At 35.1% G+C, this 64,728-nt stretch overlaps 6 protein-coding genes and 1 pseudogene across 6 annotated transcripts; 6 read left to right on the top strand and 1 right to left on the bottom strand.

Moving 5' to 3' along the window:
* LOC104756591 (serine/threonine-protein kinase ste20) lies at window positions 13,240-14,737 on the top strand. The gene has a single exon (XM_010479199.1). It carries the CDS (start codon window positions 13,363-13,365, stop codon window positions 14,665-14,667), a length of 1,305 nt encoding a protein of 434 aa, XP_010477501.1. The 5' UTR covers window positions 13,240-13,362; the 3' UTR covers window positions 14,668-14,737.
* LOC104756590 (phospho-2-dehydro-3-deoxyheptonate aldolase 1, chloroplastic-like) lies at window positions 15,072-18,031 on the bottom strand. Its single transcript, XM_010479198.2, has 5 exons — window positions 17,346-18,031; window positions 16,984-17,261; window positions 16,264-16,540; window positions 15,931-16,176; window positions 15,072-15,577 (listed from the first exon to the last, which is right to left on the bottom strand). The coding sequence occupies exons 1-5, from the start codon at window positions 17,841-17,843 to the stop codon at window positions 15,320-15,322; spliced, it is 1,557 nt and encodes a 518-aa protein (XP_010477500.1). The 5' UTR covers window positions 17,844-18,031; the 3' UTR covers window positions 15,072-15,319.
* LOC104756589 (UDP-glycosyltransferase 85A1) lies at window positions 23,006-26,277 on the top strand. The gene is made up of 2 exons (XM_010479197.2): window positions 23,006-23,522; window positions 25,225-26,277. The coding sequence occupies exons 1-2, from the start codon at window positions 23,006-23,008 to the stop codon at window positions 25,902-25,904; spliced, it is 1,197 nt and encodes a 398-aa protein (XP_010477499.2). The 3' UTR covers window positions 25,905-26,277.
* LOC104756588 (UDP-glycosyltransferase 85A3) lies at window positions 30,251-32,743 on the top strand. The gene is given in 3 exon segments (XM_010479196.2): window positions 30,251-31,299; window positions 31,301-31,343; window positions 31,692-32,743. Coding segments are annotated over 3 exon segments (1,596 nt in total). The 5' UTR covers window positions 30,251-30,705; the 3' UTR covers window positions 32,651-32,743.
* Window positions 32,984-35,043, top strand: LOC104756587 (UDP-glycosyltransferase 85A5-like). Its single transcript, XM_010479195.2, has 2 exons — window positions 32,984-33,659; window positions 33,904-35,043. Exons 1-2 carry the CDS (start codon window positions 33,131-33,133, stop codon window positions 34,833-34,835), a joined length of 1,461 nt encoding a protein of 486 aa, XP_010477497.1. The 5' UTR covers window positions 32,984-33,130; the 3' UTR covers window positions 34,836-35,043.
* Window positions 36,322-38,353, top strand: LOC104756586 (UDP-glycosyltransferase 85A5-like). The gene is made up of 2 exons (XM_010479194.2): window positions 36,322-36,943; window positions 37,251-38,353. The coding sequence occupies exons 1-2, from the start codon at window positions 36,361-36,363 to the stop codon at window positions 38,192-38,194; spliced, it is 1,527 nt and encodes a 508-aa protein (XP_010477496.1). The 5' UTR covers window positions 36,322-36,360; the 3' UTR covers window positions 38,195-38,353.
* The window catches only part of LOC104759355, an 11,614-nt pseudogene continuing 8,550 nt past the window's right edge, over window positions 61,665-64,728 (top strand).

The following is a 64,728-nucleotide window of genomic DNA, read 5'->3' as shown; positions in this document are numbered from 1 at the left end:
CAAATCGCTCCGGTGAAAAGCTATCCCTAGATGTCACGAAGCTTCCCACAAAATGTCAGCACGATCAGGAACCAGACGAGACCACGATCTCAATTACAATCCCCGATGGTTCCAACTCGCGTCTGAGAAAACGTGACTCACGAAACTGCCAGTAACTCATCGAGTTTAAATCCAAAACTACTTCTGTTAAAAGGAGAATGACGATGAAAGACTTGGGAATAAACCTACCAAATTTCATTACCTTTGAGAACGATTTGATATGCCGAAACTGTTTCCTCCCAAACCCTAACGATTCTGATCTTTCTCCTTTAATCTCCTTCACACCACAATAGGCTCTCTCCTCTCTCTCTATCTCTGAAAACAGCGACAAGATATCCTAAAAACCTTAATTTGTCGCTTCTCCACTTATAACACGATTTAGGGATTTTCCTTGAACCAAACCGAACCAAACAGCAATTAAAACGAATTGGACCAAACCAGAAAACATGGTGTCGATCAATACACCAAGGGTGTCGATCGATACACCAAGGGTGTCGATTGACACCCACACTAAAACCTTAAAAATTGGTTCGCGGATGTTACATGACTCGCATATCAACATCAAAGGCAAATGATCTATACTGTCCGTAACCAGAGATGGAGAGAAGAAGGTGTTAGCCAATGTTTACTTTATACCAGGACTGAAAAGTAATATAATCAGTCTTGGGCAGGCTACCGAGTCCGGATGTGACGTGAGGATGAGAGAGGACTACTTAACTTTGCATGATCGAGATGGTAGACTTCTAGTCAAAGCAAGTAGATCGAGAAACAGGCTCTATAAGGTGGTTATGGACGTAGAACCCACTAAGTGTCTACAAGTTGCAACGGTGAGTGAGTCAACTAAATGGCACGCAAGATTGGGGCACATGAGCATTGAAACAATGAGAACAATGGTGAAGAAAGAATTGGTTGTAGGAATGCCGTGTATTACAATCGAAAGGGAAACTTGTGCTTCATGTTTACTTGGTAAACAAGTAAGAAAAGTCTTTCCCCAAGCTACCTCGTTTCACGCTGCGCGAACACTGGAACTTATACACGGAGACCTATGTGGACCCATATCTCCGTCGACATTGGCAAGAAACAGGTATATCTTTGTGTTGATTGATGATTTCTCCCGTTACATGTGGACTATACTGTTAAAAGACAAGAGCGAAGCCTTTGACAAATTCAAGAAATTCAAACTGCAAGTGGAGAAAGAGACTGGTGCCATGATCAAGACATTCAAGACAGATAGGGGAGGTGAATTCACGTCACATGAATTCAACTTGTTTTGTGAAACCACTGGAATTGAGAGACATTTGACTGCACCATACTCTCCTCAACAGAACGGAGTGGTAGAGAGGAGGAATAGAACATTAATGGAGATGACCAGGAGCATGTTAAAACATATGAATGTACCCAATTACTTATGGGGTGAGGCGGTAAGACATGCTATGTATCTCCTAAACAGAGTTGCAACAAGGGTTTTGATCGAGAAGACTCCGTATGAATTCTACAAGGGACGAAAACCAAACATCCAGCACCTTCGTGTATTTGGGTGTATCGGGTTCGCAAAAACAGAGACACCATTTCTTAAGAAGTTGGACGATCGCTCAAGACCGTTAGTTCACCTCGGTACGGAACCCAGATCGAAGGCCTATCGATTATTAAACCCAACCACTCGAAGAATTGTGGTGAGTAGGGACGTGATCTTCGATGAATTAAAAGGTTGGGAATGGAGCAGTGTAGTTGGTGAAGAATCTGAGAAACCGGGAATGTTAAGATTCAAGTTTGGGGAGTTTGGAAACAATGGACTTCAAGGAGAAGAAGCTGCAGTCGAAGAAAGAAGTTCAGAAGCAGAACATGATACAGAGGAGAAAGATGAGAGTGACGTTGATGGTGATGAAATCACGGCTGATATTCCCAGGATCGAAACAGTGGATGACTCTATACAAGAACAGAGTCAGCCGGTGTTAAGGAGATCGCAGCGACGAGTCATATAACCCAAGTATCTTGACGAGTATGTTTTGATGGCTGAATTGGAGAGTGAGCAACTGTTGCAAGTAAGTAGTGAATGAAGAACCATGGGATTTTAATGAAGCCAAGCAGCTTAAAGCATGGAGAGAAGCATGCGAAGAAGAAATTTCTTCCATTGAAAGGAACAAAACTTGGAATTTAGTTGATCTTCCTTCTGGAGTTAAGCCAATTGGTTTAAAGTGGGTGTTTAAGATAAAAAGAAACTCAGATGGAAGCATTAACAAACACAAAGCGAGACTGGTGGCTAGAGGTTATGTGCAGAAACACGGTGTTGACTTCGACGAGGTATTTGCTCCGGTAGCAAGGATTGAGACGGTTCGATTCATCATTGCAATGGCTGCTTCTCATGGTTGGGATGTTCACCATCTTGATGTCAAAACCGCGTTTCTTCACGGTGAGCTAAAAGAAGTAGTATACGTAACTCAGCCGGAAGGATTTATAGTCGAGGGAGGAGAGGATAAGGTGTATAAATTGAACAAAGCTCTCTACGGGTTAAGGCAAGCACCTAGGGCCTGGAATCACAAGCTAAACGAGATTCTTAAGGAGCTTAAGTTCATAAGGTGCTTGAAGGAACCATCACTGTACCGTAAACAAGAACAAGGTCACCTCCTTCTCGTCGCAGTCTACGTGGATGACCTCTTGGTCACAGGTTCAAATTTAAGAATGACACTCGACTTCAAGAGAGGAATGGCTTCAAAATTTGAAATGAGTGACTTGGGACAGTTGACGTATTACCTTGGAATCAAAGTTTCTCAGTTTAGAGGTGGCATTGTGCTCAAACAAGAAAAATATGCAGAGAAGATTCTTGAGGAAGCTGGAATGAGTAAATGCAATCCAGTTCACATACCAATGGACCCGGGGTTGAAGCTGTCTAAGGCACCAAGAGAAGAGTGTATCGATGGACAAGAGTATAGAAAGAACATTGGATGCTTAAGGTATTTACTTCATACACGACCTGATCTTTCTTATTCCGTCGGAGTGCTAAGCAGGTATATGCACGAACCAAAGGTATCGCATGGTGCAGCATTAAAGCAAGTTCTTCGATACTTGCGTGGGACACTCTCCTATGGTCTCGTGTTTAGCCGCATGGATAAGAGTGGACTGGTTGGCTATAGTGATAGTAGTCACAACGTAGATAAGGATGATGGTAAGAGTACAACTGGTCATATATTTTACCTTGATGGGTGTCCTATCACGTGGTGTACGCAGAAACAAGAGACGGTGGCTTTATCCTCATGCGAGGCAGAATTCATGGCAGCCACGGAGGCTGCAAAACAGGCAATTTGGTTGCAAGACCTTCTTGGAGAGTCTACTGGAGTGACAAGTGAAAAGGTAACACTCCGTGTTGATAACAAGTCCGCCATTGCACTTACTAACAAACCCGCTGTTTCACGGTCGGAGAAAGCATATACACACTAGGTACCACTTCATCCGCGAATGTGTTGAGTGTGAGCAGATAGAAGTTGAACATGTTCCTGGGAGAGTGCAAAAGGCTGACATTTTAACAAAGGGACTTGCAAGGATCAAATTTAAGGAGATGAGAAGTCTTATTGGAATTCAAGATGTGAAGGGAGATCATTTCAAGCTTAGAGGAGACAATATTGATGTAAGCTTGAAATAAGCTTGAGGAGCAAGCTTAGTATATTTAGGAGATATCAAAATATACATATCTATAGATTTAGGAGAAATCTAAATTATGTAATATTTCTTAAAGGTTGTTAGGCTAAATATTTACTTGGTCTCTATATAAAGCTAATGTCGAGTTGTGACATTAGACGTGAGAGAGAATAAAGATTTGAGAGAAGAGAGCTTAAATTTTGAGTGATTTTCTTAAGCAAATAAAGTGAGATTTACTTTTATTCTTCTTGAAATTCTTAAAGCTTGATTCAATAAGCTCTTCCTAGCATTATTAACTCATCTTTCTCATGTTCCGTGTTTGATCATCTATCTACCGGGTCTTTCATTTGGGTGTCATATTGGTTATGGATGTAACACTTTTTGAGTAAGCAATATAAAAATGTGTTGGTTGTAAAGTAATCCAAAATATTACTTATTTCACCTATTTTGATTTTGTTATATTAATAAGAGGGAATGTTGCAATCTTTAACTTTTTTTTTGTATATATATATATCTATACCCTGACCACAAAATTGTGTTGTTTAGACTTTGGACAGCAAAATTAACAACAATATCATTGCAAAAACCGGGATTTTTTTTGCCAAAATCATAAATTATATATACCATTGTCCATTTGTGACATAACGAATTATAATAAAAACATAGACTGAAAGATTATTTAACTTCATTAACCATCGTCACCACCATTATCATTACCACCACAAACTGTATTATTATCACCGATGTTGCTATCATCACATATTTTTGCTATCACCACATATTGTTGTAGTCATCACCATTACCATTTACCACCTTTGTTGTTGTCATCACCACGATTTGTAATTATGGACTGTAGTGTGATATTACTGATATGGTGGCTACAAACAATAATGATTGTGTAATAGACTAATTTAGTAGTGATAAAATGATAATGATAATTGGGGCAAACTTGACGATTGTTGGCAGGTACTACCAATTTGGTAGTGGTTTAAATGATATTTTTAATCGTAGTAATCTATAATCTATACAGGGTATACAGAAGTGCAATATAACTTATTAATGTTGAGGGATATTATAAGGCTTTTAGTGTTGAATAGGTATTATTGCATTTGTTTTAATTGGAGGGTAGATTTACGTACAATTGAAAGTGTGAGGAGTTAGTTATTCAATTCCAATATTAAAAACTAAACATAATGTAATATGAAATATTCTGACCAGGCCCAATACCATTGAGCAGAGTTTATGTACATCTCAAAACCCTAAATCTAATATCAATTTTAAAAAACTTATTCACTAGTTAAGAAATGGAAAAATTACTAGTTTGATCCAATTTGAGCAGTTAATTGCTAGATTAGCTCCTAAAATTTGAGGGTCAGTTGGATTAGTTTCATACCGAAAATACCCTTTTTTGCTTTGTTAGGAAAAAAAAGAAGTCAATATTATCCTTGGTTAAAAATTCCTGCAATTTCGTTTTTTTTTTTTTTTTTNAAGTCTGCCATACAAGTAATGGCATATTAATTTGTAAGTGGCAGATTTATTGTCGATGACAGTTTTTTTTTTTGCATACTTATTTTAGATGGCAGATTAATTTGCAGAGTTTGACGGCAGATTTGTTTTCTATGGTAGATTTATTTGAAGTGTGTAATGACAGATTTTTTGTGAACAGCAGATTTTCTTAACGCGACAGACTTATTTATAAGGTCATGACAGATTTTCATTGTTTTAGTCAAATTTCTAGGAATTTTGTGGCAGATTTTTTATGATTGTTGTAACAGTTTTATTTTTCACTTAAAAAATCTATCACATTACGACAAATTTATAAACGTAAAAATAATTGCTAGTTTGACATCTAGTGGTGACAGATTTTTTTTAAGTTATGACTGATTTTTGGATTGAAGGAAAAATCTGTTGTTTGATAACAGATTTTCGAAAGTCTTTTTAAAATTGCTATATTGACCCACATGCACAATATACGTTATGGCAGATTTTCTTATGTTATGACAGTTTTTTTGTTCCTACTAAAAAATCTGCTGTTTGATAACAGATTTATTATATATGAATACAATGATAACAGATTTGTTTTCTGTTGATATAGTGACAGCAGATTTGTTATCTGTAATGACAAATCTATTATTTCGAGTTTGATAACAGATTTTTTTATAACAAATTTTTTCAGGGTAATGACAGATTTATTGGATCTTTCGAGTTCGTTTGTGGTAATTGGATCTTTGACAACAACAAATGGTTGTTTGTTGTTGATAATGAAAGGGATTCACGAATTCTACAATGTACGATCAAAGCAGATTTGATGATTGCATTGGAATGGCATATGAGGATTACATGCTAGATAACAAGGTATTTTATGTTGTCTTGAGTTAAATAATTGAGGGTCGGGTTTTGTTTTTATGTTTTTGTATTATTAGATTTTATTTAGTATTTAATTTGATATTTTTATTTCCTATTTCAGTTTTAGTTGGCCTTTTGGTAATTTAAACATAACATTGTGTCAATCTAGTTTTCCTCTAACGGAGGGTGTCAATCTAGCAATATTTTTTCAATTTTGTGTCAATCTGGTCTATTTTCACTTAAGAAATTGTATTATACAATTATATTAATGTCATACTAATTGGTTTATGAATTTTATTAATGGGTCACGGTTCTACACATGTTAGGAACCAATATGTGGGGGAGAGGACATCCATACTATACATAGCTAATTTTGGGAGATGTATGGTATGAGTTGTTTATGGATTACCAATAGTGTATCCTTTTGGCACTTCTACCCTCATTACTAATGCAGTAGGAATGACCATTATGGCGATGTATCTACTCGTATGTATTAGGTATTGTGATCAACCTAGACAGCGACAACTGATCGTTGCAGTTCTCATAGTTGAAGTTGTGCTTGTAGTTGCATTTGCAACCTTGATATTTACGCTGGTAGATTTTAGAGTTAGAGGAGTTCAGCGGTTCGTGATTGGTGATGTTTGTTGTGTATGCAACATCATCATGTATGTCGCTCCCATATCTATTGTGGTAAGTGAAGTTTCTAAGTTTAATATATATTATATATATCTCAAAAAATGTTTTTACATTAATAAGGTAAATGATGATAAAATGCAGATGAGGGTTGTGAAGACCAAGAGTGTCAAGCATATGTGTGTTCTTGGTAGCGTTTGCGATGTTGGCAAACACTATAGTTTGGAGTGTCATCTCGTTTCTACCCCTGGATCCTATTATGTTTGTAAGTTTTGTATTCCAATACGTTATTTACATATATATCGGATTCTACAAAAGAAAAGCATGAGTTGATTTAAACTTGATATTTTTTTGTTTACAAACATGACCTGGGGTATTCAGTGGTATAAAACACATATATACACCAATGTCTTTTAATAATTATCTATTTTTGTTTTGAAGTCTCAAATTTGAAGCTATAATTATACAGTTGTGCATTTTGTTTCTTATATTTGCATAGGTTTTATTTATGTTTTGCTTATGTTTTGCTTAGTTATTGTCAACTTTTTTTTTTCTCCATTTATTTCAGTATTTCAATAATTATTATGTATCAACAGATTTGTAGTAAAAAAATAGTTTATTCTTAAATGCACAAGAATAAAATAGTTTATTCTTAAAATAACTAGGACTCAGACCCCCGCGATGTCGCGGGGGAAGTACTTTAGAAAAAAAATTAAAAATTAAAATTATATGTTATGAAATTATTTGAATGTAATAGAATAGTTTGAATACATAAAAATTAAACATAAACTGTTATTAAAAACACAACCTTCAAAATGAAAACTTATAACAAAAAATATTATGTAGAATAAACGCAACTTTGCAAAACATATTGTTTAAAATATTATAAATATAAAATATTTTTAAGAAGAATTATGGTAAAGAGTAAAATTTAAAAAATTATTATGATAAAATGATCCTAATTGAGAATATTGAACTAATAGTTGTAATGAGTAAATATATTTTTCTATTAAATAATTATAATTAAAATATATTTAATAATAAGTGAGACTGTATCAACAAAAAAATGAAAATTAAAATACACAACTCTTAACACAAAATAAAATAAATTTTAAATATTAAAATAGTTTTTAACAAAAAATTACGATAAATAGACGCAACTGTAAATTCTATATTAAGTTTTATTAAATTTCTATATTACTATAATCATTTATAAAATTTTAATTAGATTATAGAATAATATTAAATATTAAATATTAATATTCAAGATTCAACAAAAAAAGAAAAATTTGTTTCAACGAACGATGATTTGTTAGTTACGATAAAAAGACGCAACTGTAAATTCTATATTAAGTTGTATGAAATTTCTTTATTGATATAATCATTTCTAAAATTTTAGTTAGATTATAGAATAACATTGAATATTAGATATTAATATTCAATTATTTAGATTTAACATAAAATGGAAAATTTGTTTCAACGAACTTGTTAGTTAATGATGAAAAGACAAATATAAAGAAAATTCAAAAGGCATGACTATTTTTTTTTTTGTCAACCATTAGGCCACAACTGGCCGGCCCATTAGCCAAATTCCTACATTCGTAGGAGCCGGGACTCGATACTATTTAAACAGACACACCTATTAGAACGAAAAATTGTGAAGAAAAAATATAAATAAAATATAGTGAAAAGACACAACTCTACAATGAATAGATACAACCATTTGAATTTAAAAAAAAACAAATAAAAACAAGTTTTTTACGAAATGGTATTATGAAAAGTTGCAACTATTGTATTTGCACTTGATTATACCTACAAACTCATATAAACTGCTTTTAAATAGAAGACATCTTTATTACCATATTCAAAAGTTAAATCCAAAAGCTCACTATATAATCCATCTAACTCTTCGAAAAAAACTCTAGGTATTTTCATTAAATTTTTATGTATAAAATTAACTAAAAGTTGTAAATTAGATTCATCATTCCAAAAATCTTTTGTTAAATCAAGAATTGGAGGAATTTCTTTACTTTTAAAAGAATGAGTGCTAGAGAATAATTTAGAGAGCAGGGGTAAAAACCATTGAGATTGAAATTTTATATTATTTTGTGTCATGACAAAAAAATGAAAACAGTTCAAACAAATAAATATATATATATTTCAAAAGATACGAGTATTCGAATAGACACAACTCTACAATGAACAACTACAATTTTACAAAATATACTGTTACAATGAACAATTGCAACTTTTTGTAAAACATACAATTTAAAATTTCTACAGATTTTTTTTAGAAAATTATCCAAAAGGTAAGATTGAAAAAACACAACTTTAATGGCATTTATTTGGATTGCTATTATATATAGAGGAATTTCTTGACTTTAAAAAAAATGAATGTTAGAAAATAATTTAGAATGTAAAAACAGTTGAGATTGAAATTTTAGTCGATTTTGTTTCAGAGCCAAAAAACATGAAAACAGTTCAAATAGACAAATATATATATATATATATAGATTTCAAACGATACGAATGTTCCAATCAACACAACTTTACAGTCAACAATTGTACATTTTCATAAATAACCGTTTTAATGATCCATCACGATTTTTCAGAAAATATCTAAAAGGTACGATTGAAAAAACACAACTGTTGGTCGCATTTTTTCAGATTGTTATTATTATATAGAAAGGTACGATTGAAAAAACACAACTGTTGGTCGCATTTTTTCAAATTGTTATTATTATATAGATTATGGGTTATATTAATATGCTAGGAAAATATTTATCTACAAGGTGTCTTCCATGAAAATAAAATTTTGATTTATAAAGTACCCATAAAATATTTTCCTTTTCCATAGACATCAAAATTTTGTTATTATATATTAAAGTACCCATATATATATATATATATTGCAATAATTTTTTTACTTCTTATATTTTCACATTTGAAAGATTAAAAATTATATATTAACAAACAAAACTAAGATTTTTTGTGAGGAGGCAAAGAATACTAAATTTTGTTTAAAGCTAAATCTTATTCTAAAGTGATTTTATGTAGCGAAAACTATTAGCATATTTTTTAAGGAAGTAAAATAATCATACTATTTGGACATTTGATTGGTAGATAAAAACATTTAAACATCCTACAATTCTTGTCTAAAACTTAGGTATTTAAATATTTTTGTATTTAAGCTTCTCAACTAGATACTATGGGATTCTCAAATTCTCTTTTATCAAAAAGATTTTCATGCAGCTTAGTTAACTCTTTAATGGTTAAGATGGACAACTTTCCTTCCTGCTAGCTATTCAATTTCTTGAATATAACTCTAAAATTTAATTTAATTTCCTTATTTTTTCTCTTTGTATTTTCCTCAACCAACATTATATCATTGATTTAACTATCTTTCATTCGATAGTGAACAAAACTCTGATTTTTTTTCATGTATAAAAATTTATTTCTCTACGAATGTAGGAATTTGGCTAATGGGCCGGCCAGTTGTGGCCTAATAGTTGACAAAATTTTTTTTTTATTTCTCTAAGAACACACTTTCATGAATTTCTCTACAATATTAACGAAATTCCCAGTCACTACTGTAACCCTTCAAATTGTTGAGACAATTCTAACGCCTAAACCATATGTTCATATCATCATGGTTTATTCTAAGAGGACAAAACAAATCTTTAGTTTTACTCTCAATATATTTTTTTTTCTTTGGTGATGCATCTACTTACTTAAAGAATACATCAACATGTTCTAAACCTCTCTAGATTTCTTATATAAATATTGAAATTTTTTGTGATATGATGTAACACCCGTGTCCCGAAATAAATGGAAAAATTTGTGTGTATGTCGGGAATTGGAGTGAAACCGGTTTAATTTTAGTTGGTTTATTAAGTTGGTTGAGTTATTAATTAAATTAGAACTGGTTTAGCTAAATTTTGGTTTAATCGAATTAAACCAAGGAAACCCTATCGTTCCCTTTAAAAAACGGTCTACGCCTATTTTTCTTCTCCTCACGTGGGGTCGATGGTCGTCGCCACCATAGAGATGGAAGGAGAGAGAGAAGCTCGATGGTGGTAAGAGGAAGAGAAGGGATGAGTTCGGTTTTGGGGTTAGAGAAAGAGTTAAACTATGGGTCGTGAGAGGAGAGAGGGGCGAGGTGGTGTTGGCGTGTGATGAAGAGGGGATCGAGACTGACCCTCGTTGCGTACAGCTTGTGCCATCGTGTGTAACGTTTTCACCGGAGAGTAAATCGGTGATGCCGAGAAAGGTAACTGGCTTAGCTCGATTGTGTTGTCGTTGTGGTTTGTTGTGTTGAATATTGAATCAGGAGCATAAATCACATGAACTAGAAATCTCTGCATAATGAAAGTCTAGAACCGGAAGCTTATTTGTCGTGGAATTGAGGGTCGTAGACTTGTGTGACTGATGTTCATGTGTCGTGTAGTGGAGGTGGTTCGTGAGTTTTGTTGGTTGGTTTAGAAGTTGTTATTAAACCAAACCCGATTAGGTTATCGTGAGTGTTTGTGGTTGTTGTGGTACAGTTTTCAGTGAGATGTGGTCGTTATAGAAAAGTGAGGGAAAGGGGAAGAGAAGAGAGAGAGAGCCATGATGAGAGGAGAGAGAAGTTACGTTCCGGAGATGGTGCAAACCATTGATGGATCTGGTTAGTCCTACCATGGCTGTGGGAAGCTTCTTTGGTGGTGGAAGAACAAGGCCGGAGTAAATAGTACTGAAGAAGAGTAAGAGAGTGGAAGAAGGTTGGAGATAAAGGCAGTGTGGAGGAGCCGACTTTGGAGGCTCGTCGGTGCCGGATCCGACATTGGTTTGGAAAGATGATGTTATTGGCGTGATCTCCAACAAGCCAAGAGTGCATAGCAATTGGCGGATTGTTATTCAGAGCTAAATTGAAGGAGTTATGCTCGTGACTTCCTGGACAAGTAATTGCTGGAAAGGTGACTGCTGCTAAATGGTGCAATTTATGCTAAGTATGGAACATGTGCGTTTCCGAGTTCCGGTTTTGCGAGGATGATTCCCGTCTAACCAGATGGAATCAGCTCACGATTTAAGAGTCTATAGAAAGGTCTCTCATTCTAGAAACTATAGCTGCTGACGGAGCTTGATTTGGGGTTATAATCAGGAGGTTATGGACGTTTCTTTCTGGTCCAGTAATTGCAGATCTAGAAGCCTAGAAACAGTTCGTGTAGGCCTCGAATGGGAAATCAAAACTTGTTTGATCTCCACGAAATTTGGTACATAGCTGCATTAAACTACTGGCTAGGTATTGAACGGTGGGATTGCGTTTCTAACGGTTAGTTTGTGTTTTATTTGAGTAATTACATAATCTTTTGTATGGATTGAATTATGTTGAGTTGTGTTGTTGGTTGAACCAACAAGTTCGGTTTGAGCTGGAACCTCCGTAAGCTTATGGAGCAAGGTCATTGTGGTTGTAGAACCAATTTAGAGCTCAAGAGTGTCGGGTTAAAGCTAAGACGGTGAATTGATGGATTCATCGGAGAAGTGTTTTCCGTGGCTGGACAGAATAAAGTATTCCAGCCCACCTCTCTTGTTACTCGGTCGCTAGGGGTGGTTGGTTGTGCGACTCAGTAACTAGATGAGGTGGTGTTTGGAATATATGCTTAAGTGGTTTGTTCGGGTGGATCACGAAGTGGCCAGTTGGAGGAGTAATCAGAGTCTATAAATGTAAAATGCTTGTGGAGCTGAAGTACGTTTGTATGATTACTATTAGTAGCTGCAGAGTATGAAATAGTTTGCTTTAGCTAGTATTTGTGGAACTTTTTGTAAGAAGCGGTTAACGCCGGTTGTCTTGTCGGAATTATGGGGTTCCAGTGAGATTGTTTCCCGTGTGTCTGGTATGAGGATTAGGAATCCGGGTGCGGTTGTTTCATATGAAAAGGAATAAAAGACATGGAAGATGTTTCAAATTCCTCTTTAATTTTAAATATGTTTGCTTTTAGTTTAGGTGCTTTTAATTTGGGTTGACATGTGACACTCTCTCCACTGCTAGCATGTCACTCATATAAAGAGAGTTAAGCAACTTTCATAGTATAGATTTTAATCGTTACTCGTTTACAGAAATTTCATAATACCTTGTTTATATGTACTGTTTGTAAACATTTGATTACTTTTTGTATCTTGTTTATATGTATATACATATTAACACATTTCCAAAAAAATCTATTCAACATTGTAGTTTATGGTAAACAAGTAACTTTAATTTTTTCTTTAATGATATGCCAAACAATGAAAATTTAAAAGCTCATTTAATAATTGAAAATTTTAACTTTATGTGAAATAAATAAACATTGTAATTTATGAATATACAATTTATATTTATTAAAAATAATACAATTAGATACAAATAATTCAAGTCTTCACGTGTAATTTTGCGCGGATCTGACTCTTAATTCAATTTAAAAGATTATCTAAAATATTTAATATACAATTTATCAAATTTAAAAGATTACCTAAAATATATAAAATACAAAAGATCATTGACTTGCTATCCAGACCACTTATTACATTTTACAAATCATGTTTTTTATGGGAATCTAATTAATGAATTCCTAGATAGATATGAAGAACATATATTATATATTCCTATTAAATTTGTGAGTGGAAGACATAAGCAAATTAGGAAAAATAAGAGAAAGTCAAAAAAAGAAGCCATAATTACCAATTTACTTCCCAATGGATCTTGACCAGAACCAAGCTAACATTGTTTCCCCTGAGCGTTCAAGACCAAAACCTACCCGTGAACGTTCAAAACGGAAACTTACCCCTGAACCTTCAAGTCCAAAACCTACTTGTGAACGTTCAAAACGGAAACCTACCCCAGAGAGTTCAAATCAGACACGTATCCGTGACCGTGAGTATTATAATTATACAAGACGGATACCTCAGAATGTTGGGGCGCAGATCATCAAAATCGATAAAAACTATTTTATGAAGACGGTTCTTCGCCTCACCGGCTGTCCTCAGAAACGTCATCTCGATATGTTCCGTCCTCGACCACTTACTGTTGACAATCGCCGGCCAAGTATCATTCATACGACTACTGTACATAATCCATTCCTCACTGACGTGACCACCTCAGCTGTTGCATCCTGGTCTCGAACGTCTCGGCCGTCTCTACTGTCCCAACCATTGTTTCCGCCACCGGTTTTGCCTCGAGAGAAAGAAGCGAGGGAAGCTAAGATGGCTGCTACCTTGAAGAACTTTGAGAATAATCTGATGGAAGACGATACGAACCAGGAACAGTTCTCTGGGTTGTGGTCTCCGTTGGCTTCTTTGGTCCCAAATGGTGATGTGCACCAACAACGTGAGAGCATTCCACCACCACCACCACCGGTTCCTGTTTTGCCAGATTCTCGAAACGATCAAGGATCAGAGAACATTCCACCACCACCAATTCCGACGAGTGCACCTGTCGGATCTTTAGAATGGTATAGGTCTTCTATCAATCTATTGAAGAACAGTCCAATACCATCGGTTCCAACGAGTGCACCGACCGGATCATTAGACATGCCAAGTGCTCCGAACGGTCTACTCTCTTCGGCCTTGTCGCCTCCAATTCAACCAGTTTCAGAGACTTTACCGTTGTGGAGTGTAGACTTTCCCAATCCTCTCAGTGATATACGAGAGGAGAACGTTCCACCACCAGCTCCTGTGACTTCCTCGTTATGGAGTCAAGAGTGGCCCCATTTTTCCAATGATCTACAACTTGAGAACGTTTCGGCAACTTCATTGTTCGGGAGTCAAGACTTGCCCAATTCTACGAACGATCAACAACTGGAGAACGTTCAACCATTGGTTCCAGCGACTTCACCGTTAATAAATCTAGACTGGCTCAACGATCCTTTGAACGATCTTCAAAGGGAGAGCATTCTCCTGGATTGGCCCTATTCACCGACCAATATAACTTTCCCGACCTTCATGTTGTCTCCAACCTTTCTGCCTTCGCCAACGACCGGGCTGCTTCCAAACATTAACTAGTGTTTCTTTTTTCCTTTCATCGTTGGTGTTTTTCGTTTTTATTAACTTCTGCTGCTTTTGGGTCTGGTGGTTTTTCTTTTGCTATTTTTTTTTTATATGTGACAACCTCTTTGTAATCTTTGCTTCTTAATTCTTATATAGTATGTCGTACTTTGAATATTCTAGCAAGCTACCATATTCTAGGCCCCAGCAGATCTCTTATCACAAGCATTCGGGAGGGTTCCAAATAAAATAATTTTCTATGGTTGGACTTTAAGAGACTTGGCCTCCACTTTGTCTCCAAATGAATGATTGTTCCAGAATCCAGATCATATCTTGACTATGACGTGCATCTCTTACTTGGTAAATAAATTGCAAACACAAACTTGTTTTAGTTTTGTTTTCTTTTGTTTAAGTGGTTAGGATTAAAACCCAAACATTTAGTTCAATATACACAAAACTGTTTACAACATTAGTAAAATTCAACCGTCCATAATTTTATTAAATCCAAAATGGAAGTAATACTCACTAACAACATTAAAAAACAAAACCTTAAGCGTTCTATTGACCCAAGATTTGAATCAAAAGATAAAATGGGATCGTATTGAGTTCTCACACACACACATTTATATGTAGATAGATAGATATTACTTATAAGCACAAGTTTATTTGATTAGACGGAAAAAGCCTGTTGAGACTTGATGCGTCTCTTTCTAAGACGTTCGGCGATGATGAAGGAGAGCTCGAGAGACTGTGAAGCATTAAGACGGGGGTCACAGTGAGTGTGGTAACGTGAGCCCAAGTCGTCGAAGGTGACTGTGCGTGAACCACCGATGCACTCGGTCACGTTCTGACCAGTCATCTCTAAGTGAACTCCTCCCGGGTGGCTCCCTTCTTGCTCGTGTACGTCGAAGAACGCCCTCACTTCAGCCTATATTATTATCAAATGTACAAGAATAACTCATTTGCTTTGATAGTATTTCTACTAATTAGAGAAACAAATTATCGAAATCAAACAATTATGAGCTATATTTTAGTAGTTTCATTTTTTTAAACTTCTTAGGACCACCACCTAACTTGAAAAAAGCAGTTGTGTCAACTTTGGCCCAACCAAACTCTGATTTTTTGTAACCTTTCGCTATCTCACCTACTACCATAATCATCATATACTAAAATACTTTGGAAAAAAACAAAATTATTTCTATTTCTACCACTTGCAATGATGAAAAGAACCTAAACAGTATAACAAGTTGTAACCAATAGGGAGTGTTTTATAAAACGTACCAAGATGGCGTCAAAGGGACGAGTCTTTAGACCACAAGGAGCCTTAATAGTGTTTCCGTGCATTGGATCACTGACCCAAGTCACAATCTGTCCAGCGCGTCGCACAGCTCTGATCAAATGAGGAAGCTTCACTCTCATATTCTCTGCTCCCATTCTTGTGATTATAGTAATCCTTCCAGGCTTATTGTCAGCATTCAAGATCTCAATAAGCTTCACTAGCTCCTTTGGATCCATCTTATCACTCACCTAAACACCATCACAAAGATCTCAATCAGTCTCACTAGGGTAAAACTAAAACCTTGATGAAAGAAGAATAAGAGTTTAAAAACAAACCTTGATTCCAAGAGGATTAGCAACACCTCTTAAGAACTCAACGTGGGCACCGTCAAGCTGTCTGGTTCGCTCACCAACCCAAATCATATGAGCAGAACAATCATAGTAGAGACCAGAGGTCGAGTCAAGCCTTGTTAGTGATTGTTCATAAGGCAAGAGCAAACACTCATGGGAAGTCCAGAAGTCAGTTGTTTGCATTATGGGATGATCGAGCGTTAGTCCAGCAGCGTGCATGAAACCGAGCGCTTCATCAACACGGTTAGCTAGTTCACGGTACCTGCCAACCCAAAAATAACAGATATCATCATCAAACATGCCCAAAATGTAGACAAAAAATAGCGAAATATCCCTACATTTACTCAATAAGGCTGAAACAATGATTAGGCTTCTCAGCTACTTAAAAGGGAAAAACTTCTTAAAACTTTTTTTTTGCATCCAACTCCATAAAGTAGACCTAACTAGTTGCATACCAAATAGCTAAATAAAGTTAGGTATACAAAAAGTGAGCACTGAATCAAATATAAACCAACAAAAGCAATAATAAGGATGTAGTCAGTACTATGAATATCCTAATCTAGGCCTGACTGATTCTTACTCATAACAACCAAACAACCAAACAATAGTATCTTAGTCATGACTACTTGCATCCACTAGACAGAAACAATCTCAAGCATCTAACTTTATGGCAGTTCCTTAAAGCTTTTAATGTGTTTTTGTTACCTGTCTCCTTGCTCACTACGTTCAGTGAAATCAAGATTCCATTGAGTAACTCTCTGCATAGCAGCATAACCACCAGTAGCAAAAGCTCTCAAAAGATTCAAAGTAGCAGCAGATTGACAATAAGCTCTAATCATCCTCTGTGGATCAGGGATCCTCGATTTCGAATCAAACGCATCTCCATTAATGTTATCTCCTCTGTAACTCGGCAACTTCACTCCATCTTTCACCTCAAACGAATCCGATCTCGGCTTCGCAAATTGACCCGCCATTCTCCCAACCTATAACAATTACTCAAATCTCAATACACAAACAAAAAAAATCCAAACTTTATCTTAATCAAATCAAAAAGTTTCAATCTTTACCTTAACAACAGGGACTTGGCCACCAAACATCAACACAGCACCCATCTGAAGAAGGATCCTGAAAGTGTCACGAATGTTATTGGCATTGAACTCTTTGAAACTCTCAGCACAATCTCCTCCTTGTAACAGAAACGCTTCACCCATGGCAGCTTGTCCTAAACGCTCCTCGAGCAATCTAGCTTCTCCGGCGAACACGATCGGAGGAAAAGCTTCGATCGTCTGAAGCACGGCTTCGAGCTCAGCCAAATCTGGATACTCCGGTTGTTGTAAAGCCGTCTTGTTCCTCCAGCTCTCTGGTGCCCATTTACCTTTACCCACATTAACACCAACGGTCTTCGTCAACGCTGCCGGAGTCGGAGTCGCCGCCGATGACGTTTTTGGGTCGGTTTGTACGGCGGAGATCCGGAAGGATGTGGGTTTTTGGACGGCGGAGGAACGGTGGTTGATCATCGATGGTTTGACCGATGTTAGATTCATGCTTCCGTTCATAAGCGCCATTTTCGTATACTTTGATTAAAACAAAGTTTTTTTTTTTTTTATAATTGGGTTTGGTGTTGAGATTTCGACAAATGTGGTGTGTGTGTGAGAGAGATGTTACACGAAACCTGAGAAGAGTTAAGATGAGAATTTAAGGGTTTTATAGACGAAGCTTGGAGATGGTCTTTTTTGGTGGTGGTGGTGTTTGGTGAATGAGAGAAGAAGCCTAAATGTGTAGTTGTGGTAGGTATGTTACTTGTGAGGGTAGTTTGGTAATTCGTATTTTGGGATTGTTAGAAGGGTAAATAGGTCAATTTCGCGTGGACAATAACCGGCTAACGTGTCCGTAACCGGAAACGTATTTGGTTAGCATTGGCATGTGTTTGCCGCTAATGTTCGGTGAGAAATTTTGATCATTTTTTTAATCAAAATTTTCGTAGGTTTACAAATCTATAATTTGTTTAAAGCTTGTTTCATATAGTAGTTTATTGGAGTTAGGGAAGACTCATTTGTATTATAAAATCTTTTAATAAATTATTTATTAATTCCACAAAAATGTAACTTTTTTTAGTGACTGAATATTACGTAAAGTATCAAACATAGGTTATATAAAAAATATATATCTATATTAATATTTTTAAGTACATTTTGGTTTATACCCTTTAAGTTTTACTTATTTAATTTTTTTTTACAATATTAACTCCTAAAACAATTCCATAAATAATATTGCAGAGAAACTTAAATACTAAACTTTCTTAAATTGACCAACATTTGTTACGTTTATTGCCATAAAATTTTAATAACATTTATACATTCCGATTTTTCCAAAAAAAACTCTATCATTAAAGTTTTAACCCATTAAATCTCCAAAACTATTTTTATGGATACTAGAATCTCTCAAATTTAAATGATATACAACAGATTTTCCATAAAAAAAGTTTACAATCTCCATAATTATATTAACATTAATAAATTTCATAAACCGAAAATCCAATTATAAAATGTCACATTAAATATATTGAAAATCCCCATATAATTTGGTTTATCTTTTATTTTTTGAGGAATTACAAAAAAAAATTCTATTAATTATCATAAACTATATATATTGACATGGAAAAATTATAAACTATAAAAATATGCTAATTTGGTAAAACAATTAACATAATTAAATTTGATAAAAAACTTATTTTGATTTTTTTTACGCAAAAACTTATTTTAATTTTGGTGAGACGCATTAATCCCATATAGGGAGTTAAGTGGAATTATTTTTTTTCAAACACTTTTAGATTTTACTAGTTGATAAATGTATTACTAGACTATACATATACCACACGGTTAAAACCTTGAAAACACTACAAAAATCCTATACTTTGAATACTTATATTAGATACCTGTAAAATTTTATATTTTAAAAATTAATAAATAATAATAAAATAAAAATAAATACAATATAAATTTTAAATTTTTAAAATTAAAAATATTGTACCACGGTGTACCGCGGGTTAAATCCTAGTTTTGTTTTAGTAAACTTGAATTTTTTGTTATCCAAATATAATTGTTGATCAAATCATGGAAGCGTATTAAATACATAAAAATAAAAATTGGAAAACAAACAACTGTTTTGTTACAACAACGTTTTGTAAAAATAAATCGAATATTTTTGTTAACCGCGTAGAGTCTTTATAATAATATAAACAAGGTGTTGGTCGTCGTCTTGTACTTATTAATTAGTATGATGGTCATGGTCATTGGTCAAGATTTAGTTTTGTTATAAAAGTTGGTCGAATGTTTTGTTATATTTTTTAAAAAAACATGTGTGTATATTTGTACATATTTGAAGCAGTAAAAAAAACAAAAAATACTGAATGAAGAGAGGTTAAAAATAGATAGAGATTCAATGAGGGCTGAGTGAAGCTCATCTCAGTATCTCACCTAACACCCGTCGTAAATGGCGGAAACCCACCATTCTACTTCGCCAACTCCCACTTTTGACATAATCTTATTTATTGTTATTTGTAATTGTTTATTGTTTCAAGTCTTCTTGATTAGGACATATTATGTTTTACCAAACCTTTTTTGGTTAGTTTTGTTAGTATTGATTTTATAAGTTGTTTCAATAGCACCCAAATCGTGCTCTAATGCATTATTCATATGTTTTACTAATGATTAGCTTCATATTTGTAAACTAAAACTGAAAATTTTCTGTATATAAAAAACATATGTTCATGCCTTCTCGTATAAAATTAAGGACCACAGTAAAGGGACCTATCCTTGATATTTGTTATAAGGTATAGAATTAGGACGTGTTTGTTGGTTTTTTGGGGTGAGAACAGAATCATGTGTTTACGCAGACTAAACAATGGAATGAAATGAAGAGCATATTCTTTTGTATTCCAAGTATAGATTGCAAGGTGGAGCCTTGAGGTGATGATGGTCAGGTAATGTCGACCCCACGGACACGGAGTCTTGTTCTTCGATATGTTCGTGGAAAGGGGAGAGAGAGAGAGAGACAAATTGTTAGGTGTGTTGACTTTGGTGGTCATGTGCTGATTACAAATATATACGAGTCATTAGTCATTGTTTCTTTCTATCCTTTCGACCTTTATAAAAATGATCATACATTTTGTAAATTGTACTTCGCTGTAAAATTGTCAAATGTATAATGTAGTATATATATACATGTAGGACCAAACATTCACGAAAGCTTGTTTGTTTCTACTCTTATTATAACCCTCCTTTTGAATTTCAAATATGTTAGTCAGATTGATTTCTTCTTGTTTTTATGCATGCATTGTCGTTCACGTACGTTTTTCTTGCGTTGTTTATTTAGTATGGAAAAAAAGCAGACACAAACAATCTATCAATATGTTAAAGAACACCTATCCAAAGACAAATTAAATCTCCCACTAAATAACCAACTTTTGTCACAAGTACCTTTTTCAAAGAGATAGAAAACAAAAACGCTCGCAGAATAACTCCACGCGAGACATAAAAACTCACTTTCAGCGTTTAAGGAATATTTAAATGGGCTAAGAAACTCCGTTGGGCCTAGTAGTCATTCTTCCTAGTTCAGATGACAACCCTTTTGACGCTTCCTCTTATGATTGCGGCATATTCAAAAGACACCCACGATGCAGCGCGGTTGAGCTGTCTACTTTCGTACTTTGCTATAGAATCACAAAAAAAATCTATGCGTCTACTCTGCAGTGAAGTGGTAGAGCGGTTTAACTGTAATGGTGTTTTTAAATCGGTACTAACCGCAAACCAACGATCAAAATTAGGCCGGTTTAAAAGCAGTTCCGCATTAAATTCTTTGATATTTATATTTTTCATCAAACACTATATGGGTTATTTTATCGAAAAAATGTTAGTCCAAACATAAAAAGTATAAAAAAAATACTCAAACTTTGAAAATCGTTACATCTGCAAGGGTGTGGATGGAGGAATCGATATGACTCGATCCACAAATGTAAAAGCAAATTCGTGGACAAACACCAAACCGTAGTATTGGACAAAAAAAAAATGGGACAAGAAGGACAAAGATATAAACGTAATTTTTACCAAAAAAAAAAAAAGATATAAACGTAAATTGGGTGTAATAAAGGTTACTAAGGAAAGAAAGGAAAATAACAATGTTGTTTTTGGAATTTGTAGTGGAAATCTAGAGGTTCTCCTTTTTATGAGTGCATCCTCTTCTTCTTTGTGTCTGCTCATTTAGCCATTAATGTATTTGCATCCAAACAAAAGGCCATTAATATTAGCTATTAATTTTAATATTTTATTCTGAACTTTAAATTATGAAATTAATCAGTTAATGCTAAGACTTTACCATTTGATTCTTTTTATCATTGATCTTTTGCCATTTAACCTATTCATAAGCCAAATATTTAAATCTCCTTGGAATCATAGAATGGTGCACCTCTGGTAGAATTTATCTTGTGCGAGATCTGATACCAACCAAGAGCTATTCGAATTTGGTTAGAAATTGTATCCAAATTTTGAAGTCAAAGTCATGCATCAACTTGGCTACAATTTGTATCCAAATTGAGTTTGTCAAGAAACTTACATTACATCTCTATTTACTTATTTGTCACACAACGTAAGCGTGAGATTTTATCTTTTACAGTTTTATTCTGTCATGAATTTTCTTTTTGTAAATGGAAAGATGATTAAATATTTTCTGCAAAAAAATCTCATATTTACCAATTTACACTTTTACCCTTCATATACAGAAAATGCAGATTAATCTTATGAACTCTAGAATATTACGTAATATAATCTTTATACATATTTTCTCACCGTTTTATAATCACCTAAGTATATTAGACTTTCAAAACTTTTAATTTATAAACTTGTCATAAAAAATGCTTCATTTTGATATACTATTTATCATTACTTCATGAATTTGACAGTGATAACGATAGATTAAATATATTATTTTTGGAGAACATAATTTGTCAAAAGTAAAGGACAAATAGTATTTGGAGGACAACACATAATTTTGCAAAAATAATTCCAGAACCTTAAATGGTTCCAAAATTATTAAATTTCGGAGAAAAACCAAAGGTTTTGGTGAGAGGTGAAATCTAATTGAAAATGAAGGTCCACACCCTAGTCAATCGTGAACTTATTGCTTTATTTGACATAATTACCTCCTTATTAATTATGGACCAATATAATACGGAGAGAGTAATAAATTCAGTTAAAGCGAAACGTTGAAAACTGTAAATTAAGCAGAGAGTATAGTAAATTCAAATTAATGAGTCGGCATACCCTCGCAAGCTAAAAAGATAGGCACATGTGCCTTGGAAGGCAAACTTGGAACCTCATCTGGTGCCACGGAAACCTATTTTGTTGCACTAATCCCTAAAAGATTAGGTTTAGGTCCATTCGTAGCAGGTTGGCTTACGCTCAGCTTGTAGATGAACATTGTCTTTAATACGATTATTAGTTATTACAAATATATCGACAAATACTTATACCAGCCTCGAAAGGTGCTCATGGCAGGTTTGGATACTATTCATACGTGACGTAATTTGTGGGCAAGAAGTTATTAGTCTGACCTCTCTCTTTTCTTCGTTCCCTATAAAATGGGGTATGTCAAAGACAAACCAAAACTCACATTTGTTTATTACAAAAAAGAAGAGACTCACAATTGACTACACGCGGAAGAGAGAAAGAAAATGGGGTCTCATGTCGCTCTTAACGCACAAAAACCACACGTAGTTTGCGTTCCCTATCCGGCTCAAGGCCACATCAACCCTATGATGAAAGTGGCTAAACTCCTCCACGCCAGAGGCTTCCACGTCACCTTCGTCAACACCGTATACAACCATAACCGTTTCCTCCGTTCTCATGGGTCTATTGCCCTCGACGGACTCCATTCGTTCCGGTTTGAGTCCATTCCTGACGGTCTACCGGAGACCGATATGGACACCACGCAGGACATAACAGCCCTTTGCGAGTCCACAATGAAGAACTGTCTCGTTCCGTTCCAGGAGCTTCTTCAACGGATCAATGCCGGAGATGATGCTCCCCCCGTGAGCTGTATTCTATCCGACGGTGTTATGAGCTTTACGCTTGATGCTGCGGAGGAGCTTGGAGTCCCGGAGGTTCTTTTTTGGACAACCAGTGGTTGTGCGTTCTTGAGTTATCTACACTTTTATCTCTTCATTGAGAAGGGTATAACTCCGCTAAAAGGTACATGTTCTTACATTGATTATTGATTTAGTTTATAAAATTAAATTTAACGTAAGAAATCTTAAGAGACTACGACGAGCACGGTGACTTTTTAATCAACGAGATCGATTTTTTTTTTTCTTTTCTTTTCGGAAAGGGTTTAAGATCGTTTGTATGTATACTATCCACTTTTGCTATCACATTTACCAAAGAGCAATATATAGACTATAAGATCCGAATTGATCCATGCGTACGAACGAGACCGGCCATCCAAGATGGTAATTTTATTATTTATACTAAATTTTATACAGTTGTAGCCTAGGTTTTTAAGCTTTTCCAAATAGTATTAAGATGAAAGGTAGGGAGATATCATCCAAACATTAATACTTCCGGTTTCATAAATAGTGTCATTTTGATAATATTTATTTGTTTCAAAATAAGTGTTATTTTTAAAATTTCAACGTAAAGTTTAATATAAAATTCCAACTTTAACCTCACATCGATTAAAAATATCAAAAGTCAATTCAAATTTAAAAGGTATTAAAGATAATTTAATATATTTTCCTAATTTATGTGAAAATGTCAAAATGACACTTATTATGAAACGTTTTAAAGGTTTGTATCAAAATTTGTTTGAAAACTGTCAAAATAAATGATACTAAATTTGTGTGAAAAGTGTCAAAATTCATAAATGTTTTGAAATGTTTTCAATTTCATAAGTTTGCAGTTTTCTTTAAATTTGTTTTTATGCGAATTTTTAATAAGAGGAGATATGTGATATCACCCTTGATTTATTTTAAAATTTATTAAATGATATACTTATAGCACGTGGTTTTCCATAATTTCTATTATTTCCCCAAAAAGCCAAACATAAATCATAAAGTACTATAAAGAAAATTCGCAAAAATCATATTGACCCAAAAAACAAAACATAAATCATAATAGTTTTGATATTTTGAAACTTGAAAGTATTCATTAATAGTTGTGAAAAGCCTCAAAATATTATAAAGTAATATTTTAAAATAGTAGTAACAAATACTCCATCTGTTTCAAAATATAAGATGTTTTGAGTAAAAACACGCAGATTAAGAAATGACTATTTTAAAAAAGTTCAGATCAAATATAAACAAAATTGCATAATACAAAATATTAAACTAATCTAAAAGTTACATAGAAACTTGAAAACATCATATATTATGAAACAAAAAAAATTTCTCTAAAATATTTTATATTATAAAACAGAAGGAGTAATAGATAACGGGAGGTTGTTTGTTGTGTAAAGATTTTTTTCGTTTGTTTGGAGGCTCCAACTTTTTTTGATGATCTTTAAACACACAGGTGCATAAACATGGAAATCTGACTACGTAACAAAGATATAACTAATATATTTGAGTAATATATATCCAAACATGAAACTCTGAAAAAAAAGAAAATAAATAACTCCTTCGGGTCATATTCATAATCATAACTCATTCTGGCCCTTAAGATGAACGCGACTACTGTTAGGCCAATAATATCATTGTCCAGGGACCATGCCATTCTGTCATTCGGTCATATTCATAACTATTTCTGGCTCTGTAAGTACACAATGAATGCCGTGGCCTATATCGTTGAGTCATATAGACGTACATTAAATTGTGTGTAAAATGGTTATTTTATTTTTCTTAATTAGTATCAGGAAACTAATCTTTTTATTAATAAATAATAGTGATTGATTTGGCAGATGAGAGTTACTTGACGAAGGAGCACTTAGACACGGTTATAGATTTTATACCGACTATGACGAATCTAAAACTAAAGGATATACCTAGCTTCGTACGAACCACAGATCCTGATGATTTTATGCTCAAATTCGCCATCCGGGAGACCGAGCGATCCAAACGTGCTTCTGCTATCATTCTAAACACATTTGATGACCTTGAGCATGGCGTTATCCAGGCTATGCAATCTCTTTTACCGCCGGTTTATGCAGTTGGACCGCTTCACCTCTTAGCAAACCGGGAGATTGAAGAAGGTAGTGAGGTTGGAATGATGAATTCAAATTTATGGAAAGAGGAGATGGAGTGTTTGGAATGGCTTGATACAAAGCCTCAAAACAGTGTCATTTATATTAACTTTGGGAGCATAACGGTTTTGAGTCCGAAGCAGTTCGTGGAGTTTGCTTGGGGTTTGGCGGGAAGCGGGAAAGAGTTTTTATGGGTGATCCGGCCGGATTTAGTAACCGGAGAGGAGGCGATGGTTCCACCGGAGTTTTTAACTGAGACCGCAGACCGGAGATTGTTAGCGAGTTGGTGTCCTCAAGAGAAAGTTCTTTCCCATCCAGCGGTTGGAGGGTTCTTGACGCATTGCGGGTGGAACTCGATATTGGAAAGTCTTTCATGTGGAGTTCCTATGGTGTGTTGACCATTTTTCGCAGACCAGCAAATGAATTGTAAGTTTTGTTGTGACGAGTGGGAGGTTGGGATCGAGACAGGTGGAGATGTGAAGAGAGATGAGGTTGAGGCGGTGGTTAGAGAGGTCATGGATGGAGATAAGGGAAAGAAGATGAGAGAGAAGGCGGTGGAGTGGCGGCGCTTGGCAGAGGAAGCGACGGGACATAAACTTGGCTCCTCCATTGTGAATTTTGAGACGGTTGTTAGCAAGTTTCTTTTGGGACAAAAATCACAGGATTAAACTGTTTGTAATGATCAAGTAAGGGTTTTTTCTTGTTTCTATCATGTGTTTCATTTAATAAGATGTTATAGAATTTCTTCTTTATGTTTCACTTTATTTTATAGTTTTTTTGTGTTTTGTTTGTCAAACTATTTTTTTTCTTTTTTCTTATATTTTATATATTAAATTATGTGTTTTAGTTGATTCATCGTATAAATTGAAACAGTGGAGTAACAGATGGATCGATGTTTATGATTTTCGAATGTGTTACCGATATTTCATCAGTCAAAAGAAGATGATTTCTAAACAAAAAAATCACATCAGATTGGTGAAAATGATAAAGATGATAAAGTATTTCGCGACGCGTAATTTGCTTTATAATTTTTTTGTCACTCAAATCATTGATTGTATTTGTAATCTCATCTATGATCATGTATACTTTGATTCATATTAATAAAAATGGCGTAGATGTTAAAAAAAAAAAAAAATTGAAACGGTGGAGTATATCGTATGCTAGTACATTGGATTGGTAAATAACGAACATTGGTATGCCTTGCCTTATCACATGCCTTGTCATCACAAATATATGAACTCATAATTGAAAACCTAATTAACGTTCGGTTACAAAGCATATATATAATTTTGCTGATAAATTTGTTCCATATTTACGAAAACCCTTAAACAAAAGAAAAAGAAAACAGAAAAAACAAATTCTTTTCTGTTAAACGAGGGTGGTGTCTTGAATTCAAAAGTTTGTGTACGAGTTATTTTTAGTGTTAAATTCAAAAGCTTTTTTAGCATCAAAACAAAAGCTTCATGGATTAATATGTATGATCCCACCAAAATTGATGTTCTGATTGTAGAAATAGATTTTGTTTATAAACTAAACCGTAGATATCTACTGCAGCAGTCGATATATTTTTTATTTTCTATAAGATTCTTTTATTTTAATAACCATAGGATAATGAACTTGTCGATTTTGTATAAAGCGACGAATCATAAATATAAGAGCATGCCCAAACGCTAGTTTCTTTTTTTTTAAACAAAGATTTGATTTCATTTAACATCAAACCAGGTACAGAGAGAGATTTTAGAATCCCAGACAAAACAACAAAACAAAATGAGACATTCCCCAACGCCATACAAAAGTAACAGAAAAAGGTTGACAAAGGTTCCAAGAAAGCTATGAAGCAAAGACTAACAAGTACTTCGAGACATGTGAGGTCAAGGGTTGCCAAACAGTCTCCCACCGAACAGGTTGATGGTAGATGCATTAGTCAAAGTCCAATAAAGACGAGATAACGTTGATAGAGGGAGTATGGCTGTGACTCTCGCCGGTACGAGAAGTCGAGAACTGCTATTTGAAATAGCGAAGAGGCCATTCCACAGGTGATTATGGTAGTATAATCGGTTGAAACTTGGTTCAAAAACCAAACTAGAAACTCTGGATCATCTGTAATCTGAGTTGAAGCTGCTTTGTAGAATATGATCCATGTCTTAGCATTGTTGGCAGAAGGCTGGAAGTTGAGGTATCTAGCTAGAATTGTTGGGAAGTGACCAAGGTCAGGACTTTGACAATTTGAATTCTGATCTGAATAGCCATGATTACACAACAATTTGGGTGCACTGGAAGGTGAGAGCAGGATTCATATATGATGGTTGTGAAGCTGAAACAGAGCAGGTGGGTTCTCTCTCCAGTGGAACCAATAGACATAGAGATTAAGAAATTCACACAAGGCTTGTATTCGACTTGACCCAAAGAAATTAGGAACATACCTGAGCATGGAGTTAGGAAGATTATCCCTGCAATTGGTAGACTGAACATGATTAGGCTCAGTAAACAGGGAGTATGGAAGCAGAGGATTGAGGAGGTTTCGGTAACCACCGGTCCTTGAGACCGGGGTCATAATGCCATTATTCCTCAATCCATTGGTGTGGCTAGAAACTAGAAGCATAAATCGCAATAACCAAGAGCTTAAATGATAGGAATTTGTTGCGGAATTGCTTTGAACCAGGGTTTGGAATTGCCCAAACGCTAGTTTCTTAACTACAGTATTTACAAATAAAAAATATATATATATATTAAAAAGATAGGAAAGAAAAAATAAATGGTTCTACAAGTCCTTGTTTAATTGTTCCTTCTACTGTTTATAATACATGGACTTTCATAAGTGGCCAGCTTTATTACAAAAAATTAAATATAATTGTACAATTAAAGTATAATTTTTTTCTATAGAAAATCTAACTCTTTCTACAGTTGGAATGACCTAAGATCACCTTCATTAGTGAGTTTAGAGCACCTTCATTAGTTTTTTTGGATGTTTTTAAATATAAAACTAATAAAAATAAAAATATAGTTTAGTAGGTGTCTTTAATGACAGATAAGCGTCTCTACAAAAACACTCTAGACATTTAGTGGGAGTTATTGATTTAGGGGGGTGTATTTAACTTAACATTTTAGAAGATTTGGGGGTATTTTTAAAATCCACTGTTATTGAATCATTGATTTTTAAAAATCATCCGAAATCTTGTGTTATTGAATTTGAAATTTATATAAATCATTTAAAATCATTCACAATCTCTTGTTATTCAATCAATAATTTATAAATCTCACTTCAAATCTACTGTTATTCAAAATATCACAAAGTTTTTTAAAATACTACTAAATGAGATTTTAGGAGACTTTTCAAACATTTTTTAGTTCAAAAATATGACTTACAAAATCTCACCTTTGATGGTGAAATTTTGAAGGATTTTTAATAAACAGAGTTCCATTCCAAACCAATTACAAAATACACACTTTTAAAAAGAACCTCCATCCATTAACGACGAAAGAAAAAAAGAACCCCATCTTTGCAACTTGTCTTCTTCTTTGCTCTCTCTCTTTGTCTCTTAACTCTCAAATACATATACCTAAAAAACCAGAAGGTGTGTATTTGTTAATAAATAGAGTGTTCTTCCGAAAGCTGTCTTACTATAGTTAGCCAAATTTTTACGCATCTTCTCCATCCAGAAAGCAATGATTCAAATTCAACAACATCCAGAAGCACAGAGAAGTAATTAAACTTTTTTCCCTTGGGAATGGCACAAAGACGTCTGAAAAGAACAAAAGAAAACAAATCATCAAAAAATATGGATGATAGATCCTATATCTAAATAAATTAAAATATCATGTCTTTTTACCATTTGCTGGAACAGAATAACACTTGTCGTCGCATTGAAAAGAGGGGAAGTCCTTCATCAATCATCACCCATGGTCCTATACTAAAAGCTTACTCCTAAAATCAAACTACAAGACGTGAAGAAAAAAGAAAAAAAAAAGTCCCTTTGAATGATAATCACACACACCAATCTGAAGTGCTCATTGTTATCAAATCCTCCATTCTAACGCATGCAAAACTCGTAAATTGTATGTCTGTATATATCTTTTAAGTAGATGATTTGAAAGTACATTGTGAAAGTACACACATGAGAAGTAGAGATCTCACTAATACAAAACATGATCAGACTTCAAACATCTCGAGAACGAGACATGTTGAAATCCAAGTTGCTATTTTTTTTTAGAAAAAAATATCCTAAAATCACCTAAAATTCAATAACCAAATCTCACCAAATTCCAAATCATTTTCTAATCAAATCATTTAAAATCTCTAACAAATAATCAAATCTCCTAAAATTTTACTCAAATCACTCAAAATTATAAAATATTAAAATCCCATCAAATCTCCTTAAATATCAAGTTCAATACACCCCCCTTAAGATTTGAATAGAGTTTTAAATATTTTAAATGTTATGTAGAATATGTTATTATTATATTAAAATTTTGTTAAGCTCTACTAATGTTTAGTGTTATTAGTTTGTGATTTGTAAAAAATCATTTAAAATCTTAACAAATTTAGGTTATTGGATTCAGACTTTTATAAAGTCATTAAAATTTTGTGTTATTCAATTAAAACAAAAGAATCTATGATTACTAATGAATTCAATTATTATGTTATTAGTTCATGACTTTATACACTTTCTTCACAAAAAGTCATGAAAAATATCAAAAAAAATACAAACATTGTTTGGAGCATTTTACAAGATTTTAGAAAAATAATCAACAAAACTATAGAATACTCTCTACCAATCCTTAAAAATATTTCACTTATTCACTTTTGATGATTTTGTTGAAGTCTTCAATTTTTTTTATAATTAATATCCAATAACATACCCTTAAATGTGGAAGTGTTTTTAATTTTAATATTATTTAATGTTTAAGACACTTAAGTGGGTTTATGAGCTAAGGATGATCTTATGAAGGAATATGTGTCTTTAAAAAAAGAAAAAAATATAAGAAATTAATATTTTATAATAAATCTTAGATAATATCTCTTCTTTTAGACATTGGTATTAAAATAGTTATAAAGTTAATTATAAAAATTATTTAAGAGACACATATTATATCACCAATAATGATGATGCTCTAAAGACATATTCGGGCCTCGAGATGGCACAAGGCAGATAACGCTAATTTTTCAAACAGTAGCCACGTGAAGGCTATTTTAAACACATGGGCTCACCGATTTTCTATAAATGGGTACGTACCTCAAAGCTTAAGCGTACAGTCAAGCATAACCCAGTTTTAGATCACATATTCACATTTTGTCTTTTGGCAAAAGAGAGATACAAAATGGGACCTCGTGTTGTTTGTGACGCAGAAAAACCACATGTGGTTTGCGTGCCTTTCCCGGCTCAAGGCCACATCAACCCGATGCTGAAAGTGGCTAAACTCCTCCACCACAGAGGCTTCCACGTCACCTTCGTCAACACCGTTTACAATCACAACCGTCTCCTCCGGTCCCGTGGGCCCAACGCACTCGGCAGGGTTCCTTCCTTCCGGTTCGAGGCTATACCTGACGGTCTACCTGAGACTGATGTGGATGCTACGCAGGACATCCCCGCCCTTTGCGAGTCCACCATGAAGAACTGTCTCGCTCCATTCAAGGAGCTTATCCGGAGGATTAACACGAGAGAGGATGTTCCTCCGGTTAGCTGTATTGTATCAGATGGTGCCATGGGCTTTACTCTTGACGTTGCGGAGGAGTTTGGTGTCCCCCAGGTTCTTTTTTGGACCACTAGTGGTTGTGGCTTCATGGCTTATCCTACACTTCTATCTCTTCATTGAGAAGGGTTTATGTCCAGTGAAAGGTACGTTTTCTTGCATTAATTATTGATTTAAATAACCTTAAATTTAACGTAAAAATCCTTACGACACCACGATGGATTTATCATTTAAGAGGTTGTTCGGCAATTAGGCCCACATAACACTCTATGCCTAGAAAGTTAGGTTGGCCTTAAGGATACTGATGAAACCCTTCAACCCAGTTAGGCAAACCTCACTCTCTAGACCACTTTGTTTGCCTACTAGCTAGCTCTGGAACCGTACGATCATGCTCCGTTTGTGCATGTTTTTATTTTTTTTTACCGTTTGTGCTTTAATTTTATAACTAAATGTTGTAAGTTAAATTGTAAAACAAAGAGTGATGGATATTGTAGATGAGATTAGCTTGATGAAGGAACACTTGGACACAGTTATAGACTGGATACCTTCAATGAAGAATCTAAAACTGAAAAATATTCCTAGTTTCATCCGTACCACTGATCCCAACGACATAATGCTCAACTTCATTGTCCGTGAGACTTGTCGAACTAGACGCGCCTCTGCTGTCATTCTCAACACGTTCAATGACCTGGAGCATGATATACTCAGGTCTATGCAATCCATTTTACCACAGGTTTATCCAATCGGACCGCTTCATCTCTTAGTAAACCGGGAGATTGAAGAAGATAGTGAAATTGGAAGGATGGGATCAAATCTATGGAAAGAGGAGACTGAGTGTTTGCATTGGCTTGATACTAAGTCTCGAAACAGCGTTGTTTATGTTAACTTTGGAAGCATAACAAAAATGACCGTGACACAGCTCGAGGAGTTTGCTTGGGGTTTGGCGGCAACGGGGAAGGAGTTTCTATGGGTAATGCGGCCGGACTTAGTCGCCGGAGAGGAGGCAGTGATTCCGACAGAGTTCTTAGTGGAGACAGAGGATCGAAGGATGCTGACTAGTTGGTGTCCACAGGAGAAAGTTCTTTCTCATCCGGCAATTGGAGGGTACTTGACGCATTGCGGGTGGAACTCGACGTTAGAAAGTCTTTCTTGCGGAGTTCCTATGGTATGTTGGCCATTTTTTGCAGAGCAACAAACAAATTGTAAGTTTTCTTGTGATGAATGGGAGGTTGGGATTGTGATCGGTGGAGATGTGAAAAGGGAAGAGGTTGAGGCAGTTGTTAGAGAGCTCATGGATGGTGAGAAAGGAAAGAAAATGAGAGAAAAGGCGGAGGAGTGGCGGCGCTTCGCGGAGAAAGCGACGGAGCATCCGTGTGGTTCGTCGGTGGTAAATCTTGAGACACTTGTTAGCAGGGTTCTCTTAGGAAAGAATCCTGATACTGATCAAAGTTAATACAAAATCATAAGATTATCATAAAAATATGTAAGATTAAGTCGAATTGTTTTTTCTTGTTTTCATCGTGTGTAATACATTTAATTTGTTTGAAAAAATAAAGGAATATAATTAAATTTATGGAATATATAACAATTTACCGCACAAAGATTATTTTCATAAAAAATATTAACAGAGAAAAAAAATCTAAATAAGTGTGGAGAAAGAAACATTGCTTTCACGAGTTATTGCCTTATGTGACCACTAGTCTGTCTTTTTTCATACTAACGTACAAATAGATAACCATTTATCTTCTGTTGGCAAGATTACTCATACCCATGGGTATTGGAAATCTTCGCACGTGGTGTATATTTGTCGATAGTCTCTACGTGCGAGAATCATTGTCTCGCCATCTCATTGTCGATAATCTCTACGTCCTTTAAAGCCTACCGAAGGTGTGTTCCATACATATCCATTTCTGTTTTGTTTTTTTGGGCACACATGGAAACAATGGCATCATATGCCGTTTCTAGCAGACAAAAACCACACGTAGTTTGCATACCTTTCCCAGCTCAAGGCCACATCAATCCGATGCTGAAAGTGGCTATACTCCTCTATGCCAGAGGCTTTCATGTTACCTTTGTCAACACCGTCTACAACCACAACCGTCTCATCCGGTCACGTGGTCCCAACGCCCTTGAAGGGCTTCCTTCTTTCCGGTTCGAGTCCATCCCAGACGGTCTACCGGAGGAGCCCAACAAGGACATCATGCAGGACGTCCCTTCCCTTTGTGAGTCCACCATGAAAAACTGTCTAGCTCCGCTCAAAGAGCTTCTCCGACGGATTAATACCGGAGATGATGTTCCTCCAGTGAGCTGTATTGTATCGGACGGTGTGATGAGCTTTACTCTTGATGCAGCCGAGGAGCTTGGAGTCCCGGAGATTCTTTTGTGGACAACCAGTGCTTGTGGCTTCTTGGCTTATCTACACTTCTATCGCTTTATCGAGAAGGGATTATCACCACTAAAAGGTATGTGTACAAAGATTGCTATTAATTTAGATTTGATAAAGCATTGTTATAATATTTGATTCGTAATTTAAACTTTTTAAATGATACCTAAAATAGAGGTACCTATAATATAAATACGTAATAAATATCATTGTCTGGCCACTTTTTCTGTCATTATTACGGTGACCAACCCGTACTTCTTTCTTACTCTGAATTTAAACTAAAGTATTGATGTAAATTAAATACATACGGTGAATTTTGGCAGATGAGAGTTACTTAGACACAAAAATAGATTGGATACCATCGATGAGAAACCTAAGACTTAAAGACATCCCAAGCTTCATCCGTGCAACTAATTCTGAAGACATAATGCTTAACTATTTTGTCCATGAAACCGACCGAGCCAAACGCGCTTCGGCTATCATTCTCAACACATTTGATAGCCTTGAGCATGATGTTATTGAATCTATTAAATCTATGATACCTCCAGTGTACACTATTGGACCGCTTCATCTACAAGTGAAGCGGGAGATCGACGAGATGAGTGAGATTGGACAGGTGGGAACAAATCTATGGAAAGAGGAGATGGAGTGTCTGAATTGGCTCGATACTAGGTCTCCAAACAGCGTCGTTTATGTTAATTTCGGTAGCATAACAGTGATGAGTAAGAAACATCTCGTGGAATTTGCTTGGGGTTTAGCAGCGACCAAGAAAGACTTTTTATGGGTGATCAGGCCGGATTTAGTAGCCGGTGATGTGGCAATGGTTCCTCCAGAGTTTCTAATAGAGACAGCTGATCGAAGGATGATAGCGAATTGGTGTCCTCAAGAAAAAGTTCTTTCTCATCCGGCAATCGGAGGGTTCTTAACACATAGTGGATGGAACTCAACTTTGGAGAGTCTTTCCGGTGGAGTTCCAATGGTGTGTTGGCCGTTCTTTGCAGAGCAGCAAACAAATTGTAAATATTGTTGTGATGAATGGGAGGTGGGGATGGAGATCGGTGGAGACGTGAGGAGAGAGGAGGTTGAGGCACTGGTTAGAGAGCTAATGGACGGAGTGAAAGGAATGAAAATGAGAGAGAAAGCAAAAGGGTGGCAGCGTTTGGCAGAGGAAGCGACGGAGCATATGCGTGGTTCATCGGACTTAAATTTTCAGAAGGTTGTTACAAAGGTCCTCTTAGACAGCAAAAGACAATAGAGACAATATAAATAAACTTAAACATAAAGATGATTACAAAAAGGTTTATGTTTTTAAAAAATGGTACGTGATTAACATGAACACTTATTTGTTAATTTTTCTATTTCTAGAAAGGTTTGCTTTGCATATGTCGAACTCTAGTATTTGTAGAGACGACGTCGTGGTCTGTGTAATATTGCTTTGTATATATCTCAGAATATCTTTTTTTCGCACGGACCTCTGTATAATCAGAGTCTATCTCACCATAAGAAACATCGCCTTCACGAATTATTGACTTTTAGGGCGCGCCACTAGTATATGACATTTAGCTTACCGACGGAGTATTAATTTTATGGGAAATCTTCGCACATGGAGCAGATTATCGAAAATGTAAACGTGCGAGAATAATATGGTCAAGCCATCTCATTGTGAAGTCCTTTAAAGCGTAGCAAAACAGTTAACTTAACAACCACATACATATCCATTTTATCCTTTCTTTCTCGCACAAAAAAAAAAAACAAAAAACGGCATGAGAGATGTCGTTTCTAGCGGACAAACCACACGGAGCATGTGCATGGTAGTCGAAATCAAATTTTCAAATGGTTGTTAATTAGGTTCTTTTAGGGCAACAGAGGACAAAGGATGCTACAATTAGAATCGGAGAGAAGGCTAGAATTTAATCTCATTTAAATCTAGCGGCTAGTAAATCCCGTTAGGAGAAATTTAGAAAAGTACCAGACCTTGGGTTTGCATAGGTAAACAATCCCGTTATATGTACCATAACGACATCTCACGTAAGGAATGATATGAGACATAGACATCCACTCATTAACAAATTTATTTTAAATTTAAAACCAAAGAAACCTAATATCGTTACAAATTCAAAATTTGACTGAACTAACGTAGTTTAAATAGAATATGCTTTTAGAACCGGCCCTCAAAGGAAAATAGGCTCAGCGCCAATATGAAGCCCAAATTACATATAGTTGGCCATGGCCAACTTATAATGATCTCAACGATTAGCACATGCATGGTTTCTTAAATTTTCTGAGCAAATCAACGTGTGCATTATATAAAAGGGTCTTATAATATATTTTCTTATTTTTAGCAGTAATTCTTATCGCAATACCTTTTTTTACTTATGAAAGTAAGTAATTCAAATATGTTACCAAAATTTCTATCTCCGTATAAAAATATAATTTCTAGTTAATTAATATAAACGAAGTCTGAAATTTTTATTTTTCAGTCTTTGAATCCTCTGAAGATGTATACAAGATCATTAACGAGTTAAACGATATCTCACGTACGCTAAGAAGCAATGCTTTCACGAATTATTGCCATATAGGGCCACAAGTCTTGGCTTTTACTTTATCGACCGACTACAGTACATTGTACTTGTAGAGAATCATAATCTTCTCTTGGCCGCATATCAACGTTATCTGTGGAATTATTGAACGTGACAGATTTGTCGATAATCCCTATGTGCCAGAATCATATGCCCTCGCCCTCATTGAGGAGTCCCTTAAAGCCTAGAGAAACTGTTTTCATGGTCACTCACTCACATACATATCTACTTATTAAAAAACTTTTTCAGGCACACGAGAAAAAGAAAATGGCATCTCAAACCGTTTCTAGAGGACAAAAACCACATGTGGTTTGCGTGCCTTTCCCGGCTCAAGGCCACATCAACCCGATGCTGAAAGTGGCTAAACTCCTACACACCAGAGGCTTCCACGTCACCTTCGTCAATACCATCTACAACCACAAACGTCTCCTCCGTTCCCGTGGACCCAACGCCCTCAACGGGATTCCTTCTTTCCGGTACGAGTCTATTCCTGATGGTCTTCCCGAGACCAACAAGGACGCCACCCAGGACGTCCCTCCTCTTTGTGCGTCCACAAAGAAAAACTGTCTAGCTCCATTCAAGGAGCTTCTCAGGCGGATCAACACGGCAGATGATGTTCCTCCGGTGAGTAGTATTGTATCGGACGGTATAATGAGCTTTACCCTTGATGCTGCGGAGGAACTTGGAGTCCCGGATGTTGTTTTTTGGACAACCAGTGCTTGTGGCTTCTTGGCTTATCTATATTTCTATAGCTTCATCGAGAAGGGGTTATCACCACTAAAAGGTACATACAAGTCTACAACATTGTTTTAATTTCTTATCTTGGAAGAGTATATTATTATTTTTCATTGATAATATTTAAATTATATATGATACTTGATACCTAGAATAGAGGTACCTAATTATAGATACGTAATACATATCATTGTCTATGAAACTTTTCTCTATCGTTGTTGTGGTGACCAACAGTAACTATCTTTTACTCTTAATTATATTAAACTATATTACTAATGCAAATTAAATGCATAAAAGTTGGCATATTAATAAGGTGCTTTATGATAGTTGCTTATATAATGATGGTTGATTGGCAGATGAGAGTTACTTAACCAAGGAGAACTTAGACACAAAAATAGATTGGATACCATCAATGAGAAACTTAAGACTAAAGGACATCCCAAGCTTCATCAGAACGACTAATCCTGACGACATAATGCTCAACTTTTTTGTTCATGAGGCTGACCGAGTCAAACGCGCTTCTGCTATCATTCTTAACACATTCGATGAGCTCGAACATGACACCATCCAATCTATTAAATCTATTATACCTCATGTGTACTCTGTTGGACCGCTCCAACTACTGGTGAAGCGGGAGATGAAAAAGGATAGTGAGATCAGACAAATGGAAACAAATTTGTGGAGAGAGGAGAGGGAGTGTTTGGATTGGCTCAATACCAAATCTCCAAACAGTGTCGTTTATGTTAATTTCGGAAGCATAACAGTGATGAGTGCAAAACATCTCGTGGAGTTTGCTTGGGGTTTGGCAGCAACAAAGAAAGATTTCTTGTGGGTGATCAGGCCGGATTTAGTAGTTGGTGATGTGGCTATGGTTCCACCAGAGTTTCTAATAGAGACAGCTGATCGAAGGATGTTGGCGAGTTGGTGTCCTCAAGAAAACGTCCTTTCTCATCCGGCAGTTGGAGGTTTCTTAACACATAGTGGATGGAATTCGACTTTGGAGAGTCTCTCAAATGGAGTTCCAATGGTGTGTTGGCCGTTCTTTGCAGAGCAACAAACAAATTGCAAATATTGTTGTGATGAATGGGAGGTGGGGATGGAGATTAGTGGAGATGTAAGGAGGGAAGAGGTTGAGGAGTTGGTTAGAGAGCTGATGGATGGAGAGAAAGGAAAAAAAATGAGAGAGAAGGCAGAAGAGTGGCGACGCTTGGCTGAGGAAGCGACGAAGCATATGTGTGGTTCGTCGGAACTAAGTTTTGAGATGGTTGTTGGCAAGGTCCTTTTAGGGGGTAGAGAATAATTATAAAAATATTTTATGTTATGAAAAATGTGTACGTCATACATATATATATATATATATATATAATCATGAACAAGTATTTGAGGTTCGTAGTTCGTACTTTTATTTTATCGTTTGTATTTTATATCTTGAGTTAGCAAATTGACAAGTAAACCAATACGGAAGAAATTTCTTCTATTAAAATATGAAAAACTTTTGCATGTAACATTCTTATAGTATAAAAATCTTATTAAGTCATTGTGAACAAGAAAAGTTTCATATATCGTTCTTTTTTTTTGTCGACATCATTTATCGTTCTAAAATATAATGGAATTAAGTAATAAGTCAAAGCGGATTTAAAATTCTCGTGCTGTAAAAATATGCTTCGACTGGTTTAAAATTCTCGTGTGCAAAAATATGATATGACATTATCACTTTTGTTAGACGATCGAGAAACCTAATTAATTCTAAAAATTGTTTTCAATACATTGTCAATCAACGTTTCAAATTTGTTTTGGAATAAAATGTACATATTTTTGGAAATATTCTCATATAACTAGATACTAATCCGCGGAAAACCGCAGACTGAACTTTTTAAATAAAAATTTGTAATAATTTATTTTATTATAATGTTATTTATAATAGTTTATGATTAAAAATTTGGTTTGCTTATATTATAATTTTTGTATTTTAAAAATATTTATTGAAAACCTGTCAATAAAACATTTGTATGTAATGAATAAAATTGTTTAAACATTTGTCAACTAACACTACAAAAAAAGATGGTAATACATCATTTATATTATATTTTTGCATCAGATTTAAATGATGCAAAAATAATTTGCATCACTTTAGTAAGTGATTTACATTTGGTTGATGCAAACAATTTGCATCAGTTGAGACAAATATTTGTATCAATTATTGTAATTAAAGTTATTATGTATCAATTACAAAAAAATGATATCAATTTTGCATCAATTAACATAAATGATTTTAATATTTGTTTCGGCTATAGTAAATGATGTTAAATATTTATGTCGATTCTAAATAATTGATGTAAGACTAATATCAGTTTTAATAAATGATTCGAATAATTTTATATTTTAGAATTAAAAATCAAAATCAAATATGAATAACCGATAAAAACAGTGTTAGTTTTTAGATATAATTATAATAATTTTGCTATTTTCAATAATCAATAATTCTAAATAAAATAATAGAAAAAACTTAAATTTCATAGAAACACGAATACATGGTTCAGAATTCAAAAAAAATCCTANATTTGTATCAATTATTGTAATTGAAGTTATTATGTATCAATTACAAAAAATGATGTCAATTTTGCATCAATTAACATAAATGATTTTAATATTTGTTTCGGCTATAGTAAATGATGTTAAATATTTATGTCGATTCTAAATAATTGATGTAAGACTAATATCAGTTTTAATAAATGATTCGAATAATTTTATATTTTAGAATTAAAAATCAAAATCAAATATGAATAACCGATAAAAACAGTGTTAGTTTTTATATATAATTATAATAATTTTGCTATTTTCAATAATCAATAATTCTAAATAAAATAATAGAAAAAACTTAAATTTCATAGAAACACAAATACATGGTTCAGAATTCAAAAAAAATCCTTAAAATCATTAACTATTTTTGTTCCTAATTCACCATAGCCTTTGAATTTCATGGTGAAAATCCTAAAAATTATAAACTACTTTTCCATCAACGGTGAATCACAAAGATATATGTCTCTATAATCTCCATCACTCCCGCTCAGTTCCTTCTAGGGCTCATAATCCTATTTTTCTCCTTCTTACTGTCACTCTCACCATCCTTCAACATCTTGATATCAAAAGCTGCAGTAGATGGAACCACTTTAACCTTAGCCTCATGATTGTACACCGTTGACATTTTTTTGTGATGTCCTCTACGATCTAAGAGGCGAGACCAAGAACTGGCGACTGCGACTTCTTCATCGGTTACACAAACATAGACATAAACGGTTAGCGCTCTAGGAATGGTGTGGCATGGTTTTATGTTCCATTGTTTTGGGGTTTCGGTGGGCTTGGATGGTATACAAAAGGGTAAATCATTGCAAAGTTAATAAGGTATATTGATAGAAGAAAAAAAAAGATGAAACAGAGTAGAAGAAGTTATTTAGAGAAGTCAAGATTCTAGGGAGATTTGTAGAAAAAGGAATTAAAAAACTTTTAGATAGTGCAAAGAAAGTGTAGATTTCTAGAGATTTTTAGAAAAGTTAGGATTCTAGGGAGATTTGTACTTTGACTCACTTAATTATAGGGAAAATGGATATTTTGTTTCCAACAAAATATTGAATTAGGGAGATAAGAAAGGATAAAAAACGACGCTCATTAAAAATTTTGAAAAGAAAAGAGATTGTGTTTTCGGTTTGGTAATTATAAAAAAGGTTATGTAAAGTCATTAAAAAATGATGCTAAACTACCATTTTTTTTAGAAACTGTAATTTTTTTGATGTAATTAATATAATTTAATCAGCATCACTTTTTAATGATGTAAATTCTATATCATTTTTTAAAGTGATGTTAATATAAATTAATAAATAAATCAATTATTTAAGTGATGTAAATTTATATATTTGTATCAATATGTAAAAGTGATACAAATTAATTTAGTTTTGCATCAGTTTTGATCAACTGATGCCACACAAATTAATAACAACATCGGTTATTGCAACTGATGTTACATTTTAATTTTTGTATCAGTTATAAATAAATAATTTAAAATAGTATTAGTTAGTTTTATGATTCAATTTAAGTGATTTAATTTAAGCTTTTCTTTGTAGTGTAAACACAATCCTGACTAACATGTAAAAAGAGTAACTAAATATAGCTAGTAAAAATTCTAAAAATCTCTTTGAAAACAACATTCATTGTTTTTTTTTTGTGGCTTCCTTTTCTTGTATGTAATAATTTTAATCGTTTTGGTTTTTAAAATCTTACCTGTTAATTTTTTTTAAGTACTAATTAGTTTTGATTCTAATAGATTTTTTTTTTACTTTTCTACAATTTATTTTGTTTGATGTGTCCCCGATTTTCATTTTTAATTAATTTTATTTAATTGATTAATTAATTAATCTTAATTAAGTTTTTAATGGCAATTGAATGTAATTTTTACACGTTAGTTTCATATTTTTACTTCTCAATTAATATAGTAGGATAAAATTTGTAGTTGTAAATTTTATTTGATTAGATTTTTTAAATCTTAGCTGTTAATTTTTTTTAATACGGATTAGTTTTGATTCTAATAGTTTTTTTTTTTACCTTTCTACAATTTATTTTATTTAATGTATCCCGGATTTTCGTTTTCTTAATAATTATATTTATTAATCTTAATTAAGTTTTTCTAATGGCAATTGAATATATTTTTTTACACATTTAATGTTAGTTTTATATTTGTACTTCTCAATTAATAAAGTAGGATATACTACACACAAAATATTTTCATAAATGCTTTTATCAAATAATTAGTCCTAGGACTCCTATCTACTAGTATTTTGTGTCACACGTAATAATAAGTTAAAAGGACAAATGCTACACACGTAATAAGTTTAACTTGTTTCCATTGTCTATCAAAGTTTCAAACTTTTTTGGAATAAACTGTAAATATTTTTACAGAGAACAGAATATATTACACACAAAATATTTTCATAAATGCTTTTATCAAATATTAGTCCTATCTACTTTTTGAAAAAAAAAATATATTGGTCCTATCTACTATTTTGTGTTCGTGTTACTACTATATTAAAGATACTAGATTAGGGTTAAACTTTCTTTTATTTATATTATAATTTTAGAATAAAGTATAATTTATATGATTATTTTTTTAAAAAAATTAGATAAAACATTATGCAATAAAATCATATGCTAAATATGATGACTTGAAAAAACACATATTTTGGAAGTTTTATATTGTTAATTTTGTAATTTTATATATGAGAAATGGTTATGTTTGTTGTTTGTTTTTATTTTAATTTTTGAACATGTTTAGTAAAAGTATTTTAATATGACCCTTGCTTAGGTAAGATTTTATTTTTAACTGCACAATAAGATCTCGGAAATCACGATTAAGTGTGATAAATTGCCAAGATTTTATTCATTTTTATGCCTAACAGTATATATTTTGTAACCATACATGAAATACTAAAGATTTTATTTTGGAAATTATATAAATCATTAGAATATTCTCTTTAAGATGATTCTTTGGGATATTCTTAAGTATATTCATATAGTCCACAGATTGACCAATTAATCTATAATATTTTTTGTAACTAACCTATATTTAATTTATAATTTATTTTGTAACCAACTTATAAAAATTATACAGTCTACAAAAAAGAATTGTGTACTTCAGTTTTATTATATAGGAGATTAATTAGAAATAGCAATTATCTAAGAAAAATATCCTATACTAGCATTAATTTATTTTTTATTTAAAATTAGCACATACGTCCAAATGTTCCAAAACTAGCATTTATTTAATATATTTATTATTATTTTTCTGCTTTTTCTTTTTTCACCTTTATTTTGTCCTCAACAATTTTCGAGAGAAACTCACTGTACCTCACCGCTTTCACAGACTCCATCACCGGCCGGACTCCGAAGTATCTCCTTCTTCGTCGTAATCGCTTCCTCAATCTTCACCGCCAGAACGATTTACTTGTTCGAATCATCATCATTTCCAACCATTTTCTCGTCAGAGGCGGTTAAAATAACGATGGAGGAAGAATATCGAAACTTTGACGGGTCAATTTAGAGACGAAGGTGAACGGGAAGCGAATAGAGTCGCAGCGATGGAACAAAAATTAGATCTGCTTTTTAGTTTTATTTCACCTCCGGTGACCAAGATCGACACTATTATGTACCAATTGAGAGAAATTGGCGGTCCCAATCATCTCTCGTTACCAAGATCAACACCCTTAGGTACCAATTTCTAACTCGGAATCTCATTGTAGAGAAATAGAAACTGGTGTGCGTGATAAAACTACAAATTCTTCAACAACACTGGTTGACTTGTGTAAGTTGATGGAAACTTTTATAAATCTAGTACATTATGATTGTGATTTTGATCTCCTTATTACTGATAATGATTATAAAATTTAAGTGTTGATTTGACTAGATGGTGAATTTTAAGCTTAAATGTTTGCAAATATGGTGTCTTGCTCGAGAGCTTCACTGGTAGACAAGATTTAGTACAAAACACTAAGGATTGTATAATTGATTCAGGAGGAGCAGAATCCTTTAGATACCAAGGTTTGTTCTTTTCTATGATACTTACTTTCTTTAAACCAAGAGACTTAGGATGTGATTTGCATGATTTCTCTAATCACTTCATTTCATTATCTACCTAAGATGCAAAACTCAAAAGATTCATACTTAGGGGCAGGCATATCATCTATATTTTTCCTCTTACCATGTCTAACATTCATTTCTCTTGCTAGGCTAGTTTTGAATTAGTGTCATGTACTAACTTGTAAAGTTTCCATGTTGTAGGACCAAAGGGGTTTAATGCACTTTTCTATAGTCTTTAGAACTAGAGTGTAAGTTTAAATGTTTTCATGAATCTATTAGGGTTTATGCTGGTGATATAACATAGCAACATTGTTTGGAAGTTCACTCATGTGGTTTGTTTTGGGAATTTTTCAGTCCATTTATGAGAGATCTACAAGGACATGAGTGATCGGTGCTAGGTCATCGGTGTCGATCGACAACAGGAGGGTGTCGGTCGACATCAGTTCTCAGCAGATCGCTGACATGATCTTTTTGTTCGTCTGGTTTGATTGTGACTTGCTTCTGAATGTTGTTTGATGCTTTGAGATCTTATTGTTTGTGTGTATAGCCCAATATCCGGGAGAATTGCTTCACTAAGTATTCTCAAAAATACTTATGCATCTCTTTTGTATTGCAGTGCAGGTAAATGCAAATTATCATCGTGAAATCAAGGCAATAAAAAGAAAGATATATTAAAGGCTTGATTGATTGACGTTTGGCTTCTGCTAGGTTGCTAAAGTTGGGTCGATATAATATTGCTAGAATTCTGGTTTATTGTTTCTTGACATTGTTGGATAATGAGTTGATATACATTGATTTTTGATTTATTTATTATTTGATATTTGTTGGTTTAATGTGTTGCTAATTCTGCTGTTAAAATGAATGTGGTTAGGTTGATAATGAATATGAAATTCCTAATAAATTACTCCCTCTGTTCTATTTTAACTGTCATTTAAGGTTTTTGCACACAAATTAAGGAAATTAATAAATTTTATGTTTTACTTTTCATTAATATATTTTATAATTTTTTCATTGTTGAAACTTTAAAACAGCAGGGATAAGATTGGAATATTCATCAAATATCTGCATTGAAAATCTAAAACGACAACTAATATGAAACAAAAATTAAATCCTAGAACGACAACTAAATTAGAACGGAGGGAGTATTATACTTGAAAAAGAAAACGGAGCAAGTTGTTTCAAGCGTAAACATGTTTCCTCTTTCGTGAATTTGAGACACTTATAAATAAAGTTTTCTTCGAAAATCTTAGACGATAAGAATTGTACTTCAGTAGTTAATAACAAATATTATATGATGATCATATTAGTGGTAGACCCTAGACATCCTATAGATGTGTAACTTATTCGTTATATATTATGTTTGTTTTTACTGTTTGTATCCAGTGACAATTGCTATAGAATAAGAATAACTTTTTGTATTATGAGTTTTTGTTTTGTTAATACCAAAATAGCGATACAGCCACGCCACTAATGGAAACTTCACATAGGTATTTTGCTAATGTGTATTACAAAAACAAATATTATATTCATATTTAGAAGATAACACATTTCTTGTGCAAGAAAACAAGTCCCCCATATATGCATCTCTTGTGCGTACCTTATCGACCAATTAGTGATTGAGAACTCGTTCTTGCCGGAGGATCAACGGTGTTGTCTAGTTTTGAGACAGTAGGTAAAAAGGTCATTTCTGGTCAGAATGAGCGTAGCGAAAGTAGACTTTTTTTTTTGGTCAATCAAGTTTCATTAAAATCGATATTACCCAATGTTTGGTATATCAGGTTGAACCGGGGAAATTACACCAGACGGTACAAGAGAATTAAAGTGTGAATCATTAAATGAAACAAGGGTAGATAGAGAGTTTTTTCGCAATCTCATTTGCTCGACGGTTCCACTGACGGGGAACAAAGGTGAATGAGATTTCTTCAAAACTCGATGCTAACTGGAGGATATCGTGTAGAATCCCGTGAATCTCCTTCAGTTGGAGCTCTAAATTTATCGCTTTGATCAACTGTTGTGAATCCGAAGCGTACAAAAGTTTCCGATAGCCAAGATCGGAGGCATGTTGCAAGGCCAAATACACTGCTATCGCTTCCGCCATAAGCGGGGATCTGACGTGATGAGAGTTGGCACTGCCCGTTTTTTCAGAGTTTGGTGAATAGCCTATGAAGATCCAGCCGAAACCCGCGTCTTGGGATTCCTCTCTCCAAGCCGCGTCTGTAAAACATCAAATCAGATCTGGTTTAACTTCAGCATGTTGGTTCTGTGCACAGGTATGTGTCGATAGGGTCTCTGGGGTTTGATTTAGGTACCATTCGCGGGTTTGTGCAATGGCTTGAGTCATATCTTCTCTTGGGGAACTAGATTTTTGTTCAAAAATAAGCTTATTTCGGCATGTCCAAATATTCCACAGGATCCAAGCCCCCAGTGCTCCATTCGCATGGCTTGTAGGTGGAAGGCAGGTTAATGATCGGGTTGCTTTTAACCCCAACTCCAAGCTTTTGATCTTCGATGGGTCAAAAGTGGTTTTTGTTGGGATCTGCAGCCATACATTCCTGGCAAAAGTACAGTGAAAGAAAAAATGGAGTCACGTCTCCTCTTCACCACAGAAAGGGCACTTGGCGGTTTGATTGATTCCACAGATACCTAAGTTTTCACCAGTTGGTATAGCATTTCGCATTATCTTCCAGAGGAAGAACCTGATTTTTGGTAAGCAAGGTAGATTCCATATCTCTTTTTCCCAGTTAAAATTTTGTAGGGGATCCGCAAGTTGTGATTGTTGATCGCGTTTCAACGATAAGGTATGGTAACCTGATTTTGCTGTATAAATGCCAGACTTTGTGGGAAGCCAAATGAAATGATCCTCTGCTCCATGTTTGCTGGGTCTGATGACCAAAATCTCTTCTTTGTACTCCGGGAGCAATGATTCGATTTTCTCTGTGTCCCAGGTGTTGGTGGATGTGCAAATAAGGTCTGCTACAGTTTGGAACTGAGTGCTCATGGGAGGAGGTCCCATTGGGCATACTGGGGATGCTAAGGATATCCAGGGATCATACCAGATACTGGTTAAGGTCCCGGAACCTTTTGCTTTACCTAACTGGGATTTGATCAGATCTCGGCCAATGCAAATGCCTTTCCAGCCGTGGGAGGCTGACAAAGAGACTTTACATTCTAGGAAGGATACATCTCTACAGTATTTGCCAAGCAGAACTCTTGACAGAAGGCTTTTACGTTGGGTTAACAGTCTCCAGCTCACCTTTTCCAGAAGTGCATCGTTGAAATATGGTATATCTCGAAAGCCTAGTCCACCATTCTTCTTATGAGCTGACATCTTTGACCATGCAATCCAACACATTTTCCGTTCAGAATCATCCCACCAGAATCGAGTAAGCCGATTGGATGCGTTTGCACAGGGATCCTGGCAACTTGAAACAGGACATAGCATAAGTAGGCATTGAGGCAAGCACATATTTCAGCATGGCGGTCTTTCCGGCAGAGGAGAGTGACCTAGTAGACCAGCTTCGAGCCCGTTGCTTTATCCTATCCACTATGGTGTTGAACATATCACGCTTCTTTCTGCCAAACAGCTCCGGGAGTCCCAGATATTTTCCAAGGCCCCCCACTTGTCTTACTCCTAGAGCTTGCATAGCCATCTCTCAAGTTTGGTCACTCATCTTTGCAGAGAAGGTAACAACATATTTTAGCTTATTTATCTTTTGTCCTGAGGCTCGTTCATACTTCTGTAGAATGTTCATTAGCTCTCTACAACTCTGTTTGTCTGATTTGCAGAAAAACATGGTGTCATCTGCAAACAGGAGATGGTTCACCTACGGGCTATGTTTTGACACTCTGATGCCGGGTAAGCGTTTATCTTGTTGAGCCTTGTTGCATAACCCCGATAGGATCTCACTGCAAAGGATGAAAATATAAGGTGAAAGCGGGTCTCTTTGTCTAATTCCTCTTTGTGGTTTGACTTTTCCTTGTGCAGATCCATTTAGGAGATAAGAGTAGGAGACCGATGTTACACAATTCATTATCCATTGAATCCAGGTTTGGTGGAATCCCATTCTTTCCAAAACCTATCGGATATAGTCCCACTCGAGTCGATCGTACGCCTTACTCATGTCAGTCTTGACTGCCATGTAGCAACGCACCTTTGCTCCGGAAGTCTTAAGGTAGTGTAGATTTTCGTGTGTTATTAGCACATTATCTGTTATCGCTCTTTTAGGCACGAAGGCTAACTGGTTTTCAGAGATCACCGTTTGGAGGACAGGTTGAAGTCGCTTTGTTATAACCTTTGAGATAATCTTGTTAGAAAACTGAACAAAGGGCGATAGGTCGATAGTCTGCCATTTTCTGGGGGCTTTGGATCTTAGGAATGAGCCTAACATGAGTTTCATTGCTATGCGCAGGTAGTTTGTTGGATAAAAAGAAGCTCTGAACTTCTAGGACTACATTGGCTCCCTTTATATCCCAGTTTGACTGAAAGAAACTAGCAGAGAAGCCATCAGGGCCAGGAGATTTATAGGGGTGGATCGAGAAACAAACGTTTTTTATTTCTTCTGGGGATGGAATATTGATGAATGTTTGGTTTGTTTCAGGTGTGACGCAAGGGTCAATTGCTTCTCGGATAATAGATGCCCAATCACGATTCTCCGAAGTGAAAAGGTTCTGAAAATACTCAGTGATAACCGTAAGTATTTGTTCTTCTTTATGCATTGCAACTCTATTTTCATCTTCGATCACTGCAAATTTGTTAATTGCATGTCTGCCTCTGGTTAAAGCATGAAAATAACCGGAGTTTTTATCTCTCAAAGTTAACCATAGCTGTCTGCTTCTCTGCTTCCAGAACTCTTCCTCAGCTTGATATGCCTTTAGCAGTCTTAGGTTAATGAATGAGATTATCTCAGTGGTCGGGTTCTGGCTGGACATGGCTTCCTCTAATTGTAGTCGAAGTAATTTGATTTCCTTCTGACTATCATGATGTTTCAGCCTAGACCAGGTTATGATTTCTCTTCTACAACGAGTCAATTTAATTTGCACTGATTCATGAGAATCATGGTTCCAAGCCTTAGTCACCAAATCTTTTACTTCAAGGTTCCATTTTAGTCGCCTATCGTATCTAAGCATACCTTTCTTTTTCTTTTTTGATAGGTCGAGACAGGTGAGGAGTGGCATGTGGTCAGAACCTTCAAAACGGAGATACTCACTGCGGCTATGCGGGAACTGCTCTGCCCATATCCCATTTGACATTGCTCTATCCAAGCGAGAGTGAATGATGTGGTTGTTCCTCTTACCTCTCCATGAGAAAAAGTTGACAGAGTGCCTTAAGTCAAAGATCACATTCCGATATGAAGGATCTGATGTCAACAAAGGTACCTTCGTATCTATCAGGTCCCCCCTGTTTCTCTGAAGAGTCAATGATGTCGTTAAAATCACTAGTCAGGAACCAGGGAGCCTCTCTAATGGTACCAAGTGCGGTAAGTTCATTTCACACATCCTTTCTTTTTGTTCTATCTGGTTCGCCATACACAAAGGTGGAGAAAAATGATTTTTCTTCAGCAATAATGCGAGTATCAATGTAATCTTTGCAGGCAAATAGGATCTCAATATCCATGTGTTGTTTCCATAATAGGGCAAGGCCTCCTCCCCCAGGAGTGTGGGGTGATACAAGATAGTGATTCGGGTAAAGCATCCAGTTGAGCGAGGAGATTACATTGTCATTAGTGTTCTTTGTTTCCATGAGGAATATTACATCAGGTGAGAGACTGGAGTTTATCTCACGGAGTCGCCGGCCTGTTGTGGGATTCCCCAAACCACAACTGTTCCAGCTCAATATCTTTAAGGAAGAGGAGGTGGTGGATTGTGAAAATCCACCTTTTTCTTCGTTATAGCTGGGACTATTGACCGTATGTGTACTGTAGTGTTGTCAGGTTGTGGAGCAGGTCGTCCTTTCACATTTGGTTTATGACTGGAACTAGGTACCGAGGTATTCTTCTGTAAACCAGTTTTCTGCAGTAGTGCTTTCTCTGGGGAGCCATTTGCTAAATTCCTTTTTTGACTTTTTGCACCTGCTAGTTTCAGGTTTTGTCTCGGAGATACTTTTGCTAAAGGTGGTTGACCTCGTCCTCGCTTTGACACTGGAACTGGGGCCTCATTGGTGGGAGAACAACGAGCACTATTTACTTGTCTAGCTTCAGAGGGAGATCCTTCAAGTTGGGGGATTACAGATCCAGTCGGGACAGCAGTTAATGCAGCCTGGACAATTTTGTCCGCTGTTTCAGCCATTAGGTTTTTTGATTCTCCCAGAATTACTCTCTGTTTCCTAGCCGCTTTCTCTGTTGGATCTGGTACAGCTAGATACTGGATAGTAACATCTCGAAGCTCATCCATGATATGTTCTTTCGTAGGGATTATCACAGGAGGGGATGCTTGGACCGGTACATTGGGATCCCGTGGAGGGGATTTAGGGGACACAGTCATGGAAGGTGAGTTGAGGCGTAGATCATCCAAGTTCCTTTCTAGTGGGGGACGTCTTGGTCTCGATGAGTCTGATCTCTCACTCGTCTCTATATTTGCAGGGCAGTTTTTTTCTTTCCACTGGAGGTTTTGGTAAGGATCTCGCCTCTGTTCTCTTGAGCGGTAAGTGGGATAATGGGAATCTCTGCTGTATTCTCTCCTTTGGTAAGGGTGGGCTCTTTCTCTCTCCAAATGTCTTCTAGCCGTGTAATCATTACCTTCTTGGTTTTGGCTTCTTGACCTGTAATCACTTCTGCTGTCCACTGATGGAGCTGCCCGAGTTGTGTACTTAGCTGTTGTAGAGACATAGTTCTTTGGTTCGGAGTGGCCTGAAAGAGTGCTAGGGGCTCTGAAATTATTCTCTGGTTTATAATAATTCCTCCGGATTTCCTGATTAGTGGAGCTTGGATTTGGAGCACTTGGGGTAGGGACACGGTTTTCTTTTGTAAGTCCTGGGCAGAACCTTGTCTCATGCGTGAGAGCAGTGGTTCTTCAAGTTTTTGTAGTCTAGGGTTACTATGGCTTCCTTACCATCAGGGAAGTCGACAATAGTTTCTTTTGTCAGGGGTTGTAAGCCATCGATATGGACTCGGATCTTGGCAGAGTCACAGGTAATCTCCACTTCTTCGAGTTTACCTAGTTCTTTACCTATCGTTTCCAACATTTCTATCTGCCAGTAATGCTTTGGTAGGCCTTGTAGTTCGATCCAGAAAGGAATCTTAGAGGGGAAAGTTTCAGAGATCACTGGTTCCCATTTTTGGAGGATTACCATCCATTGGCCATAATGGTAAGGTTGGTTAGCCAACACCTGCTGCATATCTTCTTCAAAGTCGAATCTGAACTGAAAGCAGCCACGACCTAGATCTGACCCAGTAGCTTTGCCTTTCAGGTTCCATCTGTAAGCAAGGAAAGAAATAGAGACCATAACCTTTGAGCAGTAGGGTTTGTTAGTCTACCCATCAGAGTGAGGAAATTTTCCTCTATCAGGGCAGAGGTATCGAGATCTGGGGCTTGGATTCTCTTTCGAGGTGGGGGAGAGAAGCTTGAGGCAATTTCCTTGCCTTTTAGGTAATGCAGAATTTTGTTCTCCATAGTCTCTTATGAGGTGGATACTAGAAGGTTTACAGGGACTGAGGTAGATGAATACTTTCAGGAGGCGATGGATGTTGCAGGGTTATACAGTTTCAGTGGGTTATCAAGGTTGAAAAGGGTTAACAGTTAAGTAGATGGATACGTTCTAGAGATTTGAGTGGATCCGATGGAATCTTTGGTGGTGGAAGTCGCCGGAGGAGGAAAAGCACACCCTGATCTCATCGGCGACATTGCATGGACCAGTGTGTTTTCCTTGTGCCCAAGATGGACCAGGGGATAATACTTTTAACCGCTAAAAGGTAGTTGGTGAGATTTGGTTTTTGAAAAGTTCTTTTTGTTCTGTTTTGGGAGAACATCGAGACCCGTGCCCGAGAGAGAAAAGCTTTTTCTTCCATTGTATACTTTCAAGCGTGGCGAAAGTAGACATGTTTATTATATACATCCAATATGTTAGTTACGGCCCATTTTCTCGGATAAGTAAAGTTTGTCACTCGGAAAAATTGTCTGTGAGATACATGTTTTGGAAGGCGGGTGCTATAAAATGATCTTAAGTTATAACAAAGTAAGTGATTGTTCAAAAGAAAAAAAAGTAATAACAAAGTACGTTAATATAGTTTCTAATTGTTTTTCTTTTCTTTTGACAGCGAAATAGTTCCTATTTTAATCATCAATCTTATGGAGTATTTGACAAACGTAATATTTGTGTTTTATTTTAATATGATACCTTAGAATTTCTAATATCAATATATTCAATATTTATATATATTAGTATTGTCCACGGGAACAGAGGAGACGTCCGTGGTGTAGATGGTGTTGACGAAGGTGACGTAAAAGCCTTTGGCGTGTAGAGAGTTTAGCCACTTGCAGCATTGGGTGTAGATGGTGTTGATGTCGCCTTGAGCCGGGAAAGACACGCAAACTACATGGGGATTTTGTCCGCTAGAAACGGTGTAAGATATTGAGGAAAGAGTAACGTCATATCTACCGATCAAACTCATTTTCTTTTAAAATTTATTCATGTTTTTGGATTTTCTTTCTCACATTTACAAAAAAAAAAAAAGAAAAAAAAAAGAGAAAAGAGAAACCAAAATCACCACAAAAGAAGTCTTCCTCCATTGCCATCACCAAAATTCAAGTTCCAAAAAAACACCAACGTCTCCATCTCTCGGTCTCAATACACTACCAACAACAATGCTTTCTCTATGCAACCAGTTGTCTACCGCTCATCTCAAGTGGATATGTGATTAAGTCAATCTCGACTTCATTAAGTCATATGCTTCTTTACGAATTACGACCATTGTCGTCTATGATCAAGTTGGTCTTGTGTTAAGTCACAAGAATTTTTCTAAGCTAAATACTTTTTTCAACTTCTTCTAAGCTTTATGCTTTAATATCATTCCAACCTCCACAAATCGTCTACTACAAAACGCTTTATGGTAAATCCGTCACAACGCATAAAAGTTTTTCTATGTTTCTTCTTCACTTCTATCAAATTCCTTAAAGTTGTCAATTGTTTCTGCTGTCTACGTACACTTAATCATCCTTCTTAAGATTTAGATGACGTATTAAAGAAAGAGTATCATCTTATCATTTTTGATTATTCAACTCATATATTATCCTTATATATACATCAATTATATTATTTTATGTAATCCTCATTTGATTATATTTTTTGCTTATATATAAGGTGTATAATTCCACTTAATATAACAACAATAATAATACAATTTAAACTCTCCATTAGTTTACATAAGATGCAGTTTTCTTTTTCTTGTGTGCCTAAGAAGGTTTTTCAAAACGTAGATATGTATGTGAGTGAGTGACCATGAAAACATTTATCCCTAGGGTTTAAGCGACACCTCAAAGAGGACGACGAGGCCATACAATTCTCGCACGTTAGAAATTATCTACAATTCATGTGCAATGATTTCCAATATCCGCGGACCGCATGCAATCTAGCCTAATGTTGATATGCGGCCAAGAAAAGATTACGATTGTCTAGAAGTCGACTGTACTGTAGTCGGTCGGTAAAATAAAAGCCGACTTGTGGCCCACTGGTCCTATATGGCAACACTGGTCCTATATGGCAATAATTCGTGGAAGCAATGCTTAGCGTACGTGAGATAGTGTTTAACACGTTACAAATATTTAAATGTTTTTGTAAACAATTTCAGAGGCTCCAAAATTTCTTTTTAAGAAACTAAAAGTTATTTTGTTTAGAAATATTTTCAAATTTTGAAAAATATTAATTAATAAAAAATAATATCTTTATATTAATGTAAGCTTGTTAATGTAGAAGAGACAAAAGACACACAATTTTTAACGAGGTTTAGCAAATGCATACATACATCTTCGAACTTTGTTGAAAATACTTCTTAAACATAATTACAGTTAGTGTTCAATATCGAACTTACACAATCCTAAGATATTTTGTTAGCTTATTTCCGATCTATTTTCAACTTACTAAGAGCATGATTATCGGGAGGTTCATAGAGAATCTCTTAACATTTTGGTTTAAAAAAATAATTCAGAACAAAGAAAAAAGCTAAGGGGAGTTGTTATATAGTATACCCATTTGTGATATAAGAGACGCTACGTGTCAGCGTCTTATTTGTTGAACAAAAAAATACAAAAGGAGGAAATTTTTTTTATTGCATCCATTTCTTTCGTTTTCTTTCTCTCTCTCTCTTTCTCTCGCGATTGCGAGTAAACGAAAATTTTTATTTGGAATCGTCTGGGTGTGGAGGAAGCCGAGATTGTTGTCAAAGGAGATGCTCATCATCGTGAATTGATGAGTCGGCTGTGTCCCATCGCGATATTTTGATTGAATCGTGAATCGGGTCTGATTGCATGTAGGAGAAGCGACGCGGAATCGTGAATTGGGAGTCCACTCAATCGGAAGAGATTGAGCCAATTGGAAGCAGAGGGTACGTTTCTCAATTCAATTACTTATTGAATAGATCACGATTAGGGTTTGATGATTAGGGTTTTTTGATTTTGGATCGGAAGAGATGGCAGTTCGTGTCGAGCTTCCCTTTTAATCCTTTTTTTTTTCTTTTACTTGGAATCTGTCTTTATCTTATCATCATCATCTTTGTATAGTTACCTTTTTTTATTGGTCTGATTCATATTGTCCGATCTGTTTTTGTGTGTATGTGTGTGCTAAATCGGGTAGTAGACTAGTAGTAATGAAGAAGTATTGGAACTAGAGTTATGAGTCTTCTTCTTCTTCTCCATTTTTTATTTTTTATATTGAGGGTTTTATGATCAGATTTGTTGTGTTTACTCAGGAATCTTGAATAGATCAGTCATCTTCTTGAGAGAAGGCAAAAGAGAATGATCAAGAATCGTGAATCAGCTGCTAGATCAAGAGCTCGAAAGCAGGTAAAGAGTTCATTTAACTAAACTGTTAGATTCGGGTTCATCTGCTTTGTGGTGGTGTCCAAGCGAAGAAAGAGATGTTGGGAGCTGGATTTCAGTTGACTCAGCAGATACGGAGAGCTCAGAGCGACCTTTCCAATGGCTGCAGATCGATTCACACTAAGGAACGAGATAACGGGTCTGCATTGCACAAATCCAATGTCCCTGAGGCGTCCTCAAGTAATGTCGAACGGTTTTTTGAAGTCGGTCACACCATTTGTGCCTGCTCACTATTTCTCTAAGGTACTACTACATCATGTCAAGCAAGTCAATACCTTTTCTTTGTAATCAGTAGCTTGTTCATCTGAATGATATGAAATTTTTTATGAGCAGACAACAGTAAAGGAAAGAAGAGGTAGTGATGTTGAGTTGCAGGTTCCTTACTTTGTTCTTGGGGTTAGGAATAACTATTTGGGGTTTTCTTTGATTGGTTTTAGGTTATTTGCACAAATCTAGCTCACTCTTCCTTGTTTAATCGATGTAGTTATGATTGTTAAGGATCTGATTATGTGTGTGGGATTTTGTTGCAGCTTGGTTCTATTGCTATTGGAGTAAAAGACTAAAGAAGGAGTTGTGCTTGCTGTCGAAAAGCGTATCACTTCTACATTGCTGGTTTAGTTTCTAACATTGAATTCTCTGTTTTTGGATTTGTTGAATAACTTGCCAATGAAATTTGAAAAAGGTGAAGTATTAGCGTTGTGTGCTCTTTGTTAAAATGTTTTTTTTTACTAGGAACCGAGCAGTGTGGAGAAGATTATGGAAATTGATGACCATTTTGGTTCTCTTAATACTTTTTTAAAAGGTCCATCTTCTGCTGCTTTTAATCAAGACTCTGATGTGTGTGTGTGTTATATGTACTGTCAGAAAATTTGGAACACGACGATGGTGAACAAACCTGGAAACTGCAGAGAGAGAGTATGATGGAGAGTAAGAAAGAAGAAGGTGGAGGAGAAGAAGAAGCAATCAGATTGAGAGTGAAGAAAGCGGTTTTGTTTCCGTAAGAAGCAAAGAAAGGACTATGGCCGGAGAACTACAATATCTCAAATCATGCTTGCCTGACCGTACAATTCTCTCTGGTCAAAATGCTATGTAGCTAAGTTTTGTTGATTATCGACTCTTTGTGAAAAACATGTAAAGAAGCAATGAGATTGAGAATTGCACTGAGAGAGAAGTTTACAAACCTAAAACCTTTGTAATTTTGTATAGTTTTTCTTTTTGTAATTGCATCACTTTGTATGATATAAAGATTTAATTTGGACCTAATCAGTATTAAAATTAATCATTCTCTCTATTTATAAATTGCACTTCTGTTGTAATATGTTTTAATGTTTTTATTATGTTTTGTATGTTTGAAAATTAATTAAAATGCAATATTTTCTAATTTTATAAAATCTTAAATATTTACACATTTATACCACTTCTATTCTATTTAAAATTTTTAAATTTTAAAAAACAATATTTTCAAAAATAAGAGACCCAAAATAAGAACCTAACAATAAATGAGAACATTTTATCAAAGAGATCATGATTTCTTATATTTAAAAAAACACACAATTAATTCATATAATATTTAACAACCCCTCTCCTTGATACTACCGATAAATATGATCTAAGAGATCCCTAAGATCAACAACAATGATATACACCCAAGAATCTCTTTCAGAAACAAAACTCTCACCATTTTCTCCTCAAAAATGCCAAAAAGCTTAAAATGTTTTTTTTTTTCTATTTTTCAAGTTCTAGAGAGCTAACTTTCTAAGTTCTAGACCCCCTATACTTGAGGAATTTCATACCTCTCAATTTCCTATACAAGGCTAACAACCTTCCTAAAATCAAGAAAAAAATATTATATTTAACTTTATTCTTGGTATACCAATATTTCCTTATCCCATTAAATCCTCTAAATATCTTCAAACTTTATTTTTCATTGGGCTTCGCCTCCAAGTAATATCCAAAAATGTGACTTAAGTATATATCTTCATTAATCTTCAAAGCCGAGACATGTATACAAAATCAACAGGCCTCTGATGCTCTTTTTGTAGGACAGAAACTTGTGCAGACATCAGATGCATGTGCTGAGACAGAAGCTTGTGCAGACATATTTTGTATAGCTTTCTAAACTTCATCTTCAACTTGAACTAGCCCAAATACACTTACAAGCTTTCGGTAAAAAAATTCGAATTACTTACTGTTCATGAATAGAAAGGTATAGCAATAAGAATTACTGGTAACAAGAAGAAAAATATATTATGAGACCCTTATATAGTGCACAAAAGGACGTTGATATTTGCTCAGAAATTTAAGAAACCATGTAGTTGCTTCTCCAATTGGGATCTTTATAAGTTGGCCATGGCCAACTATATTTAATTTGGGCTTCATATTGGTGCTTAGCCTACTTTCCTATGAGGAACGGTTCTGAAAACTTATTCTGTTTGAACTACGTTGGTCGAGTCAAATTTTGAATTTGTAACGATATTAGGCTTCATTGGTTCTAACTCAAAATATATTTGATAATGCGTGGATTATATCTCATCTCGTTTCTTATTTGAGATACGTATTTTGATGTCCGTTCCACCAAATGCTCTTTCAATTCCTGTTGGTGGAGCATCCATTAGAGAAGAAGAAGACACGAAACATAACGTGAGTGAAGAAGCTTCATGAGCAATGTCGTCGCACTGATACCATAAAATTCGATAAACACCTCTCTATTTAACAGACAAAACAAATTGGACGTTCCGAAAGAAGTATAACAAGGATTTGCCTAATTAGAAAATTATAGTAACCAGGCCTTACCAAATATTTTGTGGTGATTTCGTTATGGTACATATAACAGGATTGCTTATCCATGCAAACCACGAACGAAGTCTTCCTCCATTACCATCACACAAATTCAAATTCCAACAAAACACCAACCTCTCCATCTCTCGACCTTAATACACTACCAACAACGATGTTTTTCTCTATGCAGTCCGCTGTCTACCGTCCATCTCAAGTGGAAATACGTTTAAGTCGATCTCGACTTCATTAGGCGATTTGCTTCTACACGTTCATTGTCATCCATGATATATTGTTCTAATAGACATAATCCCTTTAATTATGTTTTATGCTTATATATAAGGTGTATAATTTCATTCAATAATATAACAACAAAACAATAATAATACAATTTTATACTCTCCGTTTACCTAAGATGCCATTTTCTTTTTTTCGTGTGCCTAAGAATGTTTTTTTTTAAAGGTAGAAATGTATGTGAGTGAGTGACCATGAAAACAGTTTCGCTAGGCTTTAAGGGACTCCTCAATGCGGGCGAGGCCATACAATTCTGAATTCTCGCATGTAAAGATTATCGACAAATCATTCACGTGCAATGATTTCCAATACCCGGGGACTGCAGGCCTGCGGCCAATAAAAATATTACGATTGTCTAGAAGTCGAGTGTACAGTAGTCGACTAGTCGGTCGGTAAAATAAAAGCCAAGACTTTGGCCCACTGGTTTTTCTATTTTTGGGCGAATGCCCACTGGTCCTTCTATTTCTGGGCGAATGCCCACTGGTCCTTCTAGGGTTTGTGCGAGTTCCCACTGGTCCTACCGTTAGACAGCATTTTAACTCGTTACAAATATCTAAATGTTTTTGTAAACATCTTCAAAGGCTCCAAAAAAATAAAATAAAAAATATTTTGTTCTTAGAAAACTTTCAAATTTTGAAAATATTTATTAATTAGAATTTATATATTTTATAGTGATGTAAGGTTTTGGTAAAATATTTCGAATTACTTACTTTCGTAAAAATAAAAATAAAAAGGTATTGCTATAAATAATTACGGCTAAAAATAATAAAATATATTATAAGACCCTTATATATATAGTGCACAAAAGGACGTTGATATTTGCGCAGAATTTTAAGAAACCATGCATTTCCTATTTGTTGGGAACTATATGTAATTTGGGCTTTTCGTATTGGTGCTTAGCCTACTTTCCTATGAGGATCGGTTCTGAAAACTTATCTTATTATATAAAATATGGTTTCAAAAGTTACTAATTCATAATATTGCAACATGTGTCAAAATCTTATTATGTTGTAGATTTTTTAAATATTAAAATATTAATAAAAATCTATATTCAAAAACATAAAAAAAAAATCATACAGATAATTTTGCAATAAAAATACACGTAGTTATCCTAGAGAAAATCCTAAAAATACTACAATAATTAAACTTTAAAAAAAAATCCTACGTTAGAAAAATAATCTTATTATTTAAAGTTGGGTTTTGAAAGTTAGTCATTAACAAGATTTTGACATGTGTACAAGTTAATATAATAGGAGAGGTTTGAAATTTTAAAAGAAAACAAAATATTTTTTTTAAAACAATATAAATAATGTAAAAAATAATTATCAAAAAATTACAAAAATTTAAAAGTTTTTTCTTAAAACAAATAATTATAAGGAGATTATAAATATATATTTCATAAATTTCAAAATTATAACATAATCTACTTATTTTTAATTTTAAGTTATTAATTCTACAAAAACAATAGACTAGGGATTACGGAAAATATACAATTAACTATTTATTCTAAATTTTGTAAATGCTCACTTCTATATAAACATAGATTGTCTTATATTTTTCATCTAACAAAATAATTTATTCAAAAACACTGCTTTCAGCTTTGTTCTATTTGTAAAAAAAAATTAATGGGAAAGTAAAATTTTCCTTTTTTATACCAAAATTTTCTTATACTTTCTGCTTTTTTAGTTTGGAATAGATAAGATTAATATATTGACCCAAAAATATATATATATATATAAGTGTCTTTTTCTAATACTGTATTTTAAAATTTATTATAGTATTTTTAGATTATTTTAATTAATTTATATTTTCATCTTTGAATTACTTGGAATTTATATATTACCGTGCTTATAATTTCTATTATTTCTTTAATTATGTCAACTCAATTTTTTTTCTAATTTCTCAACCTTGATTAGTTGGTCATAGACACTTTTTTTTGTGTGCAAACATAATTATTAACACTCATTCAAATCCCAAAAGCAGATAACGAGTAGAATCTCATCAATCTAATGGTTGGATAAAATAGGCTAATAAATACAAGCTTACAACAAAAATAGATAGATAGATTGGAAATACATAAATCATTGTTGAAAGATCCATAGGAGCTTGGAGACTGTGACACCCTGGTTTGCAGAAAGGTTTAAAAGAATTGATTTGACCACCTATGTCATCAAAGTGCACATATCTTTTCGGTCAAGGGTCCTGAGAGAACTCCAGAGTTAAGTGTGCTTGAGTTGGAGTAGTTTCATGATGGGTGAGCTTCTGGGAAGTGATTGTAGAAACTGCACGAGTGAGGACAAAACACAGAGAAATATCATGTAGCGATTTGTAGGGTCTGTAAAGTATTTAAAGCCTCTCAGATGTAACAAACCGGCCGTCATATATGGATGGGCCTACGGGTCGGGAGTGGACGTGGGGCCCACTAAGGAAGGTGGCTGTCAGAGCGTTATAAAGACAGAGCCTACATCATCATATATATGCCAAAGAAGCTTTCACAAATACATTAAGAAATTTAACATTATTTACTATCAAAAGATTTTGTGACGTTAGAAAATGGTCTTTAGTTTCTTTGGTTGTTGGAGCAAACCATTTTGAGATAGCTAAAAAATGTGAACATGTTCTCTCTACATAGGAGGAGTGCAGAGCCGAGGTTCTCTCTATGGTGGAGGAGGTTGATCGCAAGGTTATCTCCCCAAGGAAAGAAGGTAAAGAAGGTTGGATGCATGATTATCTTAGGGAGGAAGGTGGAGCCAAGGTTTTCTTCATGGTAGATGAGGTTGGACACAAGGTTCTCTCCAAAAAAGAGGGAGGAGGGAAGAGGGCGGAGCCGAAGTTCTCTTCGTGGTTGGTAATACACTATTGTGATGATACATCATTGATTAGTATACCTTTTTAACAATAATTGATTAGTATACTATGTAATATATTTTTTATTTGAAATATTATTTGAGCCAACACTTTTTGTAATTGAAAAACTAAGCAAAAGTGAAAGTAAAGAGATATATAATAGTTGGCTTAATGTATTCATATTAACATTTTTTTGGTGGTGATAACAATATATTTGTAACATACAATATATTTAGGTGTTAAAAATACACTTTTGATGCTAATATACATAAAAAGTTTGTAAATAAATATCAATCAGTGTATTATAGCAAAAAAAACTATAAATAACATAAAACAAATTTTAATATATTTTTGTTAAATTTAATTTAATTTTTAAAATTTTAAACCCGCAGATCGGGCGGATCCTTATCTAGTTCTATATAAACTACGTTGGTTGAGTCAAAATTTGAATTTGTAACGATATTAGGCTTCATTGTTTCTAATTTAAAATGTATTTGATAATGAGTGGATGTCTATGTCTCATCTCATTTCTTATGTGAGATACGTATTTCGATGTCTGTAACATCAAATGCTCTTTCAATTCCTATTGGTGGAGCATCCATTAGAGACGAAGAAGACACGAAACATAACGGGAGTGAAGAAGCTTCATGAGCAATGTCGTCGCACTGATACCATAAAACACCTCTCTATTTCTTTTTCGGAAAAAAAAATTGGACGTTCCGAAATAAGTATAACAAGGGTTTGCCTAATTAAACAATTTAAATATCCAGGCCCTAACAGGATTGTTTACCCATGCAAACCAAAGGCTTGGTTATTTTCTCTCTCATTTTTATAGTCTTTATATACTACCAGCTAAAATTTCAATCCCGTGATTTGAAGCATTACCTTCACGAATTTATTGACATATAGGGCCACACGTCTGGGCTTTTTTTTTACCGACGGACTACAGTTCACTCGACTTAGCTTGTAGACAATCGTAATCTTTTCTTAGCCGCATATCGACTTTAGGCTAGACTGTCTGCGGGCGCGGGTCTAGGAAATCACACGTGACAGATTTGTCGATAACCCCTACGTGGGAGAATCGTATGGCCTCACCATCATTGTGGAATCCTTTAAAGCCTGGCCAAACTGTTCCCATAGTCACTCACTCACATACACATCTACTTTTTAAAAAACTTTTTTGGCACACGAGAAAAAATAAAATGGCACCTTGCACCGTTCTTAGCGGACAAAAACCACATGTAGTTTGCGTGTCTTTCCCTGCTCAAGGCCACATCAACCCGATGCTGCAAGTGGCTAAACTCCTACATGCCAAAGGCTTTCACGTCACCTTCGTCAACACCAACTACAACCACAGACGTCTCCTCCGTTCCCGTGGACCCAAAGCCCTCAACGGTCTTCCTTCTTTCCGGTACGAGTCTATTCCTGATGGTCTACCCGAGACAAACAAGGACGCCACACAGGACATCCCTCTCCTTTGTGAATCCACAAAGAAGAACTGCCTAGCTCCATTTAAGGAGCTTCTCAGGCGGATCAACACAGCAGAGGATGTTCCTCCGGTGAGCTGTATTGTATCGGACGGTATGATGAGCTTTACTCTTGATGCTGCGGAGGAGCTTGGAGTCCCGGATGTTGTTTTTTGGACAACTAGTGCTTGTGGCTTCTTAGCTTATCTACACTTCTATCGCATCATCGAGGAGGGGTTATCACCACTTAAAGGTACATACAAAAAAAAATTTCGTTTTTTGATGAAGTATATTATCAATTATATACACTTAATAATTTAAACTATATATGATACCTTGAATAGAAGTGCATGCATGCATACATACAGATACTTATTTTAATACGTAGTCTATGCCACTTTTATCTGTCGTTGTGGTGACCAACCGTAACTCTTTTTTACGCTGTATTAAAATGTAGTATTATTGTAAATTAAATGCATAAAAGTTTGCATACGGTGCTTTATGATAAAATCATTTTAATTTTTGTTCGTAAAAATCGAGATATTAAATTTGTGCTAATATAATGGTGGTTGAATGGCAGATGAGAGTTTCTTATCAACCAAGGAGCAGTTGGACACAAAAATAGATTGGATACCATCAACGAGGAATCTAAGACTAAAAGACATCCCTAGCTTCATCCGAACGACAAATCCTGACGACATAATGCTCAATATTTTTGTTGATGAGACTGACCGAATCAAACGCGCTTCTGCTATCATTCTCAATACATTCGATGAGCTCGAACAGGACACCATCCAATCTATTAAATCTATCATCCCTCAGGTGTACTCTATTGGACCACTCCAACTACTTGTGAATCGGGAGATGGACAAGGATAGTGAGACTGGAAAAATGGAAACAAATTTGTGGAGAGAGGATAGGGAGTGTTTGGATTGGCTCGATACTAAATCTCCAAACAGTGTCATCTATGTTAATTTCGGAAGCATAACAGTGATGAGTGCGAAACATCTTGCGGAGTTTGCTTGGGGTTTGGCAGCGACAAAGAAAGATTTTCTGTGGGTTATCAGGCCGGATTTAGTAGTCGGTGATGTAGCTAAGGTTCCACCAGAGTGTAACATCCCCGTTTTTAATTAGTGGGCTACTGAAGTTTTAGCCCATTAATAGCCCAAGTTAACCAAAGTTAAAACGACAAAGGGTTTATGGTGTAAGCGTGTATACACCTATGTCGCCGTCCTTGTTCAGCAAGAGAGGAGAGTCGATGAACCCTAAGAACACACCAGCAGCTTGACTGTTGAGTCTTGGAAAGCTTAAGTTGTGTTCTTGTTGTTGATGTTGTTGTCGGTAAGAAGGAAACGATGGAGAGACGTTGTTGTGGTGATGAGTCTCGTGGAAGAAGAGATAGAAAAGGGAGAGAAGGGGAAGAGAAGAGGAGAGAACGGTAGTCGTGAAGGAGAGGGGAGAACAAGACGTTGACGGTGGTGGAGAACACAGGTGGGATCTGTTTATTCATGTCCTGGCCGTGGAAAGCCTCGGTGGTGGTGGAGGAGAAAAGTCGGAGTAGATAAGGGTGGAGAAAAGAAAATAAGAAAGAGGAAAGAAGGGAGGGAAAACAGTTTGGAGGAGGCATCTTTGGAGGCTCGCTGACGTCGGAGGTGACATCGATATGGTAATACAAATACACCGGCGTGATCACCATCAAGCTAGGAACTCGCAGAAACTGACGGAAGTCCGATCGGAGTTATACTCAAGAAGTAATGTTTGTTGCTTCCTGCGCAAGAAATATCTGAAACAGTCCAAACCTGCAACACTAAAAATAAGATTCGAGGTCATCTCCTTGGAACAGAGTTTGGTGGTCCAACACTTACCTGATCGAGCTGAGATTTGGTGGGAAGCTTCACGGTACTACAACCTAAATATTCAACGGTGGGATTGTGATTTTAACGGTTAGTTGTGGTTTTACCCGTGTATTTATGAGGCTTGTTTGTATAGAATAAATGGTGACATTGTAATGTTTGGTTGGAAAATGAGGTTGGATGGAGCTGCAGCTTTGTAGGAATTTTCATGAATCTTGGGTCTGACATTAAAAGTAAAAGGAGAATTGATATCCACCATTTAAGTAGCAAAGGTGAGGGTGGTAATCGCGGAAACACAGTGATTATTTTCTAAGCAGGTTCTTCATGAATTGCTTGTATAGGCTTGGAAACTATGTGATTGGATATGTCTATTGTTTGATATTGTATGCTTTGATATGATGATTAGATGTATGATTATAATGAATGATGACATGATATGATGAGCTGATGTGAACCATGATGATCGTTGTGTTGTGATATGAAATGAGATTGTGTGTTGGGGACACAAACATGGGATTTGTTTTGTGTCTCGTGATGGGCGGAACATGGGATTTGTTTCGTGCCTGGTAATTGTATGAACCTGGAATTGGTTTTGTACATGGTGATTGGACAAACATGGGATTTGTTTCGTGCCATGCTAAGCTGATGGGATTTTGGTTTAGCGATATTGATGATTAATGTGTGTAATGATGAGAATTTGGTGTTTAAATATGGTTGAAGTATTATTATGATTATATATGCTAGGTAGAGTATTATGTGAAACCGTTATGCTTGTTGGATGTATGTCAAGAATGTGGAGTCTAATTCTATGCTATGCATTGATTGTTGAATGTGATTAGAATGTCGTCATTGTGTTCACCCTTTTATCTTTTCCCTCAGGTTAAAAAGCTCTATGAGAAGTGAAACAAGTTTTGTGATTGAAGAGTTTTATTTTAAAAAAGAAGTGT

This window comes from Camelina sativa, chromosome 17 (genome assembly GCF_000633955.1).
Source record: "Camelina sativa cultivar DH55 chromosome 17, Cs, whole genome shotgun sequence".
Taxonomy (NCBI): Eukaryota; Viridiplantae; Streptophyta; class Magnoliopsida; order Brassicales; family Brassicaceae; genus Camelina; species Camelina sativa.
The sequence above is the reverse complement of the archived record's forward strand: the minus strand, read 5'-3'. Positions and strand labels throughout refer to the sequence as shown.

Bases quoted from the DNA above. Each gene is read 5' to 3' on its own strand.
- LOC104756587 (XM_010479195.2), top strand. From the start codon at position 33,131: ATGGAAACAATGGCATCATATGCCGTTTCTAGCAGACAAAAACCACAC. The intron at 33,660-33,903 runs GTATGTGTACAA...GAATTTTGGCAG, and splicing joins GGGATTATCACCACTAAAAG to ATGAGAGTTACTTAGACACA.
- LOC104756586 (XM_010479194.2), top strand. From the start codon at position 36,361: ATGGTCACTCACTCACATACATATCTACTTATTAAAAAACTTTTTCAG. The intron at 36,944-37,250 runs GTACATACAAGT...GTTGATTGGCAG, and splicing joins GGGGTTATCACCACTAAAAG to ATGAGAGTTACTTAACCAAG.
- LOC104756589 (XM_010479197.2), top strand. From the start codon at position 23,006: ATGGGGTCTCATGTCGCTCTTAACGCACAAAAACCACACGTAGTTTGC. The intron at 23,523-25,224 runs GTACATGTTCTT...TTGATTTGGCAG, and splicing joins GGGTATAACTCCGCTAAAAG to ATGAGAGTTACTTGACGAAG.
- LOC104756591 (XM_010479199.1), top strand. From the start codon at position 13,363: ATGGATCTTGACCAGAACCAAGCTAACATTGTTTCCCCTGAGCGTTCA.
- LOC104756590 (XM_010479198.2), bottom strand. From the start codon at position 17,843: ATGGCGCTTATGAACGGAAGCATGAATCTAACATCGGTCAAACCATCG. The intron at 16,177-16,263 runs GTTTGTTTTTAA...GATGGTGTTTAG, and splicing joins CTAATCCTCTTGGAATCAAG to GTGAGTGATAAGATGGATCC. The intron at 15,578-15,930 runs GTACGTTTTATA...ATAATAATATAG, and splicing joins GTCCCTTTGACGCCATCTTG to GCTGAAGTGAGGGCGTTCTT.